Source organism: Nelumbo nucifera, chromosome 2 (assembly GCF_055504915.1).
Source record: "Nelumbo nucifera cultivar China Antique chromosome 2, China Antique-T2T, whole genome shotgun sequence".
In the NCBI taxonomy this organism is placed as follows: domain Eukaryota; kingdom Viridiplantae; phylum Streptophyta; class Magnoliopsida; order Proteales; family Nelumbonaceae; genus Nelumbo; species Nelumbo nucifera.
This window is the reverse complement of record NC_142650.1, coordinates 56,763,445-56,835,533: the sequence shown is the minus strand read 5'-3', so window position 1 is coordinate 56,835,533 and position 72,089 is coordinate 56,763,445. Positions and strand designations below refer to the sequence as shown.

The following is a 72,089-nucleotide window of genomic DNA, read 5'->3' as shown; positions in this document are numbered from 1 at the left end:
GAAGAGGAAAATGTGCTGATTAGATAAAATCTTTAGTTCTTCCTTACTTATTGGTTCAGGTTTTTAAGTCTTTGAGGATTCAATACAGCATTTAGCAATGTTTGTGTTGATTAAACCCTAATAAATAAGAAAATAATAAAAAGAAATTAGTATATAAACACACAAAATGATTATTTTAGTTTAATAATGTCTATTTTATAATTATAATATCAAAAAAGAAAGAATAAAAATTTTTTTTATAGTAGGAGGTAGAAAACTGTTAGGCGATTAGGCGAGGCAAGCCTAAAAGGGCACCTTGTCGCCTAGGCGTCGCCTTGACAACTATGGTTGCAAGCTGAATCCTCAACCTATAAACAGGAAAATCGGAGTTTGTCTACCTATTATTCAGCCCTGACTTCCGTATGGAAAGAATTGGATCACTATCAAGCTATAGAGTGGAAACATGATGATGATGCTAAGTCCTATAAGAAGTTGGTTTCTCAACAGCGAGTGTTTGCTTTCTTGTTAGGACTGAACCCTGCTCATGAACCCTTGAGAGTTCGGATCTTAGGAAGCAAAGAGTTGCCTTCAGTTCAAGAGGTATATGCCCTTGTTCAATCTGAATAAAGTAGGAGGAGTATGATGGTTACAACTGAGGAGGAGCAACAGGTAGCATTGGCTACAATAGGTAATAACAATATGGAGAAGAAAATTGACTCCAAGAAGGCTGATGATAAAGACAAGTTGTTTTGTACCCACTGTCGGTGCTCGCGACATACACGTGACACATATTGGGAAATTCACGGAAATCCCAAGTGGACAGTGAAGGACTGCATCCTAACAAGAGCAATCCATTGGCTGAAAACCGTGGATATTTTTTATGATTTCTCCTTTGATGACTTGTGGAGGAATTGGCTAGTAATAGCTAACACTTCAACAAAGAAGAATAGAACTCTGTTAGAATGGGTTCCGCCTTTGGAAGGTGTCATCAAGCTGAACTTTGATGAAAGCATCCAAGGCAACCCGGGTCTTCAAGTATAGGGGGTATCCTGAGAAATAAGGGCAGCAACATAATTTCCTTATTCTCAGGATCAGTGGGAGTGGAGGACTCCACAAGGGCAAAAATCCTTGGTGCAGTACAAGGAATTCAGATCGCTAACTAGCTTGGGGTGGAGCATCTCCTAGTTGAAGGGGACTCTTAGGTGGTAACAAGGTGGCTTCTAAACCCGGATACTACCATTTGGGACTACAAAGATCTCATCAAAAAAGTAAAGTGGTTAACCAGCAATATGAGAGTTGAGGTAAAATGGGTTAATAAATCTGCTAATTTTATGGTTGATGCTTTAGCCAAACAGGGGGTTTCTAGGGAAGAGCTTTTTTGTGCTTCTTTGTAAGTTGTTATTAATCTGGAAATCTGTACTTAACTAACCCAGAGAGGTTGCAACTCGTGCCTTTCCTGGAGGCTTTGTACTATTGTCTATTGCTAATTAATAAAATCATTTCAATTATCAAAAAAAAAAAAAAAAAACCAAGAACATGGTAAAGTGCAAGGTCAAAAGAAGTCGAATATAGCACATTTGGCAACCCAAGTGATGTAGTGGGGTTGGAACAAACTAACACAAGACAGAAAGAGAGAGGAAGAGAGAGTAGAAAGGGTAGAGAAAGAGAAAAGAGAGAGAAATCCCAAGGAATCACTCCAAGGGGCCCTAGAATCACTCTAGGGTTTGTAGGAACCACTCCATACAGCAAGAGAGCTCTTAAGAAATCTTCATTCATTCATTCATTCATTAGCTTCAATAGGAAGAGAATACATCTATTTATAGAGGGACTTGTGTGGCCCGGAACACTGTTCACCATAATTACAAAAAGTGCCACTATTTGTCTTCTGCATCAAGAAACACAATAACTTTCTATCTACTAATGCAAATAAATTGAAAAATGAAAGACAAGCACTACTAAGCTATAGGAGCAAGATGCTAATATCCCAAGTCCACACTGGGCTGGTCAAAATGACGAAAATACCCATATTGTCCAAATATACAAAAAAAAACAAAAAAATTTGAGAAAATTCCATATTTGATTCTTCATTACCAAGATACTCCGGTTGTTGGTACTACCTGGGACCACTTTACTAGTTCTAACCCCAAGGAAGATATCATGAATTCCTTCATAGATCACTTGGAGTCATATGCTAGGGCTTTGCAACAGATGGATAGTTCTGTTACTGGTACTCCTACTTCATTTGCATCTATATCAGGTAATGCGGCTTATGCATTCCATGTCACTACTACCACTGATTCCCCTTGCATCATCGACTTAGGGGCCTCTAACTACATGACCAGTAAGCCAAATTTGTTTCAGACTTATAACCTTTTGTCAGGAAGGGATAAAGTGAGGCTTGCTACTTGCAAATGGATCATTCTCCTTCATTGCAGGCCAAGGATCAATATCCCTTCCCCATGGCTTTAACCTAAATAGTGTGTTGCATGTTCCCCAACATCCTATAAATTTGCTTTCAATCAGTAGCATCACAAACTCTTTAAACTGTAGTGTAACATTTTTTCTTGGTTCATGTGTTTTTCAGGATCTAACTTCTGCGAGGACGATTGATAGAGGAAGCTTAATGGATGGTCTCTATATTCTCGACAACAAAGTTGGTCTCTCGGTGTCGCCCTCGGAGTCATATAGTCAGTCAAATAAGAGTCAAATTTTTTTGTGGCATAGTCGGTTAGGTCATGTTTCATTTGAAATAGTGAAGTCTTTGTTTCCGTTTTTATTTAAGTCATGTTCAGTGTCCAATTTTCAATGTCAAACATGCCAGTTGAGCAAACAATGTAGAATAACTTTTCATTCAAGTAATAAAAGATCTAGTTTTCCTTTTCATATTGTGTATTCTGATGTATGGGGGCCTATCTCTGAGGGCGGGCACAAGTACTTTATCACTTTGATTGATGATTTCTCCCACAATACATGGGTATTCCCGATGCGTAGCAGAGATGAAGTTTCAAAGATTGTGAAAGACTTCCAAAGGATGGTGTTTACGCAGTTCCATGTTGAAATACAGATCTTTCAATCAAATAATGCCAAGGAATATTTCCATGGTGAGCTTAATGAGTTTTTCCTCCCATGGATCTATTCATAGGAGCTCATGTGCAAGAACACCGCAACAAAATGGTGTTGCCAAAAGAAAAAACAGACACCTTGAGGTAGCTCAAGGGATGATGTTACACATGAATGTTCCAAAAAGGTTTTGGATGGATGCTATACTTGCAACTGCTTATGTCATCAATCGCATGCCCTCCAAAGTGCTGAACTACATGGCCCCTCACCAGTTGTCGTTCCCTCAGTCCCCTTTATTTTCCATTCCCATGAGAGTCTTTAGTTGTCATGCCTTTGTCCATGATTTGTCTCTGTCTCGGGGTAAGTTAGACCCTCGATCCATTCTTTGTATCTTTTTGGGGTATCCCTCCTCTCAAAAGGGGTATCGGTGCTTTGATCCCGTTAGTCAAATTTTTTTGTCTCTATGGATGTGTCCTTTGAGTCTGAACCGATCTTCCCTGCTTCTCCTCAAGGGGAGAGTAGTGTGGAGGAGAAGTAGGTTCAGGTATGCCAAGTCTCTCTTCCTTCTATTCCGAACCTGGCCCCCTTTCATGTCTTCCAACGTACATGACGTTGAGATCAGCAATGTGATAGAGATGTGGAGCTACCAAATACTGAGCATCCGACACCGTCAGACTCCCATGAGGTAAGTCCAAACCCTACTACACCTATTGGCACCCCTGCTCCTACTAAAGATGACCTTAATATTCCTATTACTCAAACAAAGGGAGTCAGGTCATGCACTACCAAACACCCCATTACCAATATGTCTTCTATGATCACATTCCCCCCATACCGAGCCTTCCTATCTGCAGTTGATTGCATCCCTGTACCCAAAAATGTTGCAAAAGCCTTAAAATACCCTAAATGGACAGATGCTATGAAGGAGGAGATTAATGCCCTCCGTAAAAATCAAATTTGGGAATTGGTAGATCTTCCAAGGGAGAAAGACCCAATGGAGTGTAAGTGAGTGTTTACAGCTAAACACAAGGCGGACGGGACAGTTGAAAGGTATAAAGCAAGACTAGTAGCCAAGGGGTACACTCAAGTGTACGGAGTTGACTATGATGAGATATTTTCTCTAGTAGCTAAGATGAACTCAATTCAAGTTCTTCTATCATTAGCTATGAATTGTAATTCTTTTGTGATTAAGTAATGAAATGTTGTTATTGATCAAAAAAAAAAATTCATTAGCTTCAAATCTTGACCGGGAATTGCACCAACTAGACATTAAGAATGCCTTTTTAAATGGTGACCTAGAGGAGGAGGTGTACACGGTTCAACCCCCGAGATTCTCTACCAAGGGAAGCGAAAATAAGGTGTGTAAACTAAGAAAGTCTCTCTATGGTTTGAAACAATCTTCCGGGGCTTGGTTCAGTAAGTTTCATATGGCAGTTCAGCAAGTAGGGTTCAAGCAATGTCAATCCGATCACACACTCTTTATGAAGAGATGTCAGGAACAGGTTGTCGTTTTGATAGTGTATGTAGATGATATCATCATTACAAGAAATTGGAGTTCAGAAATACAACAGTTGAAACAATTCTTTGCATCTAAATTTGAAGTGAAAGATCTAGGTCCTCTAAAGTATTTTCTTGGAATTGAAGTTGCCCGCTCAAAAAGGGGTATCTTCATTTCTCAAAGGAAGTACACTCTTGATTTGTTACAAGACACAGGCAAGTTAGGTGCAAGGCCAGCAGATACTCCTATGGATGTTGATCATAAATTGGGTAACTGTGATGGTGAACCTTTGAAAGATGTAAAACAGTTCCAAAGTTTAGTGGGGAAGTTGATTTATTTGTCCATGACTTGTCCAGACATTGCCTATTCAGTTGGGGTCCTGAGCCAATTCATACACTCTCCTAAGAAACCTCATTTGGAGGCAACAAAGAGAGTGTCTACTATTTAGTAAGCATAATCATCTAAAGGTAGAAGTCTTTGTAGATGTTGACTGGGCAGATGTTGTGGATGACAAAAAGTCCACAAGCGGGTATTGCACATTTGTAGGAGGAAACCTAGTGACCTGGAAAAGCAAAAAACAAAGTGTTGTAGCAAGGTCAAGTGCTGAAGCGGAGTATAGAGTTGTGGCACATGGGGTGGCTGAAGTTCTTTGGCTAAAAAATCTTCTAGGGGAGCTTGGAGTTGCTGTTCATAATCCTATGTCTCTTTACTGTGACAACAAGGCAGCCATTAACATCGCTGGCAATCCTATCCTACATGAGAGGACCAAGCACATCGAAGTGGACAAACACTTCATAAGGGAAAAATTGGAAAAAAGGAAAATTTGCATCCCTTATGTCAACTCCAAGGAACAATTTGTTTATCGTTAGGATTTTCCGCCATGGGCATTATTGTAACTTCTGATCTTCTTATTTTAAATGAGTATAAATAACAAGCTGGTAGCCGCCAGCCCTTGACTTTGATTCTCAATCGAACCTCTCTCTCTCTTCTCTTCTCTTCTCCTCTCTCTCTCTCTCAGGAAAGAACACATAAAGGAATTGAAATTACTTACGTTGAACGATACATCCAAGGTCTTTTTCATAATTCAAAAAATGTCATTATATTCATCCCATTAGTAATAAAAAGACTCTCTACCATCAAGAGAAGGCATACAATTATAGTCCTACCCTCTAAATAAATCATATGTTTACCATACAAAACAATGTTCCAGAAATTCTCAATACCACTCAATCATGAAGTAATCATCAAGTGAAAACAAGAATAAATCTGGGGGCAAAGCAAGTGAAAAATGAAAAGACAAATAATAGTAATCCCAAGGTAGTTGCAAAGGTCATCGATATTAATTACATAAATGGAACACAAGAAGCATAACTCCACAAGTAATAATTGCATGTGACCAAAGCAATAAATTATTTCACAGACCTTTAACAGCAGAAACCACCACTCTAGTGTCAGGAAAAGGAATAATCACATGAAGTTTTTGGCACATTGAGCTTCCACCAAACTTGACAAAACAAGTGTTTTTTTCCAATTTATATCCACCATAACTCAATTTTAAAAGAAAAGAAAACATCAATCAATTACTTCACAAGCCAAAGGACTATTTGTTGAGATGATAAGCCTACAGAGAAAGCATGCTCAATCCAGAAGAGAACATTTAACTCACACCATAGCACTGATTGAATTCTTTGGAAACACAACCTCAAAAGGACAAGTTTCTTTTCTACTTTCCAACCTACAAATTTTAAGTAATCACACTACACATTCTGATGTGAGGACCATTATTTGGCGTAATAGTAAAATGTCAGTCTAGCAAGCGTGGAAACACATGCTCGATCTAAGGGTAACCACTTTGTGCAAAAAAATGCCAATGATTAGGACCGTACCCAATCTACCCCTCCCAAAACCCCAGATAGCTAGGATGAACATTGGGTAGTGACCTTTTAAATTACATATTCTAATCTCTTCTAACCCAAAGAAGACATAGACAGCACAAGTCAATAACACTCCTAAACCATTTATAGACAATTCCTATTATATTGCAAATTCACAGATGCAACTACAAGTGTAGAACCATTATAGGCATGTTGCTTATAATGTTGTACTTGCCAATTTTAAAACTAAATGTAATTCATCTTAATCTGTCTTATAAAGTCAAATGTTAATGTATCAATTTCATTGATATAATTCTCCCTTGGGCTCTTCGAAAGGTGTTTCCAAGGTACTAACAGAGAATGCTAAAATAAAATTGATGAGCAAGGAAAATGGGCAAAAATCCTTTAGCCTAAACAATGCACATAACAATACTGATTAACTTTGTTTTCAAGAACCACTACCTCATAAACAATGCTCATAATCAACACGTGTGTACAAAAATAACCATTAGGATGCTAGACTGTTTATTGCAATTTCTATCCATGTCCGTTTTGGTCTGCACCTAGCTCTTTTAGCCCTTTCCACTTGTAACAAATCGCTTCTTCTAACTGGAGCTGTTGGTGGTCCATGCACATGACCAAACCATCTTAGTTTACAGTCTCTCATTTTATCACTTATTAGAGCTACTCCTAGGTTTCTACAGTTGGTTTCATTCCTGATCCTATCCATTCTAGTTTTTCCACTCATCCACCTTAGTATTCACATTTTTTCCACACTCACTTTCTGAACATGTTGTTCCTGACTGCCCAACACTCTGCTCCATACAACATAGCTGGCCTTCAACGGTTTTATAGAATTTTCCTTGTAATCTTAGTGGTATTCTCCCATCACACAAAAGTCCAGATGCACCCCTCCATTTTTTCCCAACCTGCTCTAATTCTTTGGGTGACATCCTCCTCAATCTCTCCCTTCTTATGAATTATTGAACCAAGCTACTGGAAATGGTCACACTGAGCTATCACCTGGTCTCCGATCCTAAGCATTCCCTGATTTCTGAACATAATGTCCCAAAAATTGCACTCCCAGATATGCAAAGCTTAGTAAAGAATGATGCTTCATAATATCCTGTCCTTTTGTCCCCATTTGGTAATGCAACCAGTATAAAAGATGTAACAAGATGAACTGACTGAGAAAACCACATTGACTCAAAGAAAGAAAATTTAGTTCCATATTTTGAAAGAAAAAAAACATTCAAAGAAGAGTCATTGATAAAGAATAACCACTCAAAGAGAAGCTGCACACATCAAAAGTGTGGAACAAGGATTCAAAGGGAATGTAGAGAGGTTTGGATGTATTGAAGGGAAAAGGGATTGAGGTTAAGAGAATCAAGTGAAAGAGAAAGAAATAAACAACAAAGAAAGATAGAAATGATAATTGAAGGACCTGACTTCTTATATTGCATAACAATTCAAATCTCACGATCATAAGATGAATCAAATTGCTCACTCATTTTTTATAGATAAGCAGCTAGAATAGTACATAGAGCTTACAAGAAAATACCCTTATGATCTATACAAATTTTAGTTCATACAAAATCACAAATCACATTAAAGACATCTAAAAAAGGACAACAAAAGATGCTTTTGCATTATAAATTTCCCTGCAACAAATTAATGCAAATCATTTAGTTGATAAGGATTTGCCCCTTAAAGAATTGCAATCACTAAGTTGAATTTGGGCCTCTTGGTGGGTCAATATTTGGAGTTTTGAACTGTAGTATGCCACTGGCCAGCTTGCCCATGGAATACTGCAATCATTAAGTTGAAATTGGACTCAAAATGAGCCTCTTGGTGACCAGTATTTGGACTATAGTGGGATCATCTCCAGCTATCTCATAGAATAGGGCCAAAGGTTGTTCAATGCTTCAGCTCTTTTTGCTTTTTAACTTTTCTCTCTCCTTTCTTGAGTCAGCAACAAGAACAAATAGATTTACTGATTCAAAGACAAAAGAAAGGACAAATCCAACACTCACAAAGCTATGGGATAAAGGAAAAGGTGGCCCCAAGACCAACACAACCCAACCACAATATGATCAACTCACTACTGTACAGTTGATAAAAAAATACAAGAAAAATCCATCCCATAATTGATTGCCACTACTAGTTGGTGCTTCAGCTCTAAGGAAGCCAAGTATCCTGACCAAATACAAAATCACAAATAATTTGATATTTTGACCAATCTTATCCACCTATATTTCCCCAAGTGCCAAATTATCTTTGATGTACCTAGATTCACATTAGGGTAAGAATCAAATTGAGCCTTGCTAGGCCAACTTGAATTTACACACAATATAAATCTACATTTGTACAAAAAGAAGACCATATACCTTATTTGCATATCAAATACATTAGCCATTGGTTGAATATATGCTACTTATTTGTTATGTTTATACTACTTGCATGCTATTTATAAAATATAACATAAATATCATGAAATTAGTGAGCTTTCTGCTTACCTTTTGCTGTAGCTTCATGTGGATTCCTAAAGAGCTGAACCAAATTATTGATTCTTTAGATAAAACAAAGGTTTTGATACAATACAACCCGTATTGGGTGTATCGTATCATATTTTTGGCTGCCCGTTACACCTGTATACAGGTGTTTCCGTGAACCCCATTTTTATTAAATAATATATAAAATTATACTTAAAACTGAAATTTGAAAAAAAAAACTAAAAAAATAAAAGACGCATCACTTAAAATACCAATACACCTCTGCCGATACACAGGTGTAACAATACTTTGAACCATGGCTAAAACAGGACCAGAGATTTTTTTTCTATAGTGCAAATACTTTTCCTATCAATTCAGTAGCTTTTGGTCTTTTTGTAACAAAGCCCTGCTTTTTTTACAACCTCCCATGTGCATCTCTCCTTTTTGAATTAAATGTCACTTCTATATTCTACTTTGTAATATATAACGTATATAAAGGTCCCACTAAGCTCAGCCTAAACAACCCAAACCCCAACTTCAGACCTACATTTTGGCCCAGGCAGGCCAGGCCTAGCCCTATTTACTGTCTGGTAAGGCAGGCCAAGGTTATAAGTAAAACTCAGGCCATGTATGCCTCATCCTAGGACTGGGAGAACCCAGCCAAAGGATCACCCCTACTTCCTTACACATTTCATCAGTCCTAGGTATTCTCAGGAAGGGGTTAGGATATGCCAAAAATTTTTCAATATGAAGGCCCAGTAGACAAGGCCAGCTTGCAGTGGATAAAAAGTTGATTGGCTGACTGCACACCCTTTCTTTCAGATGATATAAACATGGCAAAAAAGGGTATTTTAGGAGGGGAAGGGAGAGTCTGAGATATCGTAAACATTTCCGTAAAATATTGGAGTTTCAAGTTCCAACTTCCAAGAGATATCGTATAGCTTGACACAGGCAGGAGGTGAACGAAATTCAATGCGCAATGATTCTTACTGGTCACCCTTTCTTTCAGATGAAGGCCCAAGTAAACAAGGCCAGCTTGCAGTGGATAAAAAGTTGATTGGCTGACTGCACACCCTTTCTTTCAGATGATATAAACACGGCAAAAAAGGGTATTTTAGGGGGGGAAGGGAGAGTCTGAGATATCGTAAACATTTCCATAAAATATTGGAGTTTCAAGTTCCAACTTCCAAGAGATATCGTATAGGTTGACACAGGCAGGAGGTGAACGAAATTCAATGCGCAATGATTCTTACTGGTCATGTAAAGAACAAGGAGTTAACAAGCTATGTACTATAATTTATAAATAGGTTCATAAGCTTCAAAGTGTGATTAAAATTTATAATTCTAAATTTCTAATATGCATGAAAAAGAAAAGGCACTTGAATCTAGAATCTCTTTTGCAAGTACAATAAGAAGGCCATTTTCAGGTAGGTCAAGAGAGCTAACATTTGGAAGTTTTCTTTTTGGTTGTTTGGGCCTAAGGTACTAAGGCAGTACCATAGTGTTTTTGTTATTGCATGAGTTTTAGCTGTAAGTTAGCTACACCAAGTCACCAATCTGTGTCTTAAGCAGTTAAAACCTCTTTTAATTCTTTGCTAACCTATTTAGTCGGGTTCTGTTCTCCCCGTTTTGGGCAACAACTTAAAAGTGCCAATGCCGTAACTGTGATTTGTGAGAAGAAGACATATAACAGCAGCCCCTGAAACTGCATTGAGAACTGGTTCACTGTCCATAATACAATAAAAGATGCCCTTCCAATATCTTCATCCATAATTTTGTCCTCAAATTACTAAGTGATTTATAGCTTTGCCATATATATCAGTGAAATCCAAACCCTTGCTTCTTCCCTGGATACGATTTAAATATTGACAAGTATTTGTTTTCTTGCTCGAATTCAATTCCTAATGGAAATATAATCTACAAACCACCTGTGCATGGCCAGGTAGATAAACCAAATCAATGCTGAGTTGCTGACGATAACCAAAAGATCCTGAATTACTATGATTACGTACCATCCATTTAAATAAATCACATTATCTGAACCCATATATTAGAATTAAAAAAAAACGCTAATTAATGCACAAATATCGCATGCCTTCTAAAACGAGAACTCAAAAGATGTCGTCACAAGCAACAACCAAATACTTGCGTACTTTTTCCACACACCAAACCCGAAACTATTTCAACATTTAGACAAAAAACGAGTATGATCAAAACACAAAATGCAAGCCCACATAAGCATGCATGTACGAATAATGCTGATGCACATCCGCATTCCCATTTGTCCGCATAATAGTTCAGGTGCGAGGGCTTTTGATCTAACCACGAAATAAGCCCTAAAAAGTGCTCTAAGCATATATTCACAAAACAATACCAAAATAGAAAATAACGATCGGAAAAGAAACCCTAGGCCTAGGGGCTGAAATGAAGATAGCATAGACCCAAAAACAAATTCCACGGAAATTAAAGCAAAAAGTGAAGTATACCATCGTCGTCAAGTTCATCATCTTCGCTGCTCTCCTCGACGTCTTTGTCGACAGCCGCAGCGTCGTCGAAGAATTGGAGAACTCCGGGGTTTTTCCTTTTCTGGAGACTCGACTTATCTGTATTATCTTCACGCTTCCTCTTCGCTGATGAATCTTTCACCAATACTGCTTTCCCCTTTCCCACCATTTCACCGTCTTAGCGAGGAAAATGAACTGGAGAGAGAGAAGTTAATGGAGGTCTTGTGCATTTACGTTCCAGAAGAGCAAACAAGCCGAGCATAAACGGAGCAGACTCGGAGAGAGTGACGAAGAACTGAAGACGAAAGAGAGAGAAGCTGGACTGTTGGAGTGAAAGTTGTACTGCCTCCACTTTTATATTTTTACAGTAAATGATAATAATTGTAAGATAATATTCGCTTTGTTCATCTCTGTTAGACGAAAAAATTATCGTTTTTGCCTCGAACTCGATCCGCTACGCACATTTTTCCACGTCTCTACTCACACAGCGTTACATATGCGCATTGGGAATATCTCGCTTGTCATTGAGAGAGATGCTCCCCAAACACGGTGGTGGTATTTTATGGGTAGGGATGCCGGATGTGGGATGTGTGAGCAGGTGAGACGGGATCTGCTCCCCACACTTGGGCGCCTCACATACACATCCACCATGCATTGGGAACATCTCCCGTGAATAATAATTTAAAATTACAGGAGATGTTCTCAATGCATGGTAGGATGTGCATGTGAGGTATCTGCAGAGACCATCCTAGTGTATGCACCCTAGCACATAAGGCACTTCGGCAAGGTTATTTATGGCTGACGATGAAGCAAGACGTAGCCCAATTAGTTTGAAAATGTGACAGTTGTCAACGATACTCCAATCTCCATCACCAACTTGCAGTCCCCCTAAAGCCAATCACCGGCCCATGGTCGTTCGCACAATGGGGGATGAATATCCTCGGCCCCTTCCCCACCGCGGTTGCTCAGAAAAAGCTTTTCGTGGTAGTAGTAGATTACTTCACCAAATGAGTGGAAGCCGAAGCTCTAGCACACATTACTACACACAATGCCCGAAACTTTTTTCAGCAGAGTATTGTCTACCAATTCGGTATTCTGTGCGTCCTCATCACAAACAATGGGACACAGATCACCGACCGAAAGTTCGAGGCCCTCTGCTCCGACCTGAAGATCAATTATCGGACCACTACTGTACACCGACCCTATAGCAATGGGCAGACCAAGGTAACCAACCGAACCTTATTGCACAACCTGAAGACTTGGTTAAACCAGGCCAAGGGGATGTGGGCCGAGGAACTACTGAGCATACTTTGGGCATACATAACTATTCCGCAGACAACCACCGGAGATACACTCTTCAGCCTGACCTATGGAGCCGAAGCTATGGTACCTATAGAGATTGGCTCTCCAACTCTTCGGATTGAGTTTTTCGATGAGGACCATAACGACGAGGACCTCTGTGCAAAGTTAGACCTAATCGAGGAAGCTTGGGACCGAGCACATGTCAAGATGGTAGCACAGCAGTAGAGGATGGCAAAATACTACGACACCAAAGTCAGAAGATGCGAGCTCAATACAGGTGACCTCGTCCTCCACAAAGTCATAATGCCCGTGCCCGGGGAAGGAAAACTCGGACCAAATTGGGAAGGGCCATATAGAGTCACCAAAGTTCTTGGTTCGGACACCTACAAGCTCGAAGACCTTGATGGTCGACTAATATTGAGGAGTTGGAACACATGAAACCTTCAAATGTACTACCAATGATTCAATGATAATAAAGAGCACATTGTTCAAGAAAAGTGTTAATTTTCTAACACACTACATGCACGCACACACCACTGCACGAGCACTGCGCTACACGACCGAGCTACAAAATTGAGCTACATGACTACGCTACGCGACCATGCAACACATGCAACTCGATACAACTTACTGACTCGGTTGGCCTCCGAACGGCTCGAGCCCACAACGTATTGCCGACCAACCTGTCTCGATTGACCTCCAAACAGCCCGAGCCCACAATGCATAGCTTGGCAGCATATTGTCGACTAACTTGACTCGGCTGCCCACGGCCTGAGCCTAAAGCGGAGAAGAACGCCCCCGCCCATCAAGGCCTGAGGACAGTCAATCAAACTCCACTCACTTACTAAGTCGATCAGAGCTAGCCGAGCAACGGCTAGCCCTCAAAGGGCCCCAAATGCTCCTAAGACAAAAAACTGAGCATCCCAAAGATGAGAGCTAGGAATACACTCCCGCTACGCCAGTCGAAGGCTGAAGATCTCGGCCAAGGCAAGGCCAAGGAACTCCCCCCCCCTCCAAAAAAAAAAGAAGAAGAGAAAAGTTTTATGATTGCACACAAGTTTGGAACCAGAAAATTTCATTAAGTTAAATAGCTAGTACAGTAGATGAAAGCTCGACATACCAAGCCATTACAAGAGCAACAAAATAAAAGAGAAAAAGGAATCCATAGCAATTCAATCCGCGGAAGGGAGATTGGTGGCCTCGTCACCTCCATCATCATCATCGCTGCCTCTCCCCTCCTCATCAACAAGTTCATCCGAGGCTGGGGACGTTTGTCATCATAGGCCTCCCGAGTCTGCACAATACCGGCTAGCTCGGGATAGTGGCGTAATGCTCTCCGCCGGAAGACGTTGAAACCAGCCTCGTAGGAAGTCGAAGCATACTGATCCATGTCCTGCCAAAGCTCCACCGAGCTCTTGTAACGCGCCACTACCTCCTCGGTAGCCTCTTGCTTCAGTCGTTCCCTCTCTGCCTCCAGTTTGGTGATCTCGTGCTTCAAGCCATGGAGCAACTCTACTTGCTCGACCACCTCCTTAGCTAGTGCAGCAAATTGCTCCCCAGCCGCCTAAAGCTCGACTAGTTGTGCCTTCAGCTGTAGGAACTCAGAATGCTCCTTCTCGTACTATCGCTGCAACTCACGAAGGCGATCAACCATGGCAATGGCCGAGCATGCGTTCTGTGGACACAAGAAGCATTATTAGTACGAGGAAACATACTTAAAACAATGAAGGCAAGTACAAACTCACCTGAGTCACAGCCCAAATGAGTGAGCACTCTAAGGCGCTACTCCCAGCCTCTTCGGTGGTGTAGGCCATCATCATCCCACGGAACAGCTGCTCGGGAACACCGGGGGTCTCCAGCCCATCCCAGCTGCGGACCATCCAACACGACACATGAATATTAGAGCTACTGCTCCCCACCTAAACTCACGAGATGCCCTCTTAGAAGACCTCTAAGGAACAACTACCTCGGGACGAATCTGTGGTGTCGTGCCAGCTCAGTTCTGCCTCTAGCGATTCTCCTTCATCTGACGTACAATTTCCTCTTCACTTGCCATTTCTACACCTGCACCGCGGAAGCATGGCAGTAAGTACAAGATCAAAGAAGCAAAAAAGTACAAGCAAATAAAGCAACAAAAAGGACAGACCAGCCACCCTATGCATCAGCTCGCCGAGCATCAACATCTCCGAGCATGTATACGCAGCTACGTCTATCTCGTGGATCATGGTCAAAGCCGATCTTTCTTCCCAAGTAAGTGCAGACCATTGAGGTTGGGGCATTCTCATTCTCGGCTCTTGTAGCACGGCCGGGAAGGGGAGGCCCCCGGGGCAGTGGACAAAGAAGAAAGTCTCATTCCAATGCTTCACAGAGGAAGGAGCCCCGACCAGCACTTTGATGTTCTTCTTAGTCGAGAAGTAGTAATAGCCCTGCTGGTGAGGTTTGAGCTGAAGAAGGAAGCTCACCATACCCAGGGTCAACTCGATATCACGAACGGCGCAGTAGGACAGAAGGCCGACCAAAAACCTAAAGGAGTTCGGCATCAGTTGCACCGGCAGTACTCGGTACTATGCAAGTACTTCGGCAACCCCTTCGTTCAGAGGAAACCTCAGCCTGACTTCCAAGCTGTTCTCATACTCACAAATCTCGTCACGCATCGGTTGCCATCTCATTGTGCTGCGGGCACCTCATTCGGAATTCCTCGTTGATGTCGTACATAGCTTGGATCCGAGCCATGTCCTCGAGGGCCAACACACAGGGTGTGGTCCCAAACCAGCGACCAGCCCGCAAGGGAAGCTCGGCTTCCACCCTAGAGGGACTAACCTCGGCATCCTCAAAAGCCCCAACCTCGGATTCATAATCGAACTCATTAGAACTAGAAGAGCTAGAAGCGGAAGAAGAATGGGAAGATGAGGAAGACATCTTACCAAGCTTGAAGTCGAGGAATAAAAACAAAATGCCGAGCAACGCTGACAACACCCCGCCGAGCTATCCAAGCAACTCCTCTTGCAAATGGCAAAGGGGAAATGCCCGTCCACCCATTCTTATAACCCACAGGAACGCGAATCGGTGCTATATCTATGGTGAGGATCAAGCGTCGCCCTGACAAAGCTCGAGAAGACCAATCGATGCAACTTTTACCGCATGCACAAGGGTTCAGGAACCGAAGCAACGACCTTGACAAGCAACAACCAGGGCATTAATTGCTCCGATCCACCCTGTAGTGGCGGTCAAACCAACGACGCAGATGCTCAAGGTTCACCCAGGCCCACTAGGTCAACTAGTTCTTCTGGTTTCTTTGGGACGCTCAACAGCAAATACCAACCAAAGGAGGCACCGCTATCTCTCAATCGGGCACCCCACTCTTCGACTTCGGAGTGGTGCTTGGATTTTGAAATTTTAAGTACAAGTTCCTCAGCCGAAGAACAGAGACCGCGACTCTGTAGCTCGGTGCACCATACCGAGCATCACAATAGGTCGGCACCTCCGGCCCTCAACTTCGAAGCTCGGCATGTCATAGTCGAGCATCACAATAGCTCGACACCTGCGAGGCCCCCAACTTCAAAGCCCGACATACCATGGCCGAGCATCACAATCGCCACAGCTCCATAGATCGACACCTCTAAGGTCCCCGACTTTCCATCATCGATCGCAACTCCGAAGATCGGCCTCCCACCGGCAAAAGAAAGCCCTTCCTCGGCACCCGGCCAAGCTAAGCGCCGACTTAGAAGCTCGGCACATCATGGCCAAACATCACAGTGACCTTAACACTGGAGCTCGACTTCCACTGGAATCAGAGAGCCATTCTTCGGCCCCACCAGGAAGACGGACCTCGAAGCTTAGTTCGATACCTTGGCACTTTGCTGAGCTACGCGACCGTGCAACACTTCGGACCGAGCAATCCCCCTCCTCAGCTCCAGAATTGGGGAAGTGGTGTTTGGATCCGAAGTTAGAGCTCTTGGAGTTATGCAGCCGATGATGGAAAGACTCCTCGACCATGCTCCATATTGCCCGAACTCCATGATTACGGTTGGCGCCAAGGAACACCAAAGGGACCAGACGCTCGCTCAACCAGACATCGACTTGGAAGTTCATCAGCCGAGGCACAAATTGGGACTACTTCATTCCTCGACTTTAGAACTGGAGGAGTGGTGTTCAGGTCATGGCTGATCTGGTCTTAAGAGACACGTGGCCGCCCAACCATTGCCCGACCACGTCGACCTAGCTCGGTCACGTCAGCATAGCTCGATCGAGCTATGCTACTATCGTGGCCCCCCATCTTATCCTTTCAGCCACGTCATTACATCTCACACGGATGAGCACAACTACAGATAAAGATGAGTAAGGAAGACAATTCTGCTGGGGGACGAGACTCTATCCTGACAACCCTAAAAGCCCAATCCGACCAGGACACGGATCTTCGACTATAAAAAGATACTCCATGCTCAAGGTAAGAGATCCAACTTCTGACACCCGTACTACTACTTAGTTCGGACCAGCATCTTTATATCTTGGCCCGACCATCTACCACCCCTACTGACTTGAGTGTCGGAGTACTTACCCGGGGATAACTCCTCGGGCCTTTAACTTCTCCCCTCTTGATCGCAGTTCTTGAAGTATGGCCTCGTCCTTGTAGCTCGGCCCCGCCCTGCCAACAAGGACTATCTGATTGCTTTCCTTAGTTTGTGCACCACCTCAGATTGAGCAGCATTAACTACCTTGCATTATGCAATGCCTTTCAAAGATGCTAGATGATGAGTGAACGTTGGACTAACAAATATAAATTATTAGGCCTAGAACCACGTTCCTGGTTATTCCAATATGGGAGCCAATCAATAAGGTTTACAAGTGAACCCAACCAAATATGTTTTGAGACATGACAATGAAAGAATATATGCTTAATGGTCTCTTCATCTGATTTGCATAATGAGCAAATAAGATCAATATTTGCATGTCATTTCACAATCTCGAATTTTCTCTAAAGGACAAGAATGTGGGGTGACTGATTTTAAATGTGCCAAAAGGCTTTCCATGATGTGGCACTAAACGTCAAGTGTTTAGTAATTAGTAGATAGCTCAGGTTGTCTGTATAAATGTATAAAGGAGTTAGAAAGGCATAATATATGGTTAACTGGCCAAGTGGAGTAAGAGTTTATACTAGTTTATCATCCAATTTTTGACATGTTGTGGCAAAGGGATCTACATGTTTGGTTTGAGGGAAAATTTTGGTGGGATGGGAAATGGAAAATGGGTGAAAATTCCATACATTCTATTAGGGGTGTTCATTATACGGTTCAAACCGCAAAACTAAATTAAACCAACCCAAATTTGCAGTCCATGGTTTTGGTTTGGTTTATTGAATTTTATAAACCAAACCAAACCGTAAACCGAAATTTTATATACATATATATATATATATATATATAATATGAATATATGATATATAAACATTATATATAATATATCTAAATGAAATGCGTAAAATTATAAATATATAATGAATTCTTTATTTTATAATAAAATAATAAATAAAAGTTTTAAGTTTTAATTTTTAGGGGGGCTATTTGGGTTTTCTAATTGGGTTAAGCGGTTAAGCCCAAAAGAACCATAGAATGGTCCAAAGTCCCCAAACAGTATTAGAAATCGCACCAAATTGTAATAAAATGGGTTGGTTTGGTTTGATTTCCATACTAAAATGGTTTGATTTGATTTAGAAATTTCACAAACCGTAATTTACTGGTTTGGTTTGAGATTTTCTCCAAATTGCACCGAACCGGACTGTGAACACCCCTACAGTCTATTGTTTGGTTGCAAAAGGGAAAATAGTGGAAAAATAACCCATAATAACAATAATTAATTAGGCAATTAGTAATATTTAATTATTTTGTGTTTTACTATTGACTATTGACTATTGACTATTGACTATTGACTATTAACTAATTATTAATATTTTATTTTAATAATACCTATGCCTTCATTTATAATTTTAACATTTAAACCACAATTCTCAGTATTTTCATTGATTAATTAATTATTTTAATTTATTTATTAATTGGTCACATATGTGTTTTTTATTGTTAAACAAGTTTCTCCCTCCATTCCCACTAGTCTCCCACCAAAAGGGTGGGATTCAACATCCTAAAAGTTGGGATCTATAGTCCCACCTTTTTCCCATTCCATATCATTACATCCTACAAATCAAACATGGGAAGGGAAGAATATTCTAGAATATTCCATATTTTCCCTTCCCACCCCACAAATCAAACAAAGTCTAGGGAAAGATCCATAGATGAATTCTTGCATCAAACACTTAGGGAATGTTCTTGTCCTGTAAGGTTATGACATTTGAAATTGCATTAATTACTTTAAAAGGTGTACTGGAGTTGGAAAACTGTTATTGGTTTTAATATCTAAATGTAGATAATGTTGTTCTAAAATTTGAATGTCGTGTTATGAAAAATAGCAACTAACTATTTTAACCCTAGATATGAGAAAGTTTATTCAACTATTTAATAAAATAATTAACAATTAATTAATAAATATAGAATGCTTAAAAAAAGATAAGTGGGTCAATATTATAAATCTTTAAATAGTTTTTTAACAAATATATAATTATAAATTATTAATAATTGATAAAAATAAACAGATAAAATGATTAATTAATAATTAATAACAAATAATGACTATTTATTATTTATTCATAAATTAAGTATTTATTAAATAATTAAATAATAATATAAAAATGATTAATTGAATATTAAATCACTAAACTTATTCAATAATTAATAAATAATTATTAACTTTTATTGATTATTTAATTCTAACAAAATAATTATTAAAATTATTTTATTATAAAAGAATAATTAACAGTAATAATCATTTTTTAAATAATTAAGCATTTTAACATTTAATAAATAGTTAATATTCATTAATTATTGTTCCATTTATTAATTAAAAATGACTTGGAGGTTTAATGACATTTGCCTTCGGGTTGTGTGTCAATAGTTCAACCATTTAGGTTGGATGGGCTACACACACATATTTGGAAAGTGAATAATATATTTTTATGATACCATCCAACATTAAGTTTGAATAAACAACAACAACCAAACACCCCCTCTCTTCCTCTCTTAAAGTGGTATGATGCCATTTCAAAGTTAATAGTTAAGAGGAAACGAGTAGGCCCTTAGCTTGATGATCAATGAGAGATATGGTGTTATAATTAATTTGAACACCAAGATCCAATGGGATCTTCTAACTCCAACCATCTATCAATTGATGAGAAAGTTGAATTAATTTGCTTAACATTAATCCACTTCAAACCTTGCTTTATTATGGAGCAACAGTCCAACATGCTAGACTAGGTATCAAATAATTCTATGTTTTTTTAATGGACCAAAATAATTGACCATGAGGGATGTACCTGGCTTTAAGTACCTAGGCCCATGAATTATTGGGCTTAGAAAAGAATCTCCTAGGAACTTTGTTTATTACTTCAAACATCTTTAAAACCTATGACACTATCTTCCTTAGCACACGATATTGCTTTCCAACTCCTTGAGTTTGAAATTTGTTTTTCTATTCCCTTAGAAAGCTTCTCCACCATAGACTTCCAATTGTTCCAATTATATATGAAGATACCAAAGTATGAGCAAAAATATTTAGGGTATGATTGATTTATGTGAAGGATTGGAATTAGACCCCTAGAAATAAAAAATGGGAATCACCTATTCTCGACGCTTATATGATTTAGTTAGGAATCATAATCATAATTGGATTTTGATTGTTGTTGTTTGGTTCAACTAGAATATGGAACCAAAATCAATTAAAATTTTTAATTTTGCCCATATTAAAAGATCTTAAAAAACAACCACTTATTGAGCTATGACAAATTGTTCATGGTTACGGGGATGTATCTGCAAAATAATGCACTAATGCATTAAATTAAATAAAAAATAAAGAAGAAGAAGAAGACGATGATGATGAGGAGGAGGAGGAGAATGTCATAGAGCGGATTCCAAGTCACTATTTGGCTAGGCATAAACTTGTAAGAAGATGGAGGGAAAGAAGAAAGGGGAGGTGATGAAGAATAGGGATTTGTTAATACTTAATGTTGACAGTATTAGTGGCAGTAGCGATGACAAAGGGAAAGAGGAAAAGGAAGGGAAAGGAGGTGGAGCAAAATAAGAGAGAAGGGTAGAGAAGAAGAGGAAGAATAGAGGAGATATAGGAGAAGGACAAAAAAGGTTAACAACTGCTTTTACCTTGTCAAAGATGGTGTTTATCAATGACTAATTTGGATGAAGACCTAGGAGACAATGAGGACTTGAGGTTGAGTATGACTTGAAATTTTTTTTTTTTTTTTTGCTTTTTTTCGAGAAAAGGGAGGCAAAATGGGAATCACACTCCAAAAGGGGTGGGGGAATGGCCATTCCCCCATACCCCATTCCAATCAACCAAAGTGTTGGAACCTGCAAACTAAACATACCCTTATGCTATGTTTGGTTTGAAGGAAAAGGAAGGGAAAGACAAGGAAACTAATACAAGGGTTGTAAAGGTTTCCCTACCTTTCCCCTTCCTTTCCCTGCATTTCCCTTCAAACCAAACATAGCCTTAGTGTTTCCCCTTGTTTCCTTCACCTCCTTCACCCTAATTATATAAGCTATAAATCTTCAGTTGTGTCAATGCACATTTGGGCTGAACATGATGGTTGATTTGGCACCATAGATTGAATTGTTGGAAGCATTCATTAATATAAGAAGGCTTCTACATTAAGGCCCCGTTCGCTTTTTGGTAAGTTACTTACCCATATTATTTTATTTATTAGGTAAATAAGGAAATAACCATTTTAGCCTTATAAATTCATTATTAAAAAGGGCATTTTTGTCCCATTCAAGTGTTGGCAACTTTTCCCATATGTGGAAAAGTTATTTACACACCTAGATGGGTATCACTTTCCTGAGTAAGTGATACCCAGGAAAATAAAATTTCCCTGGTCCCCACATAAAGCTGAAAAAAGAACATGGGGCTCATTGACCAACTTTCCCCCCTTATCCAAATCCCCCCCCCAAAAAAAAAGAAAAAGAATGCCCCTTGAGGCCCTGTTTCATAGAATAATGTCATTTGCAAAGAACAAATGAATAATAGTGAAACCAGTAGAATCAAATACCAGGCCTTTCATTGCCCACTAAATAAGCCATTCATGACAGTAGAATACATCAAAATACAAAATAAATAAACAAAGAGATAGTGCACATCCAAAACGGAGACCTCTACAATGTTGAATGGGAAAGTAGGGGTGTCACTCAACATCATAACCATGCATTAATAAGAAAATATAGTGGAACATGATATCATAGAAAGCCGAAAATAACCCTTTCAATGTAAGTACCTTATTGCACTTTAAATAATAGATGACTTTGAAGCATCAATTCTACTGTCCTTTCAAAGAGGATAAATAAACATAGGAAGGATGCTTTTCAATATCTTTAGCTACGTTTGGAATCGGTGTAAAAGTACATTGATGGCGTTTTACAAGAACCATGAAGAAGTGACCGTTGCACTTTTGAAAAGCATGATGTGATCGATGTAAAACTTTACGTTTGATGAGGTTTTACACTGATTCACGACATAAAACTCCACCCCATCCAAATGCACTCAAAACTGAATCAGAGTGGAGTTTTACGTCGATCATGATTACACACTCCTTCCAAACATCGACAAAATCGAACCATTGTAAACTTTTACATCGTTCTTGATTTACACTGATTCCAAACGCAGTTTTTGTGATGTTTTTTGTAACAATTTCATACACCACCTTCTTCATAGGGATAAAAACCAATAATTAAAATATTGATACACTTGAAACCTAAAGTTGGGTATGAGTTCATCATATCTTTATGACCGATACTCATATGTATTTTTTGTTTTTTTTCCCATGTGTATCTCTCTAGTCTTTTGAGGGTCTCTAGATGATTTTGAACAAAGGTGATTAATCCAACATTTACATAGTTCAACATTTTCTGTTAGAATCTTGAAGACCCCACCAAGCCTAGAGTCATTCGGTTAATGTCAAAAGATGCACTTCTGATTTCATCCTCCATTGGGACAAACAGTGATAAGGGTATTATTGTCATCAAAAACACCAAGAGGGGCCATAGTTGTTGAGAGAGAATAAATACAAGTTATGTAGGGTAAATAGATTCATAAAATTTATTACACTTATTATCTCATAAGAGTTGTAAGCCAATTCTCACAAAGTCAATGCAACCATAAATTTGATTTTTTACTATGAGTCAAGGTTGCGTTGTGATATAATTTGGTTTTATAATCACCACTTCTAAGCCAATAACTTTTGGACTTTGGAACATTGATATTCCATCACCATAAGAAAATGCTCAAGCTCAACTAAAAGATTTTTCTCCCTGTGAGGAAATGATTTTAACTGTTGGATGGGTAAATTTATATGATCCCCAAAATAAAAGCAATTAATTAAATCATGGTATAATAGTGGGTTTGTGCCTTTTAGGAGTACAACTAGGATGAGCCCACCCCGAGCTTGAACCAACATAGCCTGCACTTTTACATGAGATGGGCTTGGATTTTTGGTCCTTGGGCTAGGCACAAAAGTTAGGGCTTTTTTAACTCAGCCTAGCCCAACTATGTACACACACATATATTTGCATGCACACATATATATGGTAAACCATTGATAAATGCATACATATATCTATAGTATATATAAAAGTGTGAATGCAATGTGAAATTTTTGTTTGATTAAAATTACCCTCTACTTCTTTGTTTAAGAAAGGGTATAAAATCCATTTTATTACATTTTTAATGCCACCTTTAATGGCTACTTAAATGCCCATAATTGTATATTTAGTCCATATCTAATGGTAAGGTTGAAATTATTAATTCCCACCTTGTTTAATCCTCTCTCATTAAGTCTTATACTTAAATTATTAACTCCCATTTTCTCTTATTAAATTAGATATGTGACAATAATTTTAACAATATAAACTCATATATTTTAAAATTGACTCAAAAACAAAAGCATTTTTAATCCAAGTAGTAGCTTAAGCAATTCAACCATCCAAATAAAATTGATCAACCTATGAAGTCATAGTTAGGTAATAAAATTTTTTAAATAGAAAAAATATAGAAACTTACAAAAATGTAAAAAAGTAGACACATTTATTAATCAAATTAAAAAATAAGTGTAATAAACAATAATTATTTTTATTGGTAATGAAAACGAAATACATAATTTAGAACTGACCAAAAATGAAATTATTTTACTGTTTGGCAAAGATCAATATTTTAAAATTTGGGTCAAACATGTTAACTTTTAATGATAAATAAATAATAAAAGTTAATAAAATATAAAAATACATAAACTTTGCAAAAAAAACATTTAGGCACATGTATAATATCATATATTTATCATATTAAATAAAAAGTAAGTGTGACATATTAGAATTATTTTTACACACAAAAATACAAAAAAAAAGTTATGAAAATTTGAACACATCTATAATTCTATTTTTACACTACTATTAAAAATATGAATAAGAATTTATAACTTTCTTTTGACTAAAATATTCATTTTTGAATTTAGTCTCTGTTTAATTATGAGGTTTAAATTGTAAATTGAATTACTACTTTTCACCCCATTCAATTCCCTCTATTTAAATATTACATTATTTTTTGATAAATGAACAAAAAAAGATACACAAAAAAGATTAAATATTATAAAAAGAAGAATATAGCAAAGTAAGTAGGCCTATCAATGATGCTTGAAATTTCACAACTCGATCTGATTATCAAATATTTGGATGAGATATTTATGTAATCATATTTGGATTTGCAATCCGCATCTGATTAATAATAAAATATCTCTCTCTATATATATAGGGAGATAGAGAGAGAATAAAAATACATAAAATTTATAAAAAATATAGATACATTGTTACTATCATTGCCATAATCTATAAATATCACGTGCACACTTACTATTTAGTGTGGGCTGATTGACTAAACCAATACTGCCTTAGGCCTAAGCCCAACCTGTGTGCATCAAATTTTGGCACGGGTTGGATAATTCAGGGGTTAACATTCAAATATGGCCTGATTAAATTCGAATTCACTCTATTTATAGGCCTAATCACATGTGTCTTGTGAGATAACATAACCATTTACTTATTATGTGGTATTAGGGTATTCATGGTTCAATTTAGAGAATATGTTATACTGAAAACAAAGCTTTTTTTGTATAAAAACCAACATTACATTTTTGGTTTGGTTCCTATTACAGTTTGGGCCATATTATTAGGACTAACTTGATTAGACGATTCAAATAACATGTATATCGATATAAATAACAAATATGGTTCAAATATCAAATTAAAATATTAACAAGTGCCACCTATTACTATTATATAATCTAGTGTGAGGGCATGTGATGCAAGTTTGCAAGGTGAAGATATGAGTTGATAATATGTTACGAAATTTAACTTTCCTAATTGCACCAATACTAAGGTAAGTATTCACATTATAATAGTATAGATTACATTCACACTTTCTCATACATAAAATAACTTATTGGGTATCAAATTACAAGTTAAAAATTATAACAAACAACAATAATGCATGAAATGCTAGATGAGTACATACATACATATATATGTTAACCATACATATTATATATAATATGTATATTAATAAATATATTATTAATATTTCGATTTATGTGTTGGTCTGGTTTCAAAAATTTAGAAAGCCAAACCAAACTAGAAAATCACGGTATGAGGAATCCTCATACCAAACCAAATTGTTTTTAGTATAGACTATACGAATTTGTCAATTTCAACTTGGTTTTGTGCAATTTGGGGTCTAGACCATATTATGAACACTCCTACGTGGTATAATAACAACTGTGGCATGACTATTTAGGTGCCATGCGACATAATCATAATCATTGTAGTGTGTAAAATAATCATATATGGCATGTAACATAACCATATTTGTCATATAGCATAATCATAATTAAGGGGCGAGCACGGGCGAGCATGTGTTGGTTCGGTTCGATTCCAATGCTGAAAATGGAACCCACCCTACAGGGGTTGGTTGTATGTTTTTGGAGCCAAAACCTACTCTTCCAAGACCAATGTTAGGGTCTACCCATGGAACCTATTATTTGACATAATTATAATAAAAAGTTGCATCATTAATATGTTACTATCAATACATAATTATAAATTAGAAATCACAATCATAAAATATTTAAACTTGATTTCCAACAATAATGACAATTATTATTATTATTATTATTATACATATTCAAATATTAAAATGAATAAAATTATTAATCACTTAAGTTGCTTAATGATCAAGCGAGAACATGATATTAATAAACACGAGTGTTTAAGATTCAAATCTTTACGTCCTTGAAGCATTTTGGGATTTATTTTTATTTGGTTTTAGCAAAGCTAGTCAAGACCAATTCCACCAAAATCAACCAAAATCAATGAAAGCCGGGTAACAAATTGGTTTGAGGACGGTTCAAGATGAATTCCATTCGCTTCTGAGTATAACCTACTTACCTACCCATTTGCTCACCCGAATCATGTTGTGAAAGCAATATTTGCCGAAGTCTTTTTACTGCAAGCAACAGAAAGTAAAAACTTGAATAATAGTTTTTAATACAACCTTGGTATATTAACGTTAATTACTTAATACCACTATAAGCCTCCATGGTTTTCTCAATTCTGACGTATATGGTTTTCTTTTATTTATTTTTAACAAAGTACAAATAAATTGTTGGAATGCTCACGTTAAACGTTTCTCTCTCTAAATTTCTTATACTTCTACGGTACCTTCTACGCTTTTAAGGTTATGTGAACTCACCGGAAATTAGACGTCTAGCAAACATGGCGACTTCCTCGAGGTAACACAGAAGCTTGTTCGTTTGTGCTTCTGGGTATGTTTCAGGCTTTCAGTTTCCACTTTCCTTTTTTTTCATCTTATTCCTAATTTCGTAGTGTCGAACTTTCTTAGCACCATTTCGAGCTTCTGGGCATGTTGCAAGTCTTCTTCTCCTTTTTTTTCCCCTTGTTTTTTCTGTATGAACTTGTGTAATTATTTGAGCTAGATGATGTTTGGAATCCATTTCATTGCATTATGCCCTATTTCTCTGTTACCTTTGTACCGAACTTCAATCAAGTTACGAGCTTCTGTATATGTTATTTTCTATTCGAGTTTTTCAATCCTTGAACGCGGGTTCGAGTATGGGAGCGGTCACTTGTTGCTAAAATGCTGGAGGTCAGGTACACATCCACTCCTTCCGTCAGCATTATTGGGCAATGGTCTTTTTTTTCGTCAATCCCTTTCTGTTACCTGATTTGTTAGTATTTTATGTTCTCATCTGGAACGATTTTTGTTTTCTTGTCTAACAGTATTTGCCAAATCAATTCGAGAATGAACAGAAAACCCGTCTTATTTTGTAATCTCTCCCTTCCATTCACTTATGCGGAAACTAGTCATTCTATCATTTTAGTAATGCCTAACATTTCTAGACATCTTCCTTCCCGGGCTTGTCTTGCTTGATGGTCAACGTTTCTCAAGTTCTTTGATTAATGTTGTTTGTGGTAGGTCTTTCATAATGATCCCTTCAGATGATGGATTCTGCCTCATGACCTCTGTTTTGTTTAGACTGTCAAAATTATACCCAATCAATCTGATTTGAATATATTCTTCAGTTCTACTGTTTGCTAAATTTTGGGCATTGGTGAATGTCAAGGATGTTTGACTTTTGAATAATCCGTTTGTTGGAGACCAACTTATTTAGTTTAGTTTGGTATGCCAATGAACAATGGAAAACAATTAAGGTCTGCTTATCTTCAAAATGTTCCCTTTTTAGTTGCTACAACTCCTACCTATTTTTTCCTATTTCCTATTTGAAGAGGATGCTGACTCTTCCAGCTTCGTGTTTCTTTTCACTACTCATTGCATGTGTAGCTAGTATTTGAAGAAAATAATGGTTGTGCCTATAGAAAGATAATGACTACTTTTTAATATAAAGTTTGGTAGGACTTATAATCTTGTGTAGGGTAAAGAGTTCATTTTTTTGATGAATGATAATAAATTTATTAATTCAGAAGCAGATTTAGAGTGAGTTCATACAACATCCCAGGGAGAGGCCTGCAGCCCCTCCTTGAATCTTACAAGTAAACTAAGAAAGAAAAGCAAGAATCACAACTGAGCCCAAAACAATTCTTCCCTATTTACCCATTGCTTAGCTAACACATCTGACAAAGTATTTGCTGATCTCCCCACCCACTGTACAGTGACCAACATATTCCTTGTCAACCAACTAAATTTCTTCATTTCATTCTTGTAACGCCACATAGCCTCTTCGGGATTTTTCAACCAACCCACCACCACTTTGGAATCCCCCTCGATTGCTAGATGTTGTACCCCCAGCTGGTTTGCAAATTGTACCCCTTGTACAACAGCTAAAAGTTCTGCTCTGATGGAGTCCCCAATTCCCAAGGGACCTGAGTAGAGCAACAAAATCTCTCCCTTCTCATTTCTCAAAGCACCCCCCATTCCGGATAATCCTGGATTACCCATTTTACTTCCATCAAAGTTCAACTTCAATGAGCCTTCGGATGGAGGAGACCAACTTGTAATTGATTTGTCCTTTAGAGATGAACACCTCGCTACTGCTGACCAATTTCTCCAAAGGTCATTAAAGGAGAATTGATGAAAAATTTCCAAGGTCTTCAGCCAAGGTATTGCCCTATTTAACACACAGTCTTTCAATTCCTGACTGCTCCTTTCCTCTTCTTGAAAAATTCTAATATTCCTTTCTTCCCAAAGAGTCCAAATCAAGGCAACACGAGCACATCTCCACATAATTCTCCCTATTGTTGTAGGCCAATAAAAGGTAGAATGGTTGAAGAGCATAGGGTAAAGAGTTCATTGCATGCCGGGATTTACATTTGTTGTTATTTTCTGGTTCCAGTCAGTGGGACAACTATGATTTGTACTAGAAACCCAATAAATTGAATTTGCAGAGGCAAGGGTTCAGTGGACAGATTTGAAGGGCTAAGGAGCTGTAAGAAGCGGATACAACAAAGATTGGAGTAGAAGAAATTGAGTGGATACGTGTATTGCGGGAACAGGTCAAGTGCAGGTCTATGCATTCTAAAAAAATTAACCTAGTATTTAGAGAGTGGATTGGGGGGGGGGTTGCAGATCAAAAAGGGGGACTGGGAGTTTGGTTCAACACTTCCAAATATCAAGGTTTTGGTCTGCACATTGCTGGAAAGACTGAAGATTAAAATTAGGAAACAGAGAGGGGGTAAACCCACTTAGGCGCCTATAATAGTAATTGAGAAGTACAAAGGATGGCTGGATTTAGTTTCATAACCTTGGAGTTTAGAGTCCTCACTTTCAATGTTAATGCCCTGATTGGTGTGATTTAGATTAATCATGAGTACACAGTTGTGCCTACCAATAATAAAAACATCTGTACCCTGTAGGAAGGAAAAACACTAGGTGGCTTTGAAACTCTTCTATACTGTGTGCACTCATAAGTTGTATGCTCAAATAGCCATGAGTGTTACTGGAAATGATAGGAACTACAATCATCTTATTGCATGTTACTTCTTAATCTCATATTTCTTAATTCTTATAATTTGAAATCTGAGAGTTCCAATAGGTATGCAAAAGCACTATAATTCTTTGTAGTTTGTTCTTGTCTTGGAAAGAGCCCTATAGAAATTTTATTATTATTATTATTATTATTTCTAGTCAGAAATGACTTATTTGAAGGAACCTAGGAGCAGCTCCAATAGGTGATAAAATGAGGGAAATAGACTAAGATGGTTTATGCATGTGCAGAGAAGACCATCTACGAAACCAGTAAGAAGAAGCAATCTGTTACAAGATGGAGGCACTCAAAGAGCTAGGGGCATACCAAAAGGGGCATGGGTTCCCATAGTTTAACTTTGGACATGGGCATATGGCACTGAATAGAATGGATTGGTGAAAAAAGATTTGTGTAGCCAACCCAACATAACTGGGACAAGGTTTAGATGATGATGATGTTGATGATTTCTAGTCACATAGTTAAGTGCAGTTGCAGTATTCTTGCATCCCATTCTTTATTCCTTTTTCTATGTGAAACAAGGTTTCTTTGATCCTACATCTTTCATGCGTATTAGCATTATAAATTGGTTGGGTTTGGCTCATCTCTAACCCGAAATTTCATATTTCCTTATAGGCCAGGGGTAGGGGATAAACATCATTTGAGACCATGAAGATCATTAGTTGGAATTTGAGGGGTTTAGGGAGTGCCACAAAGAGAAGAGTAATCAAGGAAATGTTGAGGAAAGAAAAACCTGATTTAGTGCTGATTTAGGAGTCCAAAATCCAGGAGGTTGATAGCATTTGGATCAAAGGCTTTTGGGGAGAGAGGAATATTAGGTGGACCTTTGCCCCATCTTGGGGAGCTTCGGGGGGCATTATGACAATCTGGAGGGACGAAACCGTGCAGTGCCAAACTCTTACAGAGAAGGGTTTGAATGGGTTCTCACAAATGTGTATGGGCCGAACTCTTACAGAGAAGGAAAGCTGTTTTGGGATGAGTTAGCAAACAAACATTAGAGGGCTGTGGGAAAGGACTGTGGTGTATAGGGGGAGATTTTAACATAATCAGGTTTGTTGAAGAATCAAATGGGAGTAGGAGAAGGGTCACTACAAGCATGAGAAAATTTAATGAGTTCATAGAGGCCTTTGAATTGAAAGATTTTTTTTGAAGAAGAATAATAAAAAGATTTATTACTGTTAAGATGTGCCGAATAGGGGTAGTTTAGTCTTCTTCTGTTTATTAAGTAACTTGCTTATGTGGCAGTGTTATTAGAGTTACTCTGCCCCACACTTAAGTAAGGGCATTTCTGTCTTTGTAAACATTATTAGAATCTAATATAGATTAAGGGGGTCGACTGGATGGGTTAACCATCAGATTTTCGACTGACCCCTCTTATTCTTCTTCTTCTTCTCCTCTTCCTGTTCGGACTACTGTAGCAGTAGTCGAAACATGGTATCAGAGCCATGCTCCTGACCTACGTCAGTTGGTAAAGCACCTCAGCATTGTTCGTGACTCTTCACCTTCGTTTTTGGTCAGTCGATGGAGAGAACTGGTTCGCCCTAGGTCAGGAACATTACAACTTGTCTCTTTGCTGCGCATAACCTTCTTCAACAAGGAAAGTGACTTCAGCAGTGGATGGTTGATTGTTATTCTCAAAGGAAGGTCGGTTCTCTCTTCTTCTAGTGTTACTTATATTTCTGGGTAGAAACCCTACAAGAAGCTGTTAGTATTGAGTAGAACCTAGAGAACTAGGTTCATTGTTGCCCTAGGAAGGGCTGTGTGTGCAGTAGCCGAATGGTGTAGGGCTGCTGTAAGTTGTTGAATGGTGTTAGGGCTGCTGTAAGTGGCCGAGTGGTGTAAGGTAGAACGCAGTGACCTTGCCGAACTCCTTGTGGTTGTGTAATGCCCTCTTAAGTGTGTTAAACAAGTCTGAACTGGGTGCAACAGATTTGGCTGTGTTGTGGTGCTTGAGTGGTTGTAAGAGGGCCTCTACTTGTGATTAGTGAATGGTAAATTGATGCTTATGTGGGACGTAAGTGTGTGAAGTCAGCAGTAGTGTGAATAAGAACAAGTGTGTGCTTCCACTGTGGTGTTTTGAGGCTGCAATAGGTGCTGAAATATCAAACTGTGAACAACATTAATCAGCTTGTAGCTAAGAAGTAAAGTTAGAGACAACTGTGAAAGAGTACAATGGCAGCAATAGATGGCTACAATGATCAGAAACCTAGTGTAGTAATTTCCTCCGACTACCTAGGGGTACAAATGACCTCAATTAAGCTAAATGGGGAGAACTATGTTCCATGGGCTAAATCAGTGGAAGTTTTTCTCAAGGCAAAGAAGAAAGTAAAGCATGTAAGAGATGAGAAGCCACCGGTTGACTCTCCAGGGTTTGATGATTGGGAACAAGAAGATGCTCAAATCATGACTTGGCTGTGGAATAGTATGGAACCCAAAATCAGTGCCAACTTCATGTTCCTTGATACAGCTAAGGATATATGGGAGCATCTAAGAAGCTATATTCTGGACAAGATAACACAACAAGAGTATATCAGCTGTATCAGGAGTACTTTGATTTACAACAAGGAACCAAAACACTAGAAGAGTACTATGCCTGCATGAAGAATATAAGGAATGAACTCAATGTTTATCATCCCCTTACTCCGGATATTCAAGTTCAGCAACAGCAAAGGGAGCAGCTAGATGTTACAAGATTTTTAGTGGGGCTGAAGTCGGAATATGAGCCAGTTAGAGCTCAAATATTGGGGGGCTCTACTCTTCCTACACTTGAGGAAGTATTCTCAAGACTTCGTAGAATTTCTTTGGGCCAGACAGAGAACCCCACACAGTATGATAGATCAGCACTTGTGACAGGTAGAGGTGGTGGACATAGTACAAGAGGGGGAGGTCATTCCAGAGGGGGTCGTGGCAATTCCATGATTGGTCGGGGTGGCCGTGACTCAGGGGGAGGCCGTGGAAGAGGAAAAAATAACTCTACAAGGAAGTGTACTCGTTGTGGTAGGGATGGACACACAGTGAATTTCTGTTATGACCTACATGGCCCTCCCTCTAAATGGGCTAATCATGTTGTAGCAGGCGAGGTTGCTATTAGTGACAGTAAACTGGCAGACCGAACACCTCCCACATCTACATCTACTTCTGGGAGGGAGATGGTGAGTGTTCCGCGTGATGAGTATGAACGGTTCCTTCAAACTACTTCACAGCATACCACTGCCACATATGCCCAATCAGGTATTGCTTGCATGTCATCTAAAACTCCTTCCTGGATTATTGACTCTAGAGCCTTAGATCATATGACCGGGACTCCAGGTGTGTTCTCTTCTCTTTCTGAAACCTCCACATCACAAACTGTTACACTTGCCAATGGGTCCTCATCTCCCATCTGTGGTGTTGGTAATGTTGATTTGGCTTCTGTCCCCTTATCATCTGTTTTATATGTACCTAAGTTTCCATTCAATCTTATGTCTGTTAGTAAAATAACCAAAGCTCTTAACTGTTCTGTTACCTTCTTTCCTTCCGCTTGTGTTTTTCAGGATCTCAAGACGGGGAAGAAGATTGGTGGGGGGCATGAAGCTGGTGGATTGTATTACCTTGACGGCGGTGGATCTTCGATTGCACTTCAGACTTCCCTTACTCCTCTACAATGGCATTGCTGACTGGGACATCCATCTCTCAAGGTTCTCAAGATGTTGGTTCCATCATTGAGTCAGTTGTCAGTTTTACAATGTGAGTCATGTCAGTTTGGTAAACACCGTCGTGTGTCCTTCAGTCCAAGAGTTGAGAGTCGTATGTTGAGTCATTTTTCTTTGGTTCATTCAGATGTTTGGGGTCCAATCAAAATAGAGTCTTATAATGGGTACAAGTATTTTGTCTCCTTTATTGATGATTGTTCAAGAATGACATGGAATTATTTAATGAAAGAAAGAAGTGAATTATTTTCCATTTTTCAAAAATTCCATGCTGAAATACGCACACAATTCGGTGTTCCAATCAAAGTTCTCCATTTAGATAATGGTCGTGAAGACTTTCTTACTGCATTTCAACAGTATTTAGAACAACATGGCATTATTCATCAGACCTCGTGTGCTTTCACCCCTCAACAAAATGGGGTGGCTGAACGGAAGAATCGTCATCTTCTTGAAATTGCTCGGTCTATGCTTCACCACATGAATGTTCCTAAACGGTTTTGGAGTGATGTTGTACTCACTGCATGTTTTCTCATTAATCGGATGCCCTCTTTTATTCTCCATGGTCGGTCCCCCTTCTCCATCTTGTTTCCCACTTTATCTCCGTTTCCATTAACTCCTCGTGTCTTTGGTTGTGTGTGCTTTGTTCATAATTTGAGTCCTGGAATAGACAAGTGTTATAATCCCATTGCCCGAAAGTGCTATGTCTGCCCTGATGTCACATTTTTTGAGTCTGTCCCCTTCTTCTCCAGTCATGAAGCACCCTTGTCCTCACCCTTACCTCCTCTTCCTCTTCCTGCCAGTGATTCAGTTCCAGAGGCTGTTGTTGGAGTAGACTCGTCTCCTCATCCAGTGCAGGTCACCACTGAACGACCACCGATCCGACAAGTGTATACACGTCGAACGACATCGGCCCCTCCTCCTGCTTCTACCTCATCTGCGGATCCTCTCATGGCTCCTATTGCTGAACCTTCAGATCTTGACCTACCCATTGCCTTACGGAAAGGTAAACGTAGTTCTACACTCCATCCCATTTCCAATTTTGTTTCATTATCTCGTCTTTCTACCTCACATCGCCAGTTTGTTTCACTTTTGTCTTCTATTTCCATACCTAACAATGTTCAAGAAGCTCTTAGTTCACCTGGATGGCGGCGGGCAATGAAGGAGGAACTTTCTACTCTTCAACATACTCAAACGTGAGAACTTACTACTCTCCCACCTGGTAAGCATGCTGTGGGCTGTAAATGGGTGTATACTGTGAAATACTTGGCAGATGGTGTGGAGCGTCTGAAGGCCAGACTTGTTGCTAAAGGTTACTCATAGTTGTATGGTGTGGACTACATGGAGACATTCTCTCCGGTGGCTAAAATTGGTTCCGTTTGTGTCCTAATTTCCTTGGCAGTTATGCATGATTGGCCTCTCCTTAACTTGACATAAAGAGTGCCTTCCTCCATGGTGATCTAGTGGAGGAGGTATATATGGAGCAACCACCTGGGTTTGTTGTTCAGGGGGAGGGTGGTAAGGTGTGCAAGCTGAAGAAAGCAATTTATGGGTTGAAGCAATCTCCACGTGCTTGGTTTGGGAAGTTCAGCGAAGTGGTGAAGAGTTTTGGAATGAAGCAATGCCAGGTTGATCACTCAGTGTTCAGCTATGACTCAGAAGTTGGGAAGATTTTATTAGTGGTCTATGTGGATGATATTGTCATCACTGGTAGTGATAAATTGGGGATTGGCAAACTAAAGGTATTTCTGCAAAATCATTTTCAAACAAAGGACCTTGGAACATTAAAGTATTTCTTGGGAATAGAGGTTGCCAGGTCAAAACAAGGTGTGAATCTGTGCCAAAGGAAATATGTCCTTGATCTATTGGAAGAAACAGGACTGTTAGGTGCAAAACCGGCTGAGACCCCTATGGAACCAAATGTTAAGTTGAGCAGTGATACGGGAGAAGTATTTGAAGATCCTGGAAGGTATAGACGACTAGTGGGAAAGCTGAACTATCTGACTATCACGAGACCCGACATCTCCTTTGCAGTCAGTGCGGTGAGCCAATTCATGCAGAACCCTCATATACCTCACTGGGATGCAGTCCTTAGAATTGTGAGGTATCTGAAAGGAGCTCCAGGCCGTGGGCTATTGTATAAACCAGGAGGAAAACTTGAAGTAGTTGGGTATACAGATGCAGACTGGGCAGGCTCAGTGAGTGACAGAAGATCTACTACAGGCTATTGCACATTTCTGGGAGGAAATCTTGTGACATGGAAGAGTAAAAAGCAGACGATTGTAGCCAGAAGCAGTGCTGAAGCCGAATATAGGGCCATGGCTCACACTACCTGCGAATTAGTGTGGCTGAGGAATCTCCTACAAGAAATTGGGTTTCACATGGATAAACCTATGAAATTGTACTGTGACAACCAAGCTGCACTCCATATCTCATCCAATCCTGTCTTTCATGAGAGAACAAAGCACATAGAGGTTGATTGCCATTTTGTGAGAGAGAAGGTTCTTGCCGGAGAGATAAATACAGAACATGTGGGCTCCAATGACCAGTGGGCAGATTTGTTTACAAAAGCTCTAAGCTCAGGGAAAGTGAACTATCTATGTAACAAGCTGGGATTATATGACATATATTCTCCAGCTTGAGGGTGTTAAGATGTGCCGAATAGGGGTAGTTTAGTCTTCTTCTGTTTATTAAGTAACTTGCTTATGTGGCAGTGTTATTAGAGTTACTCTGCCCCACACTTAAGTAAGGGCATTTCTGTCTTTGTAAACATTATTAGAATCTAATATAGATTAAGGGGGTCGACTGGATGGGTTAACCATCAGATTTTCGACTGACCCCTCTTATTCTTCTTCTTCTTCTCCTCTTCCTGTTCGGACTACTGTAGCAGCAGTCGAAACATGGTATCAGAGCCATGCTCCTGACCTACGTCAGTTGGTAAAGCACCTCAGCATTGTTCGTGACTCTTCACCTTCGTTTTTGGTCAGTCGATGGAGAGAACTGGTTCGCCCTAGGTCAGGAACATTACAACTTGTCTCTTTGCTGCGCATAACCTTCTTCAACAAGGAAAGTGACTTCAGCAGTGGATGGTTGATTGTTATTCTCAAAGTCACTTAGCTTTTAGAACCCGGTGGTGGAAAGGTTTGAGAAGCGACTAGCTGGATGGAAACATAATTATATTTCTCTGGGAGTAACTTTAATCAAATACACCTTAGCTAACCTTCCTATTTATTATATGTCGGTTTTTAGGACGCCCCAAGTTGTGGTGAAAAAAATTGAAAAGATTGTGAGAGACTTCTTATGGGAACCTGGGGAAGGAAAGAAAGATCACTTGCTTAGTTGGGAGAAGGTGATAAAATTAAAATTGGAAAGGGGGATTGGGGATTGGAAATTTGAGATTAAAGAATCAGGCATTGAGTAAATGGCTTTGGAGATTTTCGAAAGAAAGTCAAAGACTTTGGCATAAAGTGGTGGCAAGTGTGCACATGCTGTCAAACAACGGATGGGGTGCTGGTTGTCTTCATAGAGGTACCATAGCTACTCCTTGGAAATCCATCCATGACTCTCTTCCTATTTTCCTCAGCCACATCAGGTATGACTAGGTCTCAGGTCAGAAGATTAGGCTTTGGGAAGATATTTGGCTTGGGGAGTCTCCTTTTAAGGAGATTTTTCCCTCCCTTTACACTCTTTCCAATCTCAAAGGTAGACCAGTGTTACAATTTATTAGTTCCCCTCTCTCCCTTCTTGAGTTGAACTGGAACTTGGGCTTCACTAGAAACCATAGAGAATCTGAAATTCCCAGTGTGTCTACTCTGCTTACACTACTGAATCCTGTGGTTCATGGGGATGGGGGTATGGATAGTAGGGTGTGGACTCTAAGTCATGTTGGGCTCTTCACTTGTAAATTTTTTATTAATCCACTTGTAGCCTTCTCTTCTTCCCATTCCCCTTCTTTCCCTGTTAAGGAAATCTGGTATTCCCCCATTCCTCCTAAAGTCGGTGCTTTCTGCTTGGAAGTGTATCATGACTACATTAACACATGTGATAAGCTCCAAAGGAAGAGACCAAACTGGTGTTTGTCCCCCAATTGGTTCTGCTTATGTAAGTTAACTGGTGAGACTGCATGTCATCTCTTAATCTCCTGCCCCTTTGTTGGCTTTATTTGGGATTGGTTTGCTTCACTTTTTGGTTGCAGATGGCTTCCTCTTGTCAGCTTGGAAGGATTGTTTAGCCCTTCAAATTGCAGTTGTACAAATAAAAGAGGCAGGCTTATGTGGAGATGTACTGGGGCAGCAGTAGTTTGGACAGTTTGGGAGGAAAGAAATTCAAGAATATTTGGGGATAAGGAAGCCTTGATCGAGATCATAGCCCTAAGGGTGGCTCATTGGGTTAAAACATCAGATCTGTTTTCAGACTTTCAGGTCAATGATTTCTTCACATCTTGGGGGGCTATAGCTGCTTCCTCCTTTAGAAGACAGATAGCTACAGTGGACTGGTCACCTCCATCTGAATTTTGATGGGAGTTGTGTGGTCAATCCTGGCCCCTCCGGAATTGGAGGTGTAATCAGAGATGAGGAAGGAAATATACGTGCTTTCAGTGGACTGGTCACCTCCACAATGTTTTGTTTCTCTGCTTTCTTTTAATTAATAAAATCCTTTTATGAGTTACTGATAAAAAAACAAAATACTTGTAGGGAAAATCTATGATGATGGAAAGATTGGTTCTGAGTTTTTCCAGTATCATGTCTTTTTGGCATCATAGTCAAACCCTTCTTAATATGAGAGTAAAACTTAGAGTCTATCACAATTTGGAATTGTCTTTCAAGATTTCCAATGTTGGTCATTTGTGGATTTTTTCTGGTAATTACACTAACAATTTATGTCTTCAGTTCAAATAATAGGTACAAGGGTAAACTTTGAGATATTATAATTCCTAATATTTAATTAGAAAGCATTGCCATTTACCTCAACTGGATAAAAAATCATCTGAACTAATTGGGTTTGGTTTATTAAAAGCATGTCCATATGTCTGTGCATGTGTATGTTAATATATGAAAATGGCTATTTGCAGGCTTGTCTATTCTGTTGGTAGTAAAGTAAAAACATTTTACTAAAAGAGAAAAATGAAGACCATGGAGAAGTTGTTTTGCCAAGAAAAAAAGGCAAAAGAACTTAAATCAGAAACCAAACAACAAAGAATAACCAGTTTTCAACATTTACTAAAAATCAGTTCCCAAGGACGGAATCCCTATATCTTCAAATTTAGGATGAACTTTAATCCATTACATCATCATGGAGCAAGCAACAAATCTTCAATTTCTGTGTTGCTTTCCCTCAATTTTTCATTATGTTCTTTCCCTCCAAATTCCTCAATAGATCGCAAAAGGAACCATGCTCCAGATGATCTTCACTTGCCAGCTATTGAGGAGGAAGAAGAGGAGGGGGGGGATCTCATCTTTTTTTTTTTTTTTGGGTTTCTTTTTTATGAAAGATATCTTGTATTAAGAAAAATGAAGATACATAATACTAGCTGAAGGGGGGAGGTGTCTTTTTGAAGTGGGGGCAAGTGAGCTAGAGTGGAGCAAGATCCCCCTTGGCACAAATAATTGGGCTGCATTAAAAAGGTGTTTGGGGGGGGGGTGTTTCTGGGAGGCGGAGCCCCTGGCCCAAAATTTCTTTCCTTTTTTTTTGCTTTTTTTGTATGAGGCGTATGCCTCTAGCACACCTCATGCAAAAGGCATATGAGGCATGTGCCTCACAGACTTGAGGCTTATGCCTTAGAGGCATCAGTGCCTTGGCATACACCTTAGGGCATTTTGAGGGTACCTTGCCTGGAGGTGTGCCTCTAGGCATATGCCCCCCCCCCCCTAAAACACTAACTATATCTTACCTGAAACAGAGGAACAATGGGGGTATAGGGCCTCTACAAAGGCATGTACACATACTTTCTACAGACTTGGTAAAACTTTAAGGAACTTTAACTCTCATAGCATAAACTTATTTTTCCATTACAAGGGATGTGGGGTAGGGAACTAATAATGCGATTAGAATGGATAGGTGCGTATGGCATCTTGTGTGATAAGCATATTCTGTTAATACTAATAGGAAGTTTTGTAAGTTGACTATAAGATCAGTAATATTATATGGTAATTACATATGAATAGAGACAAGCCGTGGACAAAAGTTATCGTCAATATTTATGGAGTTCAAATCTTCCCCCCACAGAATGCACCCCAAAAAACGTCCCACAGCACATCCAATCGTGCATTGGGAACATTTTTTTTTGAGAAAATTTAACCAGAATTTATTAAGAAAAAAGGGGGGGGGGGGACAAGAGGAGGTATACAAAGCAGGGGGGGAACCCCTACAAGTTACAAAGGAGGAAGCTTGTCGCTATACAGATGCTCCAAATACACACCAAATTTAGCTAGGCCATCGGCAGTATGATTGTGTTCCCTAGGAACCCAAACTAAGTTAACATTCAAACCATCCAAAGAATCCCAAGCTTCAGTCAGATAGTGATACAGTCTCCAAGGGCCCCCTTTTTTGTCTCTCAACCATTTTATCGTTGCATTGGGAACATCTCCCAATGACAAGTACGGAAGATGTTCTCAATGCATGCTGAGATGTGCATGTGGGGCATTTTTGGGGCACATTCTGTGGGGGGCAGATGTGAACTCATATTTATGGGCTTGCCACTGATGGTTAGGATTCCTAGATTTTGGCTAGGGCTTCTAGAGCTTCTCCTTGGAAGTCCATCCATGCAATTTTATCATCCTTCTTGCCATTGACAGGTATAATCCTTGTTTTGGAAATTGTGTCAAATTCTGGGATCATGTGTGGTTGGATAATTCTCTTTTAAATGAGAAATTTCTCTCTCTCTCTCTCTCTCTGCCATTTCCAATTGTAGGGTTGAACCTATCTCTTCTTTCATTGTGCCCTCTAATTCGCCATTTGGGTTTGACTGGGGCTTGGGATTGGATCCCACTAAAAGGGATAGTTGAATTTGGACTCTTTCTTCTTCTAGATCATTTTCTTGTGCCTTTTTTCCTTCTCAGCCTTAGTTCAGCTAGAGGACAGTTTAGGGATGCCTTTTCTTGTTAGGGAGGTTTGGAGTAAGCCTATCCCACCTCATGTAGGTGCTTTTTGCTGGGAAGCCTTTTTGGAGAGAATTAACACCTATGATTTGCTTCAAAGAAAAAGACCAAATTGGTGCTTATCCCCTAACTGATGTTCTCTTTGTAAGGCTGATGGTGAGTCTTGCTACCACTTATTAATCTCCTGCCCTTCTATTTCTTCAATTTAGGAATGGTTTCTCTCTTTGTTTGGGTGCAGGTGAAACCCCCTGCCAAATATTCGAAGCTTGTTTGCCCCTACTTTTGTTAGTTGGCACTTGGCCTAGCCAAAGAAGAGGGGAAGATCTTTATGGAGATGTACAGGGGTGGTTGTGCATTGGACAGCATGGGAAGAAAGGAATCAGAGAGTCCTTCTTGATAAGATGAGAAGTAGGGATGCCTTAATTGAAGTCATTACAATTAGGGTGATCCACTGGGTGAAGTTTCTTGATCTCTTTGAGGGAGTCCATGCAGATGATTTGGTGAGGAATTGAAAGGTACTTTCTGAATCAACTCCTAGCAAGGCTGTGGTAAGACCAACTTGGTCCCCTCCTCCATGTGGTTTTGTTAAGCTGAATTTTTATGGGAGTAGTGAAGGAAATCTGGGTCCTTCAAGCATGGGGGGGGGTGTCTTTACAAATGAGGAAGGAACAATGATTGCTGTCTACTCGGGACCAATTGGTGTTGGAGATTCTTTGAGGGCTGAAATAATGGTTGTATTGGAAGGTCTTCAAAGGGCTAAAGAGCTGAATATCTATAAGCTAGTAATTGAGGGGGACTCTAGTTATTTAATGGTTGCAGAAGGAAGAGGAGGCAGGATGGTGGTGCCATATAAATGAGAAAAGAAAGAGTAAATGGTTGTCTCAAGGAATGGAAATCAATGTGCAATGGGTGAAAAGGAATGCTAATTCCTTCGTTGATACATTAGCAAAGCAAGGGATGGGAAGGGATCATTTATTTTGGTCTGTATTGTAATTATGTTGTTTGTATTTGGGAGAGTTTATCTCTCCCATCTCCTTTGTACACTTTATTAATCTAATAAATCAGTTTCTGTTATTCATCAGAGATACATCATGTACAGGAAATGTGTGTGGATGAGTTGCAAGACTATGAAGGATAGAATGAGAAACAAAAAGCACATTAGGAATGACTTAGAAGTATCCCCGATAGGCGACAAGATGAAGTGTCTTTTGAGATGGTTGGCCATGTGCATAAATGACGAATGATTGCACTATTGAGGAGTTATTTGGTGCAAGTAGAAGACCCTAAAAGAGAACAAGGGGAAGGTAGAAGAAGATGTGGGCTGAAGTAATAATAAATGATCTAAGGACCTACACATTGATAGAAGATATGACTATTTATAGAGTGCAATGCTGAGACAGGATTCATGTAGCTAACCCAAAGTGGTTGGGAGTAAGGTTTGTTGAATTGAGTTGTATTTTTTAATTTGTGATACTTTTCCTTTTTCTGTTGTTTCTTGCTGGGATGGTCTTACCAGCCTCTTTTATTTTCTCTTTCAAACTTTTTTTTTGTTAGTACTTTTTTTGTAAAGATAAAAAACCTTTGGACAAGTAAGATATTTTATCATTTTCCATCAAATTGTTTCATCATATAAAAATCTTAAAATCATTGATCTTATCCCAGAAAAAAAATTCTATGTGTGGATCTTTATATCTGCATGGTGCCATGGTCGTATGTGGAAGATTTCATTTTCTACATTATATGAAATGAAGCATATCCCTTTAATGATAAGTCAGTTTAGCAAGTGAAGCTTTAAGTTTATTGTAGTCTTGATTCTGGAGGTTCCTTTAGTAATCTGAGTTGGCAAAACCTCTTCTTGCTTTTGCAATTGGACCTCTCTCTTTCTCTCCCTCCCCCTCTTTTTTTCCTCTTTTTGTTTTGTGGAAGTCTGGAAAGTCTAACCTATGGGAACAAAAGATAAAAAATCTAGGGTAGAACTCCAATGAGAAAAGAAAAAAATAATGTGGGTGGTAAACTTTTGAAGCCTTTTTTATTTTTGAAAAAATTTGGGGGAAGGTGTTTTGGTGCCCTTTGCCCCTTTATTATGTGTCTCTATACTTCTACCATTAATATTTTCTTTTGATTAAACATCACAGCAGAAACAGAAAATCCAACAGAAATGGTTGACTGTTGGAATTCAAAGGCCATGACAAATACCAAACCAAAGTCAGTAGCAGGACTGACATCTTTCCATTGCCACACAAACAGATATTGTGAGAATCAATGTGAGAGAATGACATCATTGTACTGCAATTTTATTTGGTTTAAATATTCATGCATGCCTAGTTTGGTGAAATTGACATGTTTAGCTTGTTGTCTCATTGTTTTATGAGTCATGACCCTAACAAAATACTGACATGGTTTTTGTTTCTATATGATGTTATCTTGAACCTACTGATAATCACTAGCTTGCTTCTAAACCGATTTACACTAAAAATACCTTGACATGTCTCATGACTAGAGCGTTGATGCACGCACGTGAGGAGCCTCTGAATTTGTCGAGGTAAAACAGCAATCCAGAACATCTGGTTGTGCCTTATCTGAAACGTTTATTTCCAAGAAGAAACAGTATGGTGTCAACACAGATCTCAATGTTGTCAAAGTTACGCTGTATTACCATAGATGTCACTGGTACACTTATAGCTTACAAAGGAGAACTCGGTGATTACTACTGCATGGCAGCCAAAGCTGTAGGATTACCTTGTCCAGACTATAACCGCATGCATGAGGGATTTAAAGCTGCATACACTGACATGGCAAAACGGTATCCATGTTTTGGTTATGCAGCAAAAATGCCGAACATTGTCTGGTGGAAATCATGCGTGAAAGACTCCTTTGTCAGGGTAGGAGATATGACCACATTCTTGAATCATGACATTCCAATTTTTATCTTATCAATGCATTTTCCAGTGCTGCTATGAAGTAGAATGTTGTTTTGCTGACAGGCAGGCTACGATTATGATGAGGAGACATTTGAGAAGGTGTTCAGACGTATATATTCAGTATTTGGTTCCTCTGCACCTTATACCATCTTTCCAGATTCCCAACCATTCCTAAGATGGGCATGTGAAAAAGGGATCACTATTGGGATTGTCAGCAATGCAGAATACCGGTACCAGGATGCCATCCTTCCTGCCTTGGGTTTGGACCAGGTAAATCATAATGGTTTTATTTCTCAAAATCAACTGATTTGATGTTTAACTTGATTTGCTTCTATTTCTGCTCCTCATCACTCCAAACCTAAGGCTTGTAGAACAAATGTAGTCAAGTATCTGGTGAAATTGAAAAAACTTGATCATTTGGTTAAAGTGGCTTAATCAAGTTTTTTTTTAGAGTGATTTTAAACTTTTCCTTAAGGTGCACCTAATTTTTAGGTAATCTTACAGGGTTACAAAACACTCTTTTTAATTGAGAAGATTCTTTTCTTTTCTGAAATAAAAAACATTTTGTAATCATTTAATTTGACTTTGAAGTTTGAAATACGGTTTTTCTGCTTTTCATAAAAGACCTTTTCTTTAATAATGGATCACCCATATTTGTCAATCTGATACCTAGGCAGGTGCCTAGGCGATAAGGCACTCATGGAGGGTCGTCTCACTTGATCGTCAAGATATTTTGTACATGTGCTCTTGGATGCTTTTATATTCTTAACTTTTTGAGATTATGATAAAAAAATAGATATTATTAAACTAAATTATCCAGTTTAAGTTAAAATACTAGTTTCGTTTTGTTAATTTTCTCATTTGTTAGGGTTTAATTAATATGCATACAGCCTTGAATCCTCGAAGACTTAAAAACTTGAACCAATAAGCATGGAAGAACTCAAAAATTTATCCAATCAACACGTATTGATTATTTTCATCATTTTTTTCTTCCACCCTTTCTTTTCTTTTGTTCCTTTGCTAAGAAAGAAATGGAGGCTCAGCATCTCTATTATCTGAAATTTCTTTCTTTCTTCATTTTATTCATGAATATGTTGATTTTTTATGTTTCAAATGAAGCTTATACATTTTTTTATGAAGATCATAAACAATTAATAGCGAAAGATGGTTGCTGCTTGCTATAAAACCTAAGGAATTACCCTAAGATTCATGGTTTTTATTCAAAATAACCCATCACCTAGGCAACTAGGCGGCAATTAATATTGAAAGACAGGTTTTATTAATAAAATCCCTCACTTAGCCTTGCCTTAATGCCTTGAAATTATGCCTCTAAGATCCACTGCCTTACTTTGACTATCAAGAGATACAAAGATAGCTTAACATGTAGAGTGATGAGTTTGTGTGGTCACTACACTTTCTTTTGACCCTCCAATAAAACATGACATTTTATCGACCAAATGAAAAACCAAGCCATCCAGTGAGTGCTTACCTGGGTGATTTGGTTTTGATGTATTCACATGGTCACAACTCTTACTTGCGATCCTTTAATAAAACACATATATTCTATTAATCAAACAAAAACCAAATTATATAGTGAATGCAACTTGCATCTGCTGTTGCTACTCCAAATGACACTAACAATCCGCTAACATATGAAAAAATAAAGATTGCCTCTAGGGTCTACTACCTTACCAAGACAATTTAGAAATATCAAGGTAGCCTAACATGTTGAGTGGTTAGTTAAAATGACCATAACACTTTTATGCAACCCTCCAATAAGATACAAAATGTTATCAATCAAACAAAAGAACCAAATCACTTAGTGATTGCATGCCTGAGTAATTTGGTTTTGATGATTTCACATGGTCACAACTAGTGTTTAGAAAACCGGACCGGCCCGGCCGGTCGAATTGGTTGAACCGTGACTCGGGACTCTGACCGGTTCGGTCACATCCCAATAACCGGATTTGCTCAAAACCCGTTGAAAACCGGTTGACCGATTGGTTTAACCAAAAAACCAGTGAACCGGTCCCAGTTTCATGAAACCGCCTAGGTCCATACATAAGTGAAATTTTAAAATGTTGTTAACAAGATTTGAACTCAAGACCTCTTATTTTCATAGATTACTTAATTACCACTAATCCACCTCTTTACATATGTTAGTTAATGACTATTTATTGTACATATTACATTATTATGCACGTATTAAAAGTTGTAAAATATATTATATAGTATTTATATGACCCGTAGTACATATATGTATATGTCACGTCATCACAGTTCGACCTCCGGTTCAACCACGGTTCGACACATCATAACATGTGTTGTGATGTTATTTATCAAAAAAAAAAAACACGTGTTGTGATGTGTCCACATGGTCACAACACTTTCTTGTGACTCTTCAATAAGTTGTGAACATTTAATAACTAAAATTTAAAACCAAATCACCTTGTGAGTGCATGCCTAGGTGACTTGGTTTCGATTAGTCCACATGGTCACAACACTTTTTTGCAAACCTCCAATAATACAGACATTCTATCAATCAAATGAAAGACAAAATTACCCGGTGAGTGCATGCTAGTTGTTGTTACCCTAAGTAATACATGAATTACCCATTATCATATGATAAAATGGAAACTACCTTTAGGAGACACTACCTTACTAGGATAATCAAGAAATATGAATGTAGTTTAACATGTGGAGTGACGAGTTCATATAATCATAATCTTGTGGCCTCTAAAAAAACTTAGACATGCTATAATAAGTTGAGGGATAAACCAAAACACCCAGTGAGTGCATGGCTGGGCCATTTGGTTTTCATGAGTTCACATAGTCACACCAATTTCTTTCTTTTTTTTTTTTTGATAATTGAAATAATTTTATTAATCAGCAATAGACAATAGTACAAAGTCCCCAAGGAAAGGTACGAGTTGCAACCTCTCCGGGCTAGTTAAGTACAGATTTCCAAATTAATAACAACTTACATAGAAGCACAAAAAAGATCTTCCCTAGAAACCCCCTGTTTGGCTAAAGCATCAGCCAAAGAATTAGCAGACCTACTAACCCATTTTACCTCAACTCTCATATTGCTGGTTAACCACTTTACTTTTTTGATGAGATCTTTGTAGCCCCAAATGGTGGTATCCAAGTTTAGGAGCTACCTTGTTACCACCTGAGAGTCCCCTTCAACTAGGAGATGCTCCACCCCAAGCTGGTTGGCGATCTGAATTCCTTGTACTGCGGCAAGGATTTCTGCTCTTGTGGAATCCCCCACTCCCACCGGTCCTGAGAATAGGGAAATTATGTTGCTGTCCTTATTTCTCAGGATACCCATTATACCTGAAGGCCCGGGGTTGCCTTGGCTGCTTCCATCAAAGTTCAGCTTGATGACACCTTCCAAAGGCGGAATCCATTCTGACAGAATTCTATCATTCTTTGTTGAAGTGTTAGCTATTACTAGCCAATTCCTTCACAAGTCATCAAAGGAGAAGTCATCAAAGATATCCACAGTTTTCAGCCAATGGATTGCTCTTGTTAGGATACAATCCTTCATTTCATCTAACCCTCTTTCCTTCTCTAAGAAAAATCTTGCATTCCTTTCCTCCCAAAGAGTCTACAGAGTGGCTGCCCTGACACATTTCCACATGACCTTACCTTTTCTAGTGTGCCAAACAAAGACAGATGGGTTGAATAACAAGCTTAAATCAGAAGGCATAGACCACCTACCTCCAAATAAACAAAGGCTCCACCTCCATATAGCTGTAGCAAAGGAACGAGAGATCAGCAAATGGAAACAATCCTCATTCTCGACCTTACACAAGGAACACCAATTTGGGGAAAGACAAAGCGAGGGTCTCTTTTTCTGTAAGTTTTCCAAAGTATTGATTTTCCCATAGAAGACTTCCCAATAGAATACAACAATTTTTGGGGGAATAGGTCGCGCCCAGACTTCTTTGACAGGAAATCCTTGGGAAATGGGGTTAGAACTGAGGGCTTTTAGAAAAGAAGAGCAAGTAAAAGTACCTTTTGGAAGAGGAGCCCAAACCCTTTGATCAGAAGAAGTGGGGTCCAAGCAAACGGATTCTAGTAAACGAATTATCTCAATAACACAACTCGACTCACCATCCCTTAACCCTCTACAAAACCCAAAGTCTCAGTTTAAAGATAAGGGGTTTAACGGGCTCGGGAGAAAAGTTGCAATTGGCTCATGTTTGTGAAGGGAAATGGAATAGAGCGAGGGGAAACAATCTTTGAGGGGTTGAGTACCCACCCAAATATCCTCCCAGAATAGAATAGCATTACCAGAACAAGCATCATACCTAATGAATATGAGGAATCGAGAGAGAATACCATGTATAGCCTTCCAAGGTGTAGTAAGGGTAGCTCGACGAGATATCCTAGAATCCCAACCATTTCCTGCACAACCATGAATGTTTGCCACCACCTCATGCCATAATCTCTTTCTCTCTTGGGGCCATCTCCATAGCCACTTCCCTAGAAGGGCTACATTCTTCAGCACTATGTTCCCTATCCCTAAACCCCCTTCTTCCTTTGGTTTGTTAACTATCTCCCATCTGATCAAGTGATCCTTTTTCACCTCTCCTGGTTCCCATAGAAAGTTCCTCATTCTCTTCTCCAGTTTCTTAGCCTCCCTTGGAGGAATCCTGAACACTGAAAGGAAGTAGGTTGGAAGGTTGGCAAGTGTAGCCTTAATTAAAGTCAGCCTACCCCCTATTGAAATGTAATTCTTTTTCCAAGCCGCCAAGCACTTATCAAATTTCTCCACAATAGGGGCCCAAAAACTACTTTCTTTAGGGTTGGCTCCTAAGGGTAGCCCTAAGTATGTCAAAGGCCAAGAAGAAATATTGCAACCTAAGCATTCTGCAATGGATTCAATCTCCCTATTCTCCAAGTTTACTCCAACCACACAACTTTTATCAAAATTTACCTTCAAGTTGGAGACCCTCTCAAAAGTACTTATTAAAATCTTAAGGTTCTCCACTTTGCTCAACTCATTCCCTTCATAACAATATCATCAACAAACTGAAGGTGAGTTACTGGAATGCCTCTGCTCCCTATTCTCCATCCCTTTATTTGGCTCTTCTCATTTGCTTTGGAGAACATCTTACTAAAGACATCAGCAACAAGTGTAAAGAGGAAAGGGGAGAGTGGATCCCCTTGTTTTAGGCCTCTATTGGCTGGAATAAAGTCCTTAACCACCCCATTCACCAAGACTGAATAACGACAAGAGTTTAAGCATCATCTTATCCAATTACACCATTTATCCCCAAATCCACGTCTTCTCGACATCTCCAGCAGGAAATTCCAATCCACTAAGTCATAGGCTTTCTCCAAATCCAGTTTGCAAACAAATCCTTTCCTGCCCGATCTCTTATCTCTTCCACACTCTCGTTTGCAATAAGGATCTGATTTGTAATTTGTCTATCCTGTATAAAGGTTCCTTGTGCTTGGCTAACGAGAGAGGGGAGAACTACTTTGATCCTCCTAGAGAGCACTTTTGCCAGAATCTTATAGATGCTTGTCACCAGGCTAATTGGCCGAAAATCTTTGGGGTGTCTGGCATCATTCTTTTTGGGAATTAAGGCTATAAAGGTGGCATTGATTCCAGGACTCACAAAATGTTTATCCTCAAATTCTCTAAATACTCCAATTAAGTCTTCTTTGACTATGTCCCAACAGTCCTGATAAAATGCCATTGTAAATCCGTCAGGACCCGGTGCCTTAGCTCTATCCATAGAAAAAACAACTTGTTTAATTTCCTCTTCCTCAATCATTCTTTCCAACCATCCCTTATCTGTTTGGTTCAAAGTTGGCCAATTCTCCTCCCCTACTATTAACTGATTCTCTAAGGGTCTTTGAAAGATGGATTTGAAGTGATCCACAATCCTACTGGCAATCTCTTCTTGAGAGGTTATCTCCACACCATCAACCTCAAGCTTTAGTATCAAAATTTTCCTCATTCTCCCATTAGCCAAAGCATGAAAGAATTTGGTATTCCCATCCCCTTCCTTGATCCACTTATGTCTGGATTTTTGTCTCCAAGAGATCTCCTCCCTCAACAAAGTCTCCTCTAACTCCTTTTTCAGTTTCCTCCTCATTTCTCTATCTTGCTCATCCATCATCCCTTGGGATTCTTTTGCATCTAACTCCTCAATCTGAACCAATAATCTAGCTTTTACCTCCTCCACTCTTCCAAATTGAACCTTATTCCATTCTTTTATTTTGCCTCTCAACCTTTTTAATTTTTTGTGGAATCTAACCCCATCCCATTTCACTTCTCTCATCTCTTCAGTCCACCATTCCTTAACCTTAGGCAAGAAGTCCGGGTGTGTCAGCCACATATTTTCAAACCTAAATGGTCTAGGTCCATTGCCAAGAGGTTCTTGTCCTACTTCTATAGGGTAGTGAGAGGTTATCCTAGGTAGGGCCTTAGCCACCAAACCTCTCCAGTGGCTCTCCCAACCCTCATTAAATAGGAATCTGTCAAGCTTTGAGCAGGTTGGGTTTTCTTGGAAGTTGGACCAAGTGTAGGTAGCCTGTAGTAAAGGAAGCTCCCGTAACTCACAGGAATTTATGAAGTCATTGAACTTCCTCATACTATTTGTAATGGCCTGCCTAGGATTATTTGACTCATTTGTGAATCTTATTGCATTAAAATCACCCCCCAAACACCAAGGACCTTCCCACAAACCTTGAATTCCATGAAGCTCCTCCCATAACTCACTCCTCTCTGTGATTATTTGGACCATACACATTTGTTAGCACCCAAGTAAATCCATCTTCCACCATTATGAATTTTAGGGATACAGTGAAGTTTCCTATTAGCTTCTCTACTGGTTCTCCGAAGTCCTCCCTCCACAAAGTTACTATTCCCCCCGAGGCTCCCCACGACGGAGCTGAGCACCATCTTACCCCTCTTATTTTCCAGATCTCTCTGACCCACCTTCTATCCAGTTCAACTAATTTTGTCTCCTGCAACATCACAACATCAGGTCTTTCTCTCCTAAGTAGCTCCTTAATCGATCTCCTTTTTCTGGCACTACCCAAACCTCTTACATTCCAGCTTATTATCTTCATTACCTCTCAAGAATTTAGCCCTCCATTATAGTGTTCCTTCATTTAGAACCCTTCTTTCTTTCCCCTTTGCCACTGAACTCGATATCCCCTTCAATGTCCATTATTAGTCTCTCTACTTCAGACTTTTTCTTCTTTTTCCTACCCTTATTTTCCACTGACTTCCTATTCTGCCCTTTATTTCCTAATTCCTGCCCCAATCTATTGGTTCTTGCCTCTGATTTAGGGTTTTTTGGAGCCACCTCTATCATTTCCTCATTCTGTTTATATTCCTCCAGTAGGGCACAAATCTGCTCCCAAATCCATTCTAACTCCTCTTGTTTCCTTTCTAACAACCCAACTCCCTTCTCTGATCGGACTCCATCATTATCACTCGCCACTTCCCTGCTACCAATTGGTTGGTCTGGTTGGGATTTCAGGACATCTGTTACAGGCAAAGAACCCAAGTTAGTATCTAAAACCAAATGGACAGGCTTACCTGGAGTTAGCATAGATGGTTGCATGTGGACCGGTTGCTGGGTATCAATTCTTGGAGTCAGGACTAGACCCTTCCCCTTTTCCGGACTCAGCAGTGGAAGCGGACTAGGTACAACCAATACTTCCTCACCCTCTACAGTCATAGAAACTTCACTTCTCTTTCCCTCTGCGTGAATCCTTAGGTAAGGCTCCAAGTTTGAGTCTTGTCTCTCTGGCCTGATGTCCTGACTAGGCTGCACATATGGAATGGACTTGTTTATTGGCCGGGATGCACTCTGCCTTACCTCTTTCAGTGTTCCCAACTCCACCTGTCTTTTGTATAGCATACCCAGTTTGGGAAAGATCTGTTCTCTGCTGCTAAGGTTCACTCTTCTTTGCGTTTTGATATTACCAGAATCTTGCGAATCCGTCTCCTCCTCTAGGAATAACAGTTCAGTGTTTAGGCTACCCTCTTCCAGTATATCTCTTGGCTTTTGGAGGTCGATACTTCCCAAGCTAATGGTTTCTTCCAAATCTGAATCGGAATTAGAAAGTTCTTCATCGTCTGTCAAACTTTCCGAATCAGAGTCGAAAACCTCACTGCTCTTCACACTCCTGGGGTTACGGCGTTCCTGTTTCTTATGCGGCCTCTTCTTCGAGGGTCTCCACTGTAACGATCTGGAGACCTTCGCTGAACTGTTCGAACGAGAGAAAGGGCTTGAGGAAGACGATGGTATATAGATTTTACTGTCTACCTGAGGAGCCAACCTTGTCACGTGCTCCTTTAAGTTGTCATGCCCCCCCTCACTCTTGGGTCTTTTAAGCATAGCCCACTTAACTTTTCAGGCCTACTGGGCCTCAAATTACAATTTAGAGATGGGCCTGCTGGTTGGACTCCCGTGCATATTCCTGAGGCTACCAATACCTCTGCCCTTCCATCATTTGAATCATTCAAAACATTTTGTTTGGCGCCACAAGCAGCTACCTGAGCAAAGGTTCTATTGGTTGTCAAACCTTTACCTTGTGTCACACGTCTCCTAATAGTCTCCTGACCCAAATCTTTTGGACTGCCTAAAGGTAGAGTTTCCATTTCAGTGAAACTTCCTTGTCTCTTTTTTCCAACCAACTTCAAGCTGCCACGTAACTCCATTTCCTCCACCTTTTCGTCTTCCTCTTGCCTTGCCTCCCTCCAAAGGTTACCTTCAATGGAGGACACTAACCAAACTGGTAAGAACAATTCATCCACAATTACAATCACCTTCCTTGGTATATCTTCTGGTTTTACTCCACCCAGTAGAATGGCTGCACTTTGCAAATCTCCCCAGAAGACACCATCAAGGCGAGCTCCACACAGCAAAGCAATTGAGTTTGCAGTTTCTTGATTCCAGAGATGGAATGGCAGCCCAACCACTCGGACAGTAACATTATCTTCCATTAAGAACACTTTCGAATTTGAAGAACAAGACCATTTATAGACTGAAAAGGTCCCCAGAACATCTTGGATACAACATGCTCTAACATTTACCTGGTTTTCGAAAGGGTCCAATACTGCCTTAGCAGAATCAAACGGAGTTAAGATGAAGGTGCTTCTTAGCTCCAGTTTGAGCTTCAGTAGTTCTGCAACTTTCCACCAATCTGTCACCAATCCTCCAGCTTCAACCACTAGTGTTCTTTCCCATTTTCCTGCTGTTCCATCTGCTATCCAGGAAGGATCCCTCCTACTGTTTGCCATGGTTAAAAATTTCTTTTCTGGTACCTCTTCCTTATACATGATCTGTCTTCTAGTTTCTGGTCTTAGTTCCCTTTCATCAATTTCCGATAGTTCTTTTTTTTTTTTTTTCCAATTCCCTTCTATTTAGGAAATTTGTTAGTATCCCAGCTATCTTTATCCATCCTTTGCCATTCTTCCCTTGAGGGAAGCAAACCATCTGCTTCCTTCCTTTAGAAAAATATTCAGTGAGAGATATGAATGCACCCTTTGCATTCCCCTTGTTCTCCATCACATACCTCCTACCTGACTCTGAGGACTTTTCTTTCCATTTTGTCTGTTTCCCTTTAGTTGCTGCATCAAAGACATATTCCTTCACCCAGACAATCATGTCTGAGCCTTCCACAAGAACCGTAGCCCTCTTCTGTTCTCTTATTTTCAGTCCCATTCTTCCTTTGATCCGTATTTCTTCAAAGAGAAAATCTTTGGCCTCTACCCTCAAAGCTGACCTCCATTTTGCTTTCTCCACAAAGCCTCCTTCCACTAAGCCTCTACCCTCAAAGTCTCTTATTTTCAGTCACACCGATTTCTTTCGACCATCCAATAAACCACAAATATGCTATTATCAATCAAATGGAAAACCAAATTACCTAGCGAGGGTATGTCTGCTATTGCTACACCAAATAATACAAGAACAGTCCACTATCATTATAAAATAGAGACTACCTCTAGGATATACCACCTAACCATGACAATCAGGTAATAATACCAAGGTAGCTTAACATGTAAAGTGATGCCTAGGCAATAAAGCAGTCATGGAGGGTTGACTCAGTTGCCAAGATATGTTTTACATGGTGCTATTGGACACTTTTATATTATTAATTTTCTGAGATTATAATAATAAAACAGGCATTATTAAACTAAATTATTCAGTTTGAGTCAAAATTCTAGTTTCTTTTTATTATTTTTCTTATTTGTTAGGGTTCCACCAAGGTGTATATTGTCTTAAACTCTCGAAGACTTGAAAACCTAAACTAATAAGCATAGTGAACTCAAAATAGAGGTTCAGCCCCTTTATTTTCTGAAACTTATTTTCTTTCTTGCATTTTTTTCCATGAATATGTTGATTTTGTATGTTCTAAATGAAGTTTATACATTTTTTTTTGATCAGTAAATGAAGTTTATACATTTTTTTATGAAGATTGTTAAAGTTCGGCCTTGCCTAGAAGTCTGTTTTGTTTGTTAGCTGAAAGGTAGAGTAAACAGAAAGAAGGAAGAGAGAAAAGAAGAAGGAAGAAAGAGGAAGGAGAAGAGAAAAAGTTTGGTTCGAAATTAGGAAAGTCAACCCTAGTTTCAGCCAGACCTGTTATTATATTATTAATGTAATTGGAAAAGACATAAGTGCCCTTATTGTAAGAGGCACTTGAACTAACATAATAGTACACAACAGCACTCTCAATAGGTACAAAGACCAAAATACCCCTTCACTAACACTCCCCCTCAAGCTGGTGAGTATATATCATATAATCCCAGCTTGTTACATATGTAGTCCACTCTCCCCCGACTCAAACCTTTTGTAAACAAGTCTGCCCACTGATTTCTTGTATTAACATATGCAGTCTCTATCACTCCATTCAACACCTTCTCTCTCACAAAATGACAGTAAACTTTGATGTGCTTGGTTCTTTCATGAAACACCGGATTGGAAGAGATATGAACTGCCGCTTGATTGTCACAATAGAGCTTCATTGGAGTACTGATGTCATATCCTATCTCCTGTTGAAGGTTCCTTAGCCACACCAATTCACAAGCAGTATATGCCATGGTCCTATATTCTGCTTTTGCACTGCTTCTTGCCACAACTGTTTGCTTCTTACTTTTCCACGTTACCAGGTTACCCCCCAGGTAGGTGCAATAGTCTGTGGTAGACCGTCTATCAGACATAGAACCTGCCCAATCAGCATCGGTGTATCCTTCTACTTCCAGTTTTCCACCACTTTTGTACAGCAAACCACGGCCAGGAGCTCCTTTCAAGTACCTCACAATCCTTAGCACTGCATTCCAATGTGGGACCAAAGGTTTCTGCATGAACTGACTCACCACACTAACCGCAAATGAAATATCTGGCCGAGTAATGGTTAGGTAGTTTAGTTTGCCTACAAGACGTCGGTATCTGCCAGGGTCTTCAAATACTTCACCTATATTACTGCTCAGCCTCGTATTTGTTTCCATAGGTGTCTCAGTCGGTTTAGTACCCAACAAACCTGTTTCTTCCGGTAAATCAAGCACATATTTCCTCTGACACAAATTAATGCCATGCTTAGATCTTGCTACCTCTATGCCCAAAAAGTATTTCAATTTGCCAAGGTCCTTTGTCTGAAAGCGTTCCTGTAGAAATGCCTTCAATCTGTCAATGCCCATTTTATCATTCCCAGTCACAACGATATCATCTACATACACCACTAGTAGTATTTTACCTGCCGGAGAGTCATGATTGAAGACAGAGTGATCAATTTGGCACTGTTTCATACCAAACTTCTTGACCACCTCACTGAACCTACCAAACCATGCTCGAGGGGACTGTTTAAGTCCATATATAGCCTTCTTAAGTTTGCATACCTTACCATCCTCCCCCTGAGCAACAGACCCTGGTGGTTGCTCCATGTAGACCTCCTCGAGCAAATCACCATGCAAAAAGGCAGTTTTGATATCTAGTTGATGTAGAGGCCAATCATACATAGCTGCAAGGGAAATGACAACACGAACTGATCCTATCTTAGCAACTGGGGAGAATGTCTCTGTGTAGTCAATGCCATAGGTTTGGGAGTACCCTTTTGCAACCAGCCGCGCCTTCAGGCGCTCAACACGACCATCTGGCAAGTACTTAACGGTATACACCCACTTACAACCGACAGCCTGCTTCCCAGGAGGAAGAGTGGTGAGGTCCCAAGTGTGATTATGATGTAGGGCAGAGAGCTCTTCTTCCATAGCACGACACTACTCTGGAGAGGTATGGGCTGCCTGAACATCCTTAGGAACAACCACTGAGGATAACAAGGAGATGAACTGGTGATGGGAGGCGGAGAGGTGAGTAAGGGAAACAAAATTGGAAATAGGGTGAAGGGTGTAGGTCCGTTTACCTTTCCGTAAGGCAATAGGAAGATCAAAGTCGGAGGCTGGTGTCGGATCTGGAGCCGGATCTGTCGATGGTGATGAAGCCGGAGGAGGCGCAGCCGGTACACGTGGGCGATGTGTATACACATGACGGATAGGTGGACGGTCAACGGACGGTGGCACCGGAGGCAAGGATGTAGGCACGACTAGAACCAGAGGAGGAGGATCAGCCACAGGAAGGGGAAGAGGAGGTGATGTGGAGGAAGCAGCATCATCGGACCCCACGAAGAACGGAGTAGACTCAAAGAAAGTGACATCAGCACATACCAAAGAACGACGAGAACTGGGATGGTAACACTTGTACCCTTTCTGAGTCCGGGAATAGCCAAGGAAGATACACTTAAGGGATCGTGCATCTAACTTGTCAGTCCCGGGACCCAGATTATGGACGAAGCAGACACACCCAAATACCCGAGGAGGAAGCGGAAACGGAGACATGTTGGGGAACAAGACACTAAAAGGAGAACGACCATCAAGAATAGACGTGGGCATCCGATTAATTAAGAAACAAGAGGTGAGCATTGCATCACTCCAAAAGGGTTTGGGAACATTCATGTGGTGCATGAGTGAGCGTGCCGTTTCTACAAGATGTCGGTTCTTTCTCTCAGCAACCCCATTTTGTTGTGGGGTGTAGGTACATGAAGTTTGGTGTATAATGCCATGTTGGTCCAAGTATTCTTGAAAAGATGAAGACAAGTATTCACGGCCATTATCAGAACGGAAAATTTTGATGTGAACGCCAAATTGATTGCGGATCTCAACATAAAATTTTTGGAAGATGGCAAATAATTCACTTCTTTCTTTCATTAAATAGAGCCACGTCATTCTTGAAAAGTCATCAACAAAAATAACAATATCTGTGTCCATTATATGACATCACTTTATAAGGACCCCAAACATCTGAATGAATTAAAGAAAAAGGACTCGACACACGGTTATCAACCCTAGAACTAAAGGGAACATGATGGTGTTTCCCAAATTGACACGACTCACAATCAAGAACATAAAGTTGACTCAATGAAGGGACCAAGGACTTCAGCGCTTTCAGCGAGGGATGACCAAATCTACAATGCCACTGGAGAGGAGAAATAGAGGACTGAAGGGCCGTTGACATTCTTCCACCACCATCAAGATAATACAGTTCACCGGCTTCATGCCCTCCACCAATCTTCATCCCCGTCTTGAGATCCTGAAAAACACACATAGAGGGGTAAAATGTAACAGAGCAAGTAAGGGACTTGGTCAGCTTACTAACAGATATAAGATTAAATGGAAGCTTAGGTACATATAAAACAGAGGATAGGGACACAGGGTCTAGGTCAACATTACCAACACCACGAATAGATGATGTGGAGACATTAGCAAGGGTAACAGATTGTGATGTTGAGCAATGAGTGAGAGATGAAAACACACCTGGAGTTCCCGTCATGTGATCGGAGGCTCCAGAGTCGATAATCCAGGGGTTGGGTGTGGATGCCAAACAAGCCATACCTGAGTGTGCAAAGGTAGCTGTGTTCTGCTGTGACGTGGATTGAACAAACCTTTCATACTCATCACGAGGAACACTCACCATCTCCTTGCCTGGACCATCTGGAGAGGTAGAAGGCATCTGGTCAGCTGACCGGTTCTCCTGTCTAAAGCTGGAACTGGTGTCACTAGTCATGGCATGGTTGGCCCACGTCGAGGGTGGACCATGTAAGTCATAGCATTAGTTAATAGTATGTCCATCCAAACCACAATGAGTACACCTCCGTGGACCCGAGCCACGTCCTCTACCACGAGCTCTCCCTGAATCTCTGCCTCCAGTACGACCACCACCACGAATATGTGTAGATCCACCACTACCACTCCGGCCATACACTGGACCACTACTGCCACCACGGCCAGGCTGGGCTCCTTGAGCCCCACTTCTGCCACCTCGTCCTCTCGACACTACAAATGCTGATTTATCTGAGATATTAGAGTTTTCCATAGATCCAATGGAAGTCCTCCAAAGACGAGAAAACACCTCCTCTAAAGATGGAAGGGCAGATCCTCCTAGTATCTAGGCTCGTACTGGTTCATACTCAGACTTCAGCCCCACCAGAGACCGAGTCACATCAAGCTGCTCTCGCTGTTGCTGTTGAACCTTGACATCAGAAGTGAGACGGTGATAGACATTTAGCTCATTACGGATATTTCTCATACTGGCATAGTACTCCTCAAGGCTCTGATTTCCCTGTTGCAGATTGAAGAATTTCTGATACAGTTGATATACCCTAGTTATATTATCCTGACCAGAATACAAATTCTTAGCATGATCCCACACCTCTTTGGCTATGTCAAGAAACATGAAGTTCACACTGATTCTGGGTTCCATACTGTTCCACAACCATGTGATAATCTGTGCATCTTCCTGTTCCCAGTCTTCATACTCTGGAGAATTAGTGGGGGGTTTCTCCTCTCTTATGTGCTTTACCTTCTTCGCCTTCAGAAAAACCTCTACAGACTTGGCCCAAGGGACATAATTTTCTCCATTCAGTTTAATGGAGGTCATTTGGACATTCAGGTAGTCAATTGATATCATCACACTAGGTTTACTATCACTGTTATCTGCCATTGCCGAATTCCCTTATCACTGAATCCTGAGCACTACACACTGCACACTGCACACAGACACTTCACCGAAATCTGCACACTGATTTCAGCAATAACAAAGGCTGAAAGCCGTACTTGTAACACCACAAACCCTACTCTACAGCTACCGGAAGTTTCACCATTAAGTAAACACTACTTCCCTTCGAATCACACACAAACCAGCATAAACCCTAGCATAAACCCTAGCATACTGCAATCTGAAAACCCATCATGCGATCTGTACCACACCTCTCATGTGTTCCATAACAGAAAATATGCATAAAAAAAAACTCCTTACCTCATCGCCTGAAGGCCAACCACACGAAGGAATGAAACACCACTGCACCACACGCACCAGCCCTACATTAATTAGGGGAGGGCTTAGAAACCACAGCAACCAATCACCAACGACACCACCGGAGGCATAGAAACCTCCAAGGGAAGAGGGCGATCACTCCTTTTCAGCCCTTTTCCCAGTCTCCAACCAACGGCTGAGAAATCCAAGAGAAACCCTAGTTCGAATGCACAGAAAACAGAATTCTAGCAGGTCTGATTTGTTTGATGTTGCTCTGATACCATGTTAAAGTTCGGCCTGCCCTAGAAGTCTGTTTTGTTTGTTAGCTGAAAGGTAGAGTAAACAGCAAGAAGGAAGAGAGAAAAGAAGGAAGAAAGAGGAAGGAGAAGAGAAAAAGTCTGGTTCGAAATTAGGAAAGTCAACCCTAGTTTCGGCCAGACCTGTTATTATATTATTAATGTAGTTGGAAAAGACATAAGTGCCCTTATTTAAGTAAGAGGCACTCAAACTAACATAATAGTACACATCAGCACTCTCAACAGGTACAAAGACCAAAATACCCCTTCACTAACAAAGATTATAGACAATTAATAGAAAGATGGTTGCTATGAAACCTAGGGTAGGATTCATGGTTTTTATTCACAAAAATCCCATCGCCTAGGCGACAAAGTGCCCCTTATCGCCTAGCTTTGCCTCAGCGCCTTGAAAACTATGGGATCACCATCTTTTCTTTGTTCTAATGAAAGTCATTCTCTGATCATTTAACTCAGTATACTTTTTTTCTAGTTTTCTCTTAATGTGAAACCAAATTATCCTATCAGATCCCCAAAGAATGTTCATTGTGGATGAATGTTCAAGGAGGCTTAATTATTTGTCTTTCAAAAAAAAAAAGAGTTGATTATTTGGAAGATGACACAGTTAATTATTTATATTATCATTCTAAATGTTTGCCATGCACTTCTCTAAATTGCATTTTTGGTGTTTGGTTTTCAGGGTTCCGAATGGGACTTTGGTGTGTTCTCTGGTCTCGAAGGTGTGGAAAAGCCAGACCCTAGAATCTTTAAAATTGCCCTGGAGAAGGCTGGAAATATTGCACCAGAGGAAGCTTTGCATATTGGAGACAGCATGCGGAAAGACTACCTGCCTGCAAAAAGCATTGGAATGCATGCATTGCTGTTGGATAGATTCAAGTCACCTGATGCTGAGAGTTGGAGGAAATCTGGTGCAGTTGTGCTTTCTGATCTAGTGGCTACACAGGCTTGGCTTACTTCAGAGAAATCCTCCTAAGGAGCTTGTTCCTTTACTCTGGGTGTTTTTGGTGGCTGGATTAGTGAATGCTAGTACTCTCAATTTTGGATGGAAATGTTTCCTTGGGTATGTAATGCATTGTTTGCATACCCCCAAATCCCCAATACCCCCAATCGGCAGGGTTAAATAGTCTTTTGATTCTCAGTTTAACTGACGGTTCTAATGTTCTAAAAAAAAGAAAAAAAAAACAGTTATAATGATTATATTATTAGCTTTGTTATTTCTCGTTTGTCTTGCATAACAGACTTGGGAGCTCTCATTTATGATATCCCTCTGGATACACAAAACATTATTCTTTACATGGTTGCAAATTATAGACACTTTCTATGATGAAAACGAAATTTTCTTGGGGAATTTAGAGGTTCCCCAAAATGTGATAATATGGTGAAAACAGACCGACCCTATGTCAACAGATTTTCACCTGAATGATCATGATGATGGAAGAAGAGGAGGGCCAAATCTTTTCTTGAAGACAATTGCAAGAATCTGGAACTCTTAAGGCCGGCCCAAGAAGTTGTCCTATATGTCCTTTGAGGAAATGTCTCCTCTATAATCTATATGGGGATAATCCTCAAATCAAATGCACCTAACCTTGCCTTATAGTTGAAGGTGCTGCCAAGTGCCTTCTTTCTTAAACTTGAATCAAAGACATTCATCTTCTTTTACCTCTTATTGCAATAAATGATTGATTGTGGTTGTTCAAGAGTAACCCTATTGACAGACTGACTGCTACATGCATGGATGCAAGTCCAGAATCCATCATCCTGAACTCATTAACCATGACAACCATCTGTTAATCTTCCAAGACAAATTCCCATCTGTTGTACATTTGAATTCTGCCAGTCCTGGCTTGTCTAAGACTGCCAGTCTCAAGCCAGACCATGAACATGAATCTGTTGTTGATTTGAAGAACTTGACAAAAGAAGGGGGGTTATTGATAGTTTAAATGCATAGTTGTTCCATATAAAGACAATCAAATTTGTTTGTGAAATACAGTCAGCTTAGTGTATAGACTGTCTACAGATATCTTTCTCTACAGAACACAGCTCAGTATTTCCCCCTTCTTTCCAAGCACTTGCAGTTGACTTGACATGGAAACTTGAGGGCATAATCCACCTCAAATGGCCCAGATGTAAAACTTCTAACTCTACAGAACTCAAGAACCATTGCAAGGTGAAAGCTTGAATTTTTGGAAGCATGTACGAAGCAGTTTATCTGAAATCTACAGAACTCAACACCACTAGTTGCAATGAGATTGCTTAGCTGGAATGTTAGGGGGGCGGGTAGGCCTAGCCTACAAGGCTACAACGCCAAGTAGTTGATCTTATTCGATTATTGATTACATAAAATAGATGTTCTTTTTCTGATGGAAACAAGGGTAAATCTGGAGAGAGAGCAAAAAAAAAAACAAAAATGTTAGTTCTTTGCATTTTGTGTTGATCCAGTGGGTTTTGCGGGGGGATCATGGGTTTTATGGAACAATAATTATTGTAATCTCCGGATTATTTTTTCAAATGACCGACTGATTCATGCTAGCATTAATGATACCTCTTCGAATAGAGTATGGCTCTATACATTTGTGTATGCTCTCCCAAATAAAGTTGAATAGAGACAAGTTTGGGATTGGATTTGAGAAATTTCGGAAACAATTAATGATCCATGGTGTTTAATAGGCGATTTCAATTCGTATAAATATAGTGAAAACAAGATAGGAGGTAGGGTGGTTATGCCAAGTCAAACAAGGGATTTTAACAATCTTATTACTGTAGTCTTATGGATATGGGTATGGTTGGGAACCCATTTACTTGGAAGAATAGGATTACTTGGGAACGGCTTGATTGGGTTCTGGTTAATGAGAATTGGAGAAGACTTTTCCCTTGCTCTATTTTAAAAAAATCTTCCTTTTTTAGCTTCTGACCATACCCCTTGTGCTTCAAACTGATTTACCTCTTTCGAATGGTTCCAAACCATTTAGATTTGAATCAATGTGATGTCTTGACCCCATGATAACTGACATTGTTTTTCAAGCCTGGAATATTGAAGATGGTAGGACAAGAGCAATTCAATTCATTAAGAAAAGGAATAGGGTGGTTGCCAGTTTAAGGAGTTGGAACAAAAACCACTTTGGCAATATTTTTAAGAAAAAAAAGGATATTCTCAAATCCCTCGAAGATGTTCAAAGGAGGTTAATGGAGGACAATACTAATAGAACCCTCCTCAAACTTGAGAGGGCTTACTAAAATCAACTCAACAAAATTTTGGAAAGGGAAGAGGCCTATTGGGACCAAAAAGCTTGAATCGATTGGATCAACTTGGGTGATAGAAACAATAGTTTCTTCCACACTATGGCCACTATTAGGAAGGCAAGAAATCGAATTGTCTCAGTTAAGGATGGTCAAGGAAGTAAGGGATCTTGACCTTTTTAGAAAAATTTTACCAAAGATTCCAATCTGAGGGAACTAAAGGTGCTGAGGAGTTTCTAGAGGAAATTAAGCCTAGCATTACTAAAGAACAAAATGAAGAAATTATAAGAGAAGTTGCTGATAAAGGAGATTTATGAAGCTCTCCAAACAATCAAGGATCTAAAAGCCCCAGGGATAGATGGTTTAAATGCCCTCTTTTTTAAAAAGTTTTGGAACACGGTCAAAGACTCGATCAATCAGGTTGTCAAAGCTTTAAATAAAATTTTTCTAGTTCTTATTCCAAAAAATGGAAATCCAGAAACAACTAATAATTACATACCAATTAGCTTGTGTAATGTAATTTACAAAATCATCTCAAAAAATTCTGGTTAATAGAATTAAGCCCTTCCTTGACAAAATTATATTTCCGTACTAGAGTGCCTTTGTCCCTAACAGATAAATTAATGATAATATCATGATTCTCTATGAAAAGGAAAAAAAGGAAAATCAGGTATGTTGGCCTATAAGATTGATATGAAGAAAGCGTATGATAGAATCTAGGGGTGGCAATTTTTCACCCAACCCACTGAACCCATCCAATCCACGCAGTATCTAACCCACCCAACCTGCCCATTTACCCATTTAAATGGGTTGGGTTGGGGATAACCATTACAAACATAAGTATTAATTCCTTTGCCTTTTTAATTTTCTTCATTTGAATTAAATAATTTATAATTAATGCATTAATTTTCTATTAATTATTGACTAAATTTAATTTTGTCTTGAATCAACACACTTCACCCAATATAAATTCAAATCAATTTGACCCAAGTCTGGACTAGTTCAACGTGGTTTGATCCGATCCGGGTCGACCCAAAACCAAAATAGACCCTGGGCGGGATGGTTTGGTACCGCATGCTCTGGCCGGTTTGGGTCATCTGGTCCAACCATTATCATCACAACCCAACCCAACCCAACACAAGTTGATCCGGGTCGACCCGAATCCGAAATTGACCCCGGGCGAGATGGTTCGGTAACGCTTGCTCTGCCCCAGTTTGGGTCGCCTGGTCCAACTAGTACTCACAAAGCCTGACCCAACCTTGTACAAGTTGATTTGTGTCAACCCGAATCTGAAACGATTTCGGGTGGGATGATTCGGTGCCTACGTGCTTTGCCCGGTCTGAACCGTCTGTCTGACCAATATCCACACAGATCGACCTGAATCCGGACCGACCCGATTTACTTATGTCGAACCACTTTGGGTCAGTCGGTTTGGTCCCAAATCCGCGCACAAACCTGATATGGTCTGGTCCAAGTCAATCCACCATTAGACCTATTCATGGGCTGGGCCGGGCCGGGCTTTCACTCTGCATTAACTGATTTTTCTAAGACCCGAGCCCGAGCCCGACCCGACCATCGGGCCTACAACTTGGGCCCGAGCCTTACCCTTATAAAAAGCCTGAAGCCCAGGCCTGAAGTCTAGCTCATGCCGCTGCTATTGCTGAGAGAAATTATAAAGAAAAAATAAAAAAATGTATATATTAAATTATTAATATATATATATATATATATATATATATATTCTAATAAATATTATATATTTTATAAAATATATAATGCTGAGTTGGGTCGAGCTTTTTTGACAAATCCCGTGCCCAGCCTGAAACACAGTCGGGCTTGTTGTTTTGGGCCCGAGGTCAGGCCCGCAGGCATAATTACATGTCTAAGCCCAATCGGGGTGCGGGCCGGGCCGTCGGGCTACCCAGTCCATGAACAGGTCTATCCACCATTGATTGAACTAGTCTGGTCCAGTCCGATTGGACTGATCCAGATCTAAACGGTTCAACCACCCTTGATGTGATTAGCTCGAAGATAATCCAATTAGATAATTCAAGTTGGTCTGAACAATTTGAACCTAAGTGGTTAAATCAAACCCAAAATCCAAACATAGTCAAATGGCTTCGCCGCTTGTGTAAAAATAACATGCATGTAATGTGATTTGAACCTTCACCACTTGTGTAAAAATAACATGTATGTAATGTGATTTGAACCTTCACCACTTGTGTAAATAATAACTACAATTACCACCAAGTTATGACCAACTTACTTGTTAAGAGAGAGTTAGTTTGTCTTTTAAGTCCATAAATATAAAATTAATGGGTTTGGACGGATTGGATTGGGTTAAAGCGGGTTTGGGTTGAACCCAACCCAAACCCAACTCAACCCACCCGATTGCCACCGCTAATAGAATCGAATGGAACTTTACTAAAAAAGTTTGGATTTCATAATAAGTGAGTAGGATGGGTTATGGAATGCATTAAATTAGTTTCCTATCAAATCCTTATTAATGGCAGCCCAATAAGGGAATTTAACTCTACTAGGGGAATTAGACAAGGGCATCCCTTATCCCCGTACACTTTTGTCCTTTGTAACGAGCCCCTTGTAGAGAAGCTAGAGAAAGAGTCAGTAAAGGAAAAAGCTTACTGCGAGTTGGCAGGGTGGAAAAGGAATACCCTTTCTTTGACTAGCAAGATAACTCTTCTCATTGCCACTACTAATATGATGCCACAATTTCTCATGAGATCCTTTAAATTGCCTCAAAACATTATTGAGGAAATAGAAAAACACCAAAGGAATTTTTGTGGTCACGGTCAAATGATAAAAGACCCATCCACCTAATTAATTGGAAGAAATCTCAACCTAGCAAAGCTGAGATGAAAAATTCTTCAAGAGAAAGATAATCTCTGGGTTAAAGTTATAAAAGGAGAATACTTCCAAAAGGATAATCTCTAGGGTGTAAAAGGAAAAAAGAACATTTCTTGGGCATGGAGAGGAATGCTCAAATCTAGAGAACTCCTTGGTAAAAGAATAGGTTGGGAGCTGGGAAATGGTAGATTGATAAAGTTCTGGAAAGATAGATGGGCCGAGGATGTGGTGCTTGAGGAGACTATTCCTAAAGAAATGATTAATAATAAGGATTTATTAGTGAAAGAGGTTATTGACAAAGAGAGGAATGTTTGGATGGAGAGTAAAATCAGGTGCCTGGTTCCCATTAAGACATGGGAGGAAATAAAATCGATTTTTATTCCCTTGGGCCCAAGGATAACAACCTAATCTGGAGATTAAACATAGACGGTAAATTCTCTGTCAGCTCAGCCTATGGAATAAAATGTTCATCGATCAATAATGGTGGTAGTAATCTGAATTGGAATTCAATTTCCTCAGGAATAAAGGAGTTAATGTAGATGCAGCATGCAACTTTTGTGGTGAAGATGAAGACCTGGATCATATTTTTAAAAACTTTGAAATTGCCAATCAAATTTGGAGAATGTTGACATCATCCTGTGTTAATCCTAACGATGTTGATTCTGCTTTGTTTGATTGGTGGGCTCATGATGCAAACGGGAATCCAATGTGCAAAGAGAAATGTGTTTTTGTATTATGGAATATTTGGAAGAATCGAAATAAAAAAATCTTTAATAATTTAGTACTACTCCCCATGTGATTATGGAGAAAGTCTTAAATGCTCAAAAGGAAAACCATCCTATTCAACAGAAATCATGGAAGCTTATTGCCTAGAAAGCTCCAAAACCTAACACTATTAAGATAAATTTTGATGCCTCTCGATCTAGTAATGGAAAATGCTCCATTGCAGCGATTGCAAGGAATCACTATGGCGAGATCGTGGATTTCAAAGCATACAGTTTAGGGACTACTACTATCAATATGGAAGAGGCTTGGGTGGCATGGGAGTCTCATAACATGGCAGCGAACTTCATCAACAACTCCATCATCATCAAAGGAGACTCCAGGCTTGTTATCTCATGCCTGAAGCTTAGCTCCATTCGCCTGTGGCGTTTGGGGAACATCATTCAGGAGTGCCTAGAGCTGAAGAAGCGTTTAAATGAGGATATTCAATACACGCATGTGTATAGGGAGGCGAATCGTACTACAGATTGGTTAGCAAACACTGCGCTCTCATATGCTAATGGGTGGGTTGATTTTGGTCCGGACCTTGCTCCTCATCATGATCGATCTAGTTTGCATTTGTTTAAGTGACTTAATGAACTTTACTAAGCTTTGTTTCAACTATATGGGGTTGACTACATGAATCCTGTTCGATGGGCCATTCCTCATTGTTAAGTTTAGTGCCACATAGCTTCATGAACAAACTTACTTTTAGATGGATGAATTTAATTATTTGAAAAATAGACTTCCTGAACTGAAAAGACCATGGCATGAGAGAAGTTAATGTCATGTTGCAATAATGAATTTCTTCATTGAAAAGCATTCTATAACAGTGGACACAATTACTTGAAGCATTTATCAATGTATAAATGAATTAAAGAATCTGCAGTGGTGGGTTGTGATTGGAGAGAGTCCATTGTTTCTCTGATATTCCATGTTCCTTCTTTCCTGGTCTGGGAGTCTCCCTAATCCTTGTACATTTAGTAGATGGGGGTTTCTTCCTTAGAGTAACATATGGCCTGTTGTTCTATTTCATCTTTTACTTTGGAAGATATTATCTGATGCTTCGCTCCATTTTCCACATTTTTTTACCAGTGAAAACTCAAAATGCCTTGACACATTATGGTTTCTATTCATAGCCACTTGGATGGCAATGCAAGTTACCAATAAAGGAGGTGTCATTTGGTACTTCCCCCCAGAGTTCATGCATATCATGATTAGTCTAGAGAAACAACTATCTGATTAACCAGAATTATCTCCATTAGTTAAATAGGGTGAAGGTAAGATCATTAGTTGGTTTCTGTTAATAAGATAACAACTCAATCTCAAATTCCTACTTACTCTAAATCTCTAACGGGTCAGTCATTACATGGGCCTATGTCTCAGGTACTGGGTCCAATCCACTTAGATACGATCCACTGCTCAACTACTTGACATTCAGTCTCTGCATCTACTGAGTCCCATCGGCAAAGAGTCTATTTGCATAAGTTCCAATAATATGTATGTAACATACACATATATGAAAATTGCTTTATTTTGATGAGTTGTTTTATTGTTTATACATGCACGGACGGACTACAGTTTTAATACGAGTATCCACCGACAAGCTTTTCATTAATAAGACAGAATGTAACTAGGAATTTGAGTTTTAACAGAGATAGAGAGATAGAGAGAATCACATGTGAGCTTTGAGTACCCAACAGTCAGAGGATCACGGGTGAGTCTGAAATTCACTTGTTTTGATAAATGAATCTGAAATTCACTTGGGTACGTAGAAAAAAGAAGCGTAAGGTCCATTATTGTTTTTATTTGGCTCTACATTCATCCTTCTCTTGTTCTTGTTCTATTTGGCCTGTGAATTCTGAGCGACCCACCTTGCAGATAAAGTTAAGACGGAAGGGGCTCCCATTCCTCCAATATTAATTGTTTTTATTCACCTCTTTCTTCTTGGGAACAAAATCTGTGAGATGGACAAAAAACAGGCTCCCCAATCACAGCCGCAAGTTATTAAGAGCTTGACAGTGTCATTAGTCCACCAATGTCCAAAATGAATTCAATTACATTCAATGTCCATTAATTGTGATCACTGAAAACAATTTCTTTTAACTGGGTTTGGCCTCTGAATCATTTCATATTAGTCGTCAGCTTCATATTACTGGGTGGATCTCTCTTTCTTTCCTTCTCTGCAACAGTATCTCCATTGGTCATGTGAAAGCCCCCAAATTCACATGTCTTCAAAGTTCAAATTATTCTACTACAGTCCTTTGCCTCCTAACAAAGTTGATGCAGATGCAGTGCATGAATTGGGCCTAGAATCCCTGGGCCCTATTCTAGGCCCCCATAGAAATCCCAAGTTTCCTACTTTGAGAGTCCAGTCTACCATGATTGGTTGTACTCTCTCCATATTTTACAACATGGGATGATCCACATGACAGAAAATAAGCAAAACAGACAAAGCATTAGTCAAAGCACTAATCAGACTTCTCTAATTTGACTGAAATCTGTATACCCATTGCCCAAGTCTTTTTGCAATTCTGTGAATTAGTGAACAATTGTTGCAATATCCACAGCAAAGACTAAAGATGGATACTGAACATCATCACCCCATTAAAAAGAAAAGGAGAAATTACAGAGCAGTCAGGGTAACCATGTCATCTGTTTCTTGTTCTTGTTTTTGTTCCCTAAACCCCCTTCATCTTCAATCTTTAACTGTAACTACAACCCTTTTTCTTATTTTTTCCCTTTATCTATCTATCTTATATTCCTATCTCCATTGACCTGTTGGAGTGGTGGTGTTGTCGTTACTGATGATGTCTTGTCTGCATTTCTCTCTATTGGTGCTTGGGTCTGGATGCCATTCTCAGCCAAGGCCATCTCAGTCTCTGCTGCCCTGGCCTCTTCTCTGAATTTCTTGTAAATATCACTTTTGTAGAACTTTCTCGTTCTAACAACAAGAATCAACGAGACAAAAGCTCCCAACAACGTCACTGTAGTGATTATAATGAAGGACAGTTGGTAACACTGCACGCCGGTGCAACTCAACTCCTTTCCGGCAGTCCTAGTGGTACCCGACCCTGCCATTTGTTTTCTGGCCTCTCTGTCATAAAGATGCCCCGCCACTCTCACGTTAAGGATGTATAGCCCAACTGGGCTGGCCGCTCCTCCGAAGTTGTACAGAGTCGAGTAGTACTTGAGGCCAAAAATTTCAGAGATGATGGCGAACACCAATGGCCACTGTGCGCCGAAGCAGAAGCCGATGATCACCGACGCCACATAGAGAGAGCCCGGGACACCGAAGGCGATGAGGAGGTGCCCGACACAGGAGAGGAGAAGGACCATTGTAAGCATCAAAGGGCGAGGGAATTTGTATTTCTTCAAGAAGATTTCAGAGGCAAAGCCTGACGCCACTCGCCCGAGATAGTTCCAGATACTGACCAGTGATATGAAGGTGCTGGTGCTACGAGAAGGGTAGCCCAGGGACTGACCTATCTGGCCTAGATTGTCAATCGCCGTTAATGTCCCACCGACGCCGCAGATGGTTGAGAAGAACAGAACCAACATGTCGATGCTCACAAGAGCTTGTAGTATACTGTAGTCTTCGCCCCTGTTCGGAGGCCTGAACATGGTGCTTAGGCAGGAGGCCGACTTCTGAGAAACTGGTAATGGATTTGGGGGCGGGGCAACTGGTGGCAACTCCGCTGCCGCCGGCTTTACTGGTTCTGCTTCAACCACCGGCGCTGGTGGCTTTTCAACTGTTACTTCCAACCGGGGAGAATTACCCCTTAACGGTTGCCTCTTGCTCTTCCATAGCTCAATCTCCTCTTTTGCAATAACGGCGACCGGGAGAAAGAGCAGGAAGAGAACAGCGGCAGCGCTGCCACCAAACTCGTACTGATTGAAGTCGAACCTTTTCTGTACGATGATTATAACCATAAGAAACCCAGCAAGGCCGAGCGAGATATAGAGGAATTTGTAGAAGACCTTCAGTTCGTTGGGCTGTCGAATGACCTTCATGATCCTTACAGTGCGAACAAAAGCGAAAGAAATTGCAGCGGGAAGCCAACCTATGAATAGAATAAGAGCTTTGGTGTTGTTGCCATACAAAGCATGGTAGAGCTGAGTGATAATGGCGCCACTGAGACCCACGAACCCCTTTAAGAGACCCAGCACAATGCCTCGGCTTTCAGGGAAGTTCTTGACGCAGGTGACCAGAGAGCCGGTGTTGGCGAAGGTCTGTGAGTTAGCACCGATACATATGTAGAGGCACATCTGCCATACCTGTGGCCGGGCTATGCGTTCGGTGACGGCAAGCCATATCATGAAGTACCCACCGAAGTTCATGATGGCGCCGATCACAAGCACCACCCACGGCGGTGTGATCTCGTTGATGAGGCCGGACAAGATCCCGACGTTGGCACCCACATCCTTAGCGAAGCTCAACAGGTTGAGTGTGGTTTGGTCGTACCCCAGTGTGGTCTTAATGTCGTTGGAGTAGAGAGCGAACATGTAAGTTGCACCGGCAGCGGACATGATCAGGAAGGATGCAAAGACCATGAACCACCGCCCCAGGAGGATCCGGGCGGTCAGACTCCTCACATCTGTCCACCCAACACCGCCACCACCACCACCGCCACTCGTCTCCGCCACCACCATCTCTCTTATCCTATCTCACTCTCTTGACACAGTTACAGCCTTACACGTGTGGGACTCTGTGTTGGAGTAGTTACTTTGATCACTGATGAGGAGGGCTTGAGTACTATCTATCTATCTATCTATATCTCTATATATAGTCATTCTACAAAGACCAGGAGTTGACTTGATATATATGGTTAAAACCTAGCTCAGAGCAATATTGGAGGGTGTGGTTTTGTTGGATTAGATAAGTGATTTCATCAGCAGGAAAAATGAAATTTTTGCATTTAATGATGTTAGGTAATTGTTTACAAGAAGGATTCTTTAGAAGACTTCTTCATTGGATCTGAATTAAAAGTTTCCTTAATCTATCAAAAAAAAATCCTCAAGCCATTAACATTCTGTGGAGATAATTAATTTGGATATTATCTTGTCAATTTTCCCCTTTGGGGAAGTGAGGATTTCCTTCCTAGTTTTGCTTATAACTTTGAAATGGATTAATTAATTCTTTCTCATTCACATGTCTAACAGTAATTTCCATATGGGACAAACGGCAATTAATCTGCTTCTCTACATAAAATCTCTTCAACATATTTTGCAACCTAAGAAGATATTGATTGATTAGGGATATGATCAACTATATTAAAGAAACACATCATATTGATAAATGTTGTTTACAATATTTTACAATATTGATAAATCTAGAGGATCCTTTCTAGATTCTGACAAGTTCCTTCACTTCTTTTATTCGTTTTTTTTTTTTTTTAATTCCAACATAGAACCTGATTAATGAGTGATGCCTTCTCTGATTATGTTACAAATGTAGTCTACGGTTCCCTTAATAGTTTAATACAGTAATATAATGAATTTTTCTGATCCAAAAAACAAGAAGGAAGTTTTGTATCTGGTCTTATAGTCGATCAGCACTCAGCAGTCCATTGACTCAAATTCAATTATTGATGGACGAATCAAACTGTTGTGTTCTGAGATGAGTAAGCAGGAAATAGGCAATAAAACAGGGGATAGAAGTAGACTAAGGGTATTTTTATCATATAAAAATTAGATAGCCAATAATGTAGACTAGTTGCATGGTCATTGTTTTATCATAAAAATAATAAAAAATGGCACATGTGGACCATTTTTGCCATGTCATTGACGTTGAATTGGCTTAAGAGGAGTTGACATACAGAATGTGTCCTAAAAATGCCTCACATGCACATCTCAGCGTGTATTGAGAATATCTCCCTTACTTGTCATCGGGAGATATTCCCAATACATGATTGGGATATGCTGTGAGATGTTTTAAATTCGGCTGAAGGCATATCTATCCACTAGGGATCTATTATTGCAATGTGTATAGATCCTATGTGTACGGAATAATAGTAATATTCACTCATGATGGATTGCATAACTGGTTATACATAGAAGTAAGAACAGCATATTCCGGTTCATACATGTGAAAGGGTCTCTATAGGGTTGCAAAAGGATTGGATTGGATTCGGTAAAGGGTATATCCGATCTGATTTGATAAGAAACCCGGTTTATCCGAATCCAATAAGAACCTGTCTGATTTTCAAGATTATGTTTTGAATTCTAGTATCTTATCAGATATTGGATTCATTTTGAATTATAATAAAAAACTTAATGATATAATATAAATAATATACATATAATATATAAACATTTCAATAACTAACAGATCGGATTGGTGATAGAGCATATCAGGTTGGATCAGGCCGTATGTTTAAATTCAATCCATTAATTATACAGATTGAAATTTCCAATTTGGTCCGATTTATTAGTATCAAGGGGGGTACCAAATCCAGCACCTGCTGGATTGAATTCGGATT

General features: G+C 39.7%; 3 protein-coding genes across 6 annotated transcripts in view; 1 reads left to right on the top strand and 2 right to left on the bottom strand.

Moving 5' to 3' along the window:
• Positions 1–11,736, bottom strand: part of KTF1 (kow domain-containing transcription factor 1) — a 24,676-nt gene extending 12,940 nt beyond the window's left edge. Inside the window, exon 1 of the mRNA XM_088898877.1 lies at positions 11,390–11,736. Within this exon, the coding sequence (XP_088755003.1) occupies positions 11,390–11,576 (187 nt within the window). The 5' untranslated portion in view covers positions 11,577–11,736. The remainder of the gene's footprint in view (positions 1–11,389) is intronic.
• A 14,751-nt stretch (positions 11,737–26,487) lies between these two features.
• Positions 26,488–60,057, top strand: LOC104587356 (uncharacterized). Of its 4 annotated transcripts, none has more exons than XM_010244928.3 (4): positions 26,488–26,687; positions 42,665–43,046; positions 43,149–43,355; positions 59,423–60,057. In XM_010244928.3, exons 2-4 carry the CDS (start codon positions 42,774–42,776, stop codon positions 59,714–59,716), a joined length of 774 nt encoding a protein of 257 aa, XP_010243230.1. In that variant the 5' UTR covers positions 26,488–26,687; positions 42,665–42,773; the 3' UTR covers positions 59,717–60,057. The 4 variants fall into 4 exon arrangements, with proteins under 4 accessions (XP_010243230.1, XP_010243233.1, XP_088754589.1 ...); XM_010244931.3 differs by having other exon boundaries at positions 26,509–26,654; XM_088898463.1 differs by lacking the exon at positions 26,488–26,687 and adding an exon at positions 37,039–37,180.
• An 8,012-nt stretch (positions 60,058–68,069) lies between these two features.
• LOC104587357 (protein NUCLEAR FUSION DEFECTIVE 4-like) lies at positions 68,070–70,740 on the bottom strand. The gene has a single exon (XM_010244932.3). It carries the CDS (start codon positions 70,258–70,260, stop codon positions 68,359–68,361), a length of 1,902 nt encoding a protein of 633 aa, XP_010243234.1. The 5' UTR covers positions 70,261–70,740; the 3' UTR covers positions 68,070–68,358.
• Positions 70,741–72,089: the final 1,349 nt, after the last annotated feature.

Excerpts from the sequence above, each read along its gene's own strand:
- LOC104587357 (XM_010244932.3), bottom strand. The coding sequence starts at position 70,260 with ATGGTGGTGGCGGAGACGAGTGGCGGTGGTGGTGGTGGCGGTGTTGGG.
- LOC104587356 (XM_010244928.3), top strand. The coding sequence starts at position 42,774 with ATGGTGTCAACACAGATCTCAATGTTGTCAAAGTTACGCTGTATTACC. Across the intron at positions 43,047-43,148 it reads TGAAAGACTCCTTTGTCAGG|GCAGGCTACGATTATGATGA; the intron begins GTAGGAGATATG and ends TTTTGCTGACAG. Across the intron at positions 43,356-59,422 it reads CTGCCTTGGGTTTGGACCAG|GGTTCCGAATGGGACTTTGG; the intron begins GTAAATCATAAT and ends TTTGGTTTTCAG.